At 43.1% G+C, this 64,209-nt stretch overlaps 1 protein-coding gene across 1 annotated transcript; it reads right to left on the bottom strand.

The window, feature by feature from the left end:
• Nucleotides 1-3,623: 3,623 nt before the first annotated feature.
• Nucleotides 3,624-35,443, bottom strand: LOC309550320 (angiopoietin-related protein 7-like; the record flags this gene model as incomplete). Its single annotated transcript, XM_082250717.1, has 6 exons — nucleotides 3,624-3,767; nucleotides 6,586-6,781; nucleotides 8,411-8,627; nucleotides 14,203-14,340; nucleotides 19,079-19,301; nucleotides 35,111-35,443. The coding sequence occupies 6 exons, from the start codon at nucleotides 35,441-35,443 to the stop codon at nucleotides 3,624-3,626; spliced, it is 1,251 nt and encodes a 416-aa protein (XP_082106843.1).
• Between the last annotated feature and the right edge of the window lie 28,766 nt (nucleotides 35,444-64,209).

Genomic DNA, 64,209 nt, shown 5'->3' with positions numbered 1-64,209 from the left:
TTTATCAGTTCTCCTCGCCTCACACTGTCATAGTGTGTGGCGAGGAGAGCTGATCAGCGGCTCCTCCTCAAGGGGGAGACCTGATCACCAGTGCCCTGATTACAGAAAAGTGAAAAAACAGTGCCCAGCATTAGTGCCCACCATCAGTGCCCACAATCAGTGCCCATAGTGCTGCCAGTCAGTGCCTGCTCATCTGTGCTGCCCATCAGTGTCAATCAGTGCCGCCTGTCAGTGCCCATCAGTGCTGCCCGTCAATGCCCATTAGTGCCACCTTTCAGTGCTCATCAATGCCGCCTTTCATTGCCGCCTATCAGTGCCACCTACTGTATCAGTGCCCATCAGTGCAGCATATTAGTACTTCCTCATCAGTGCCACCTCATCAGTGCCGCCTCATCAGCGCCCATCAGTGAAGGAGAAAAATTACTTATTTCCAAAATGTACTCACAGAAAATAAGAAAAACTTTTTTTTTTTCAAAATTTTCTGTCTTTTTTCTTTTTTTTTGTAAGAAATAAAAAACCCAGAGGTGATTAAATACCACCAAAAGAAAGCTCTATTTGTGTGAAAAAAATGATACAAATTTCATATGGGTACAGTGTAGCATGATTGAGTAATTGTCATTCAAAGTGTGACAGCGCAAAAAGCTGAAAATTGGCCTGGGCAGGAAGGGGGTGAAAGTGCCCGGTATTGAAGCGGTAACCAATCATACCAAACAGGTGCTAATGATCAATTTCATTTAAAATTCAGTCTTCTCAGTTTGGAGGAGGAGGCGTAGACAGACTATGTTTGCATGGAGACCACCCCAGGTAGTGCCCATGCTGAGCTTCAGTAATGGAAAGAACAGAAATGCAATGAATGAAAGGGGCGAGCCAGGGACAGTCAGACTGGCAAGGAAGGAACTAGACCGTGTTGGACATCCTTTTAGCAGGCAGCCATCAGGCCTTAGGCCTGGGCCCCTCCGGGCCTGACAACCCACATTCCCAAGGCCCGCCCTCTGGCCGTCCCACCAAATCGACCCACTGGCCGTCCCACTGAGTCCTTCAATGCACCCACTTTTATTTTAACACTCTTACAACTTAATATATGAAAATTAATCCTATACAGCAAGGAGACATCCCCATATATTCCGCAAAGAAACATCCCAATCCAGCAAAGAGACATCCCCATATTTTCAGCAAAGAGACATCCCAATCCACCAAAGAGACATCCCAATCCAGCAAAGAGACTTCCCAATCCAGCAAAGAGACATCCCCATATTTTCAGCAAAGAGACATCCCAATCCACCAAAGAGACATCCTAATCCAGCAAAGAGACATCCCAATCCAGCAAAGAGACATCCCAATCCAGCACAGCGAAATCCTAATCCAGCAAAGAAGCATCCCCATATATTCAGCAGAGAGCCTAATCCAGCAAAAAGACATCCTAATCCAGCAAAGAGACATCCCCATATATTCAGCAAAGAGAAGGCTCAATCCAACAAAGAGACATCCTAATTCAGCAAAGAGACTTCCCAATCCAGAAAAGAGACAGCTCAATCCAGCAAAGAGACATCCTAACCCAGCAAAGAGATGGCCTCATATATTCTGCAAAAAGACATCCTAATCCAGCAAAGAGACATCCCCATATATTCAGCAAAGAGAAGGCTCAATCCAGCAAAGAGACATCCTAATTCAGCAAAGAGACTTCCCAATCCAGCAAAGAGACAGCTCAATCCAGCAAAGAGACATCCTAATCCAGCAAAGAGATAGCCCAATCCAGCAAAGAGGCAGCCCAATCCAGCACAGAGAAATCCTTATTCAGCAAAGAGACATCCCCATATATTCAGCAAAGAGACAACTCATTTCAGCAAAGAGACATCCTAATTCTGCAAAGAGACTTCCCAATCCAGCAATGAGACAGCCCAATCCAGCACAAAGAAATCCTAATCCAGCAAAGAGGCATCTACATATATTCAGCAAAGAGCCTAATCCAGCAAAGAGACATCCTAACCCAGCAAAGAGATGGCCTCATATATTCTGCAAAGAGACATCCCTCCGGCTGCATGGGCTTATTCTGCGGCCGCCCTGCTTTAGAAATTGCTAGTTATTACAGCAGAAACAACTCCATCTCATTGGTTGGGCCTAGGTGGCTGGGCCCCTCAGAAACGCCCAGGCCCCCTACATGTGTATTGGCTGCCCCTCCCCCCCCCCCTATTGGCAGCCCTGTCCTTCAGCCAGGGAATGATGCGGGGTCTATCTGACTTGCTGCGGCTTCTAATGAACATTGTGATAAGCTCACAGTGTGCAGTGAAATCAGAGGAAGCCGTTTCAGTACAGGAGAAGAGCCGGTACAACTGTGCAAGACTGAAGGGAAGGCCGGAGGGTAGATTTAACTTTGTATAACACAGGGAAGAGTTGCAGCCTCTGTTGGATTTTTATTGCAATCTGCGTTTCCCCTCACTTTCTGAATGTGACCTGCTATCAGTCTCTTGCAAACCCTGTGCAGCAGAGCTCAGACTGGGAGGAGGAGAAGTCAGCCAATCATTTGTACCGCAGTGCTCATGCGCTAACAGGGTGCATGCTGATAGGAGGAGAGAGCAGAGTGACAGAAGGATGAGCTCATCAGTCTGCTGCTTCTCTTTTCAGTGTCCAGTCACACGTTGGGGGAGAAGTAAGACTGCTTAACTGTTACTGAACTGCAGCAAAGAAACGCGTAGAGATGGTTGATCTACTGAACTGCAGCAAAGAATAATCAGGTCTCCTGCTTTGCTAGGCAAGGCTGTGGCGGGTGTGTGGCTGCCTGGAGTTTACCTCTACCACGTCAATACAACTAGGATACACTTATTTACATCGTAGTGGATGGTGCCGGCGTATTGTGACAAAGCCCATCTTACTGTTACATTCTTTCATGGCGAAACGCGTAGAGACAGTTGATTCAAATGAACTGCAGCAAAGAATGATCAGGTCTCCTGCTTTACTAGGCAAGGCTGTGGCGGGTGTGTACAACTAGGATACACTTATTTACATCATAGTAAGCCCCCCTTACTGCTACATCCTTTCATGGCGAAACGCGTAGAGACAGTTGATTCTAACTCATGGCAAGAGAAGCGGATTTATAATTTTTTTACACCCCATGGCAAAAAACCTTGAGCTAACATTGACTTTTCCAAGGCTGCGATGATATCATGTGGGTGAAAGCATTCCTCTCCTCTCCTTCTGTGATCAGACTGTACAGTGTAACCTTGTAGCAAGTCAGGCTGTAGCAGCAGCTGATCTGTGTCAGATATTTGTAAACGCACCCAAGAACTGCACAGGCACCTAGATTTCCATGATTGTGTCAACCCTGAGCCAACCTCTCAGTCCTAGATGTAGACTGTAACTCTGGATGATGCCTGAACAAAGCTGGTGCTGGCCTTCTGGAGAGAAAAGCGGATGAAGGCATTGTCAGGGGGAATACTGTGATCACTGTGAGAGGTAATAAATGCCTGGGAGTGTTACACTAACACATTACTTAGCATGCATACAAAAAAAAGTATCTGAAGACAGGTCCACTTTAAAGGCTGTTTATTGGATTTCTTCATGCCTTGGAGTGGGGGGTGGGGACTAAAATGGAGTCACACGTGACTTTTAGTTGATTTAGTTGATTTCTACGGCGATGTGTGCGAGTTAAACGATCGAGGACGAATCATCATGGAGACTTTCTTTAGGGAATAATAATCTGTATTCGCCCAGCTGTACCACACAATGCCGTCCGGACCCATCATCCTGCGACCTTTCACGTATGTACCCCCCTGCAACACAGGAAATGGTAGAATCCATATCAAACCATCAACACTGCCTTGGCTTTATCAATAGAAATGTGCAAGGAAGCAAAGTGCTCTATTTCCAGCCAATCACAACTCATCTTGCACTGGCCCAACTTTGTTAGGTGAATTCTGATTATACATATGCAGAACGAAAACAGTTCTTTCGCTTTGAGATGTTATTTACATAAATTTGTTTAGCTAAATTCTTTAAAAATCATTAAATTACATTTTTCGGAATTCGTTTGAAATCAATTTGAATTTTCAGAATTCAACCAAATTCAGAAAATTCAAATTGACTTCCATTCGAAGTTACTGTTTTTGAAATTAGAATTTTGGAAGATGGTTATATTCTTTCTATTCCATTCTTTTATTTTATTTTCTATTCTATTCTTTTCTTTTCTATCATTCTATTCTATTCAAAATTCTAATTTTGGAAGATGGTTCTATTCGTTCTATTTTAGTCTACTGTTTTTTTTTTTATATTCTTTCTTTTCTATTGTATTATTTTATTTATTTTACTATTCTAATGTAATCTTTTCTATTCTATTAAAATTTCTTCTATTCAAATTTTGAAAATGGTTATATTCTTTCTATTCTATTTTTTCTATTCTATTCTTTTACTTCTATTCTATTATTTTCTATTCTATTCAAATTTTAATATATTCTATTCAAAATTCTAATTTTGGAAGATGGTTCTATTCATTCTATTCTAGTCTATTGTTTTTTTTTATATTCTTTCTTTTCTATTGTATTATATTATTTTATTTTACTTTTATTCTATTATTTTCTATTCTATTCAATATTTAATTTATTCTATTCAAAATTCAAATTTTGGAAGATGGTTATATTCATTCTATTCTAGTCTATTGTTTTTTTTTTTATATTCTCTCTTTTCTATTCTATTCTTTTATTTATTTTACTATTCTAATTTATTCTTTTCTATTCTATTAAAATTTCTTCTATTCAAATTTTGAAAATGGTTATATTCTTTCTATTCTATTTTTTCTATTCTATTCTTTTACTTCTATTCTATTATTTTCTATTCTATTCAAATTTTAATATATTCTATTCAAAATTCAAATTTTGGAAGATGGTTCTATTCATTCTATTGTAGTCTATTGTTTTTTTTTATATTCTTTCTTTTCTATTGTATTATATTATTTTATTTTACTATTCTAATGTATTCTTTTCTATTCTATTCAAATTTCTTCTATTCAAATTTTGGAAAATTATTATATTCTTTCTATTCTATTTTTTTTTATTCTATTATTTTACATCTATTCAAATTTGAATATATTCTATTCAAAATTCAACTTTTGGAAGATGGTTCTATTCTAGTCTATTGTTTTTTTATATTCTTTCTTTTCTATTGTATTATTTTATTTATTTTATTATTCTAATGTAATCTTTTCTATTCTATTAAAAATTTCTTCTATTCAAATTTTGGAAAATGGTTATATTCTTTCTATTCTATTTTTTTTATTCTATTCTTTTACTTCTATTCTATTATTTTCTATTCTATTCAAATTTCAATTTATTCTATTCAAAATTCAAATTTTGGAAGATGGTTATATTCGTTCTATTCTAGTCTATTGTTTTTTTATATTCTTTCTTTTCTATTCTATTCTTTTATTTATTTTACTAATCTAATTTATTTTTTTCTATTCTATTCAAATTTGTTCTATTCAAGTTTTGGAAAATGGTTATATTCTTTCTATTCTATTTTTTTTATTTTATTATTTTACTTCTATTCTATTATTTTCTATTCTATTCAAATTTGAATATATTCTACTCAAAATTCAAATTTTGGAAGATGGCTATATTCCTTGTATTCTATTCTATTGTTTTTTTCTATTCTTTTATTTATTATTCTATTCTAATTTATTCTTTTCTATTCTTTTAAAGTTTCTTCTATTCAAATTTTGGAAAAGGGTTATATTCTTTCTATTCTATTTTTTTTATTCTATTCTTTTACTTCTCTTCTATTATTTTCTATTTTATTCAAATCCAAATTCATTCTATTTGAAATTCAAATTTCAGAAGATGGTTATATTCCTTGTGTTCTATTCTATTGTTTTTTTCTTTTTCTATTCTTTTCTTTTCTGGTCTATTATTTTATTTAATATTCTATTCTAATTTATTCTTTTCTATTCTATTAAAATTTATTCTATTCAAATTTTGGAAAATGGTTATATTCTTTCTATTCTATTTTTTTTTCTATTCTATACTATTCTTTTACTCCTATTCTATTATTTTCTATTCTATTCAAATATGAATTTATTCCATTCAAATCCAAATTCATTCTATTTCAAATTTTGGAAGATGGTTATATTCTTTGTATTTTATTCTATTCTATTCTTTTTTTCTATACTTTTCTATTTCTTTGTTTTCTATTTTATTCTGTTCTTTTATTTTCTATTCCATTCTATTCTATTCTTTTATTTTCTGTTCTATTCCTTTATTTTCTATTCTATTTTTTTAATGTACTGTATATTCTATTCTGTTCTATTCTATTTTATTATATTTTAAAATGTTTTTAACTTGGTTAGAACCTTTTAGATTGTAAGCTCTAACGAGCAGAGCCTTCTGATTCCTTTTGTACCAAATTGTATTGTAATTATAATGTCTGCCTTTATATTGTAAAGCGCTGCGCAAACTGTTGGCGTTATATAAATCCTGTATAATAATAATAAAAATGTGACCCTGACCCTTTTCCAAAAACACGCCACACCAAACCTCAGACTCCAACATTTCCACCCCCCCCCCCCCCAAGTGTGATTGTATCCCACCAGAGATCCCTCACCGTATAGTACACTCCATTGAGGTTGGAGAAAAAGCATTGGTGATACCACCAACCACCATGAGAGATCCCGGCACACAGATTGCCTGACTCAGGAGTGCTGAATCCCCTCTTGTTGTGGTACCAGGAGAAGGAATCCTCTGCCGTTCCTCCGGCTCCTGACACATGCAGGCGATAGTCATTGGTTTCATCTTCAATGCTGCAAGAAAAACCGACCAAGCACCCAATTTATAGGTTGATCCCACCTAGAAACTACCTCTAAATATGTGGAAAACATTCATCACAACCACATTGAGTTGGTCACACCTAGACCGTACCTCTAAATATGTGGGAACCACTTGTCACACCCCTTTTATGAGTTGGTCCCACCTAGACTTTAACTCTAAATATGTGGGAACCACTCATCACACACACTTTATGGTTTGGTCAAACCTAGACCCTGCCTTTTAAATATGTAGGAACCATTTGTCACACCCCCTTTATGGGTTGGTCCCATCTACACCCTACCTCCTAAATATACGGGAGCCTCTCATCACACCCCCTTTATGGGTTGGTCCCACCTAGACCCTAACTCTAAATTTCTGGGAAGCACTTGTCACACCCCCTTTATGGGTTGGTCCCATCTATACCCTACCTCAAAATATGTGGGAAAGACTCATCCCACCCACTTTATGGGTTGGTCCCACCTAGACCCTACCTCAAAATATGTGGGAAAGACTCACCCCACCCACTTTATGGGTTGGTCCCACCTAGACCCTACCTTTAAATGTGAGTGAATCACTTGTCACACCCCCTTTATGGGTTGGTCTCATCTAGACCCTACCTCTAAATATACAGGCACCACTCATTACACCCACTTTATGGGTTGGTCCCATCTACACCCTACCTCCTAAATATACGGGAGCCACTCATCACACCCCCTTTATGGGTTGGTCCCCCCTATATCCTACCTTTAAATTTCTGGGAAGAACTTGTCACACCCCCTTTATGGGTTGGTCCCATCTAGACCCTACCTCTAAATATACGGGAAACACTACTCATCCCACCCACTGTATGGGTTGGTCCCACCTAGACCCTACCTCAAAATATGTGGGAAAGGCTCACCCCACCCACTTTATGGGTTGGTCCCACCTAGACCCGACCTTTAAATGTGAGTGAATCACTTGTCACACCCCCTTTATGGGTTGGTCTCATCTAGACCCTACCTCTAAATATACGGGCACCACTCATTACACCCACTTTATGGGTTGATCACACATAGACCCTACCTCTAAATATGTGGGAACTACTTGTCACACCCCCTTAATGGGTTGGTCCCACCTAGAACCTACGGCAAAATATACAGGAACCACTCGTCACACCCACTGTATGGGTTGGTCACACATAGACCCTACCTCTAAATATGTTTTAACTACATTTAACACCCCCCTTTATGGGTTGGTCCCACCTAGAACCTACCGCTAAATATACGGGAATGGCTCATCACACCTATTGTATGGGTTGGTCCTGCCTAGATCCTACCTTGAAATATATGGGAAACACTCATCCAACCCACTTTATGGGTTGGTCCCACCTAAACCCCACCTGTAAGTATGAAAGAACTATCCACCTCTGGCTCCAATCCTTGAAATGTGCAGTCATTTAAATAATTGTGATGCTGTGATTCCAGGACTTGGCTCAGGACACAGCACTGGCAGGACAGAGAGCCATGATTCAGGACAATACCAGAAAATCAGGACAGTTGGCCTCTATGGTGGCTACTTGTAATCTAAACCTAGAGGCATCACAGTTGATTAGCTGTTATGGGCCACACAAGAAAGATTTGTACCTGAACTCTCTGTAGACAGCGTACTTATGCTGCCCACTCCAGTCCTCCAGGTCAATGCGCAGGCTGAATCCTCCCCTCCCCGTTATCCGGTGGATCTTCTCATTTCCCAGCCAGAACTCTCCCTTCAAGTTTCCAAAACCTTCTTTATACTCTTTCCAGGTTCTGTTAAAATTGACCGATCCATCTTGACGTCTCTGAAAAACTGTCCACCCGCCACCTGCAAGAAAAAAATGAAAAACTCATAAAAGCACATAGATTCCAACTATCCCGGATTTGCTGGGACAGTCTCACATTTTGGACATCAGTCCTGATGATGCTCTGTCCCAGACCATGTCCTGAGATTGACAGTGATCAGGGACAGCTGTGTTCGGGGACACGCATCCACATGCACCCACACGGCTGTAAAATTGGGAGCAGTGACTGTGTCCGTGCAGCCACTGCATCCCAATTGACATGAATCGGACTGCCTGCATGGGGGTACATGGAACACCTGTACATCCCCATGTGGGCAAACACGGCCCTCGCAAGGATTCTCGCTTAAGTACACCGTGTGTACGACGAGACCTTAGAAAAACATTATTAGACTGAATGCAGCTGTTTCAGGCTTGTTAGCCATCATTAGTGCAGTGTAGGGAAACAATAGTTACTATGAAGAAGATCTTGAGGACCTACAAAACCGTATAACCAGACAAATTATGGTGCATGCCCATTTATTGCACGCATAGAGTAACAAATGCCTCACATTCGGCCACAATTGTCTGTTTTGTTTGCGCATTGTCACAATTGCCCATTTCTTGCTTTCATATGGTTACAACTGTCTATTTTTTTTGCCCACATATTGTCATGATTGCTCATTTGTTTTTGTTTTTTACATATTGTTATGAATTCCCATTTGTTGCTTGCATATTGTCAAGGTTGCTTATTTGTTGCTCTCATATTGTCACAGTTTCCTATTTGTTCTTTGCATATTTCCACAATTCCCCATTTGCTGCTTGCCTATTGTCACAATTTCCCATTGGTTGCTTGCCTATTGTCACAATTTCCAATTGGTTGCTTGCCTATTGTCACAATTTCTCATTTGCTGCTTGCATAATGTCACAATTTCCCATTGGCTGCTTGCTTATTGTCACAATTTCCCATTGGCTGCTTGCATATTGTCACAATTTCCCATTTGCTGCTTGCATATTATCACAATTTCCCATTGGCTGCTTGCATATTGTCACAATTTCCCATTGGCTGCTTGCATATTGTCACAATTTCCCATTTGCTGCTTGCATATTGTCACAATTTCCCATTTGCTGCTTGCATATTATCACAATTTCCCGTTTGCTGCTTGCATAATGTCACAATTTCCATTTTGCTACTTGCATGTCACAATTTCCCATTTGCTGCTTGCATAATGTCACAATTTCTCGTTTGCTGCTTGCATAATGTCACAATTTCCCGTTTGCTGCTTGCATATTGTCACAATTTCCCATTTGCTGCTTGCATATTGTCACAATTTCCCGTTTGCTGCTTGCATATTGTCACAATTTCCCATTTGCTGCTTGCATATTGTCACAATTTCCCATTTGCTGCTTGCATATTGTCACAATTTCCCGTTTGCTGCTTGCATATTGTCACAATTTCCCGTTTGCTGCTTGCATAATGTCACAATTTCCATTTTGCTACTTGCATGTCACAATTTACCGTTTGCTGCTTGCATATTGTCACAATTTCCCATTTGCTGCTTGCATATTATCACAATTTCCCATTGGCTGCTTGCATATTGTCACAATTTCCCATTGGCTGCTTGCATATTGTCACAATTTCCCATTTGCTGCTTGCATATTGTCACAATTTCCCATTTGCTGCTTGCATATTATCACAATTTCCCGTTTGCTGCTTGCATAATGTCACAATTTCCATTTTGCTACTTGCATGTCACAATTTCCCATTTGCTGCTTGCATAATGTCACAATTTCTCGTTTGCTGCTTGCATAATGTCACAATTTCCCGTTTGCTGCTTGCATATTGTCACAATTTCCCATTTGCTGCTTGCATATTGTCACAATTTCCCGTTTGCTGCTTGCATATTGTCGCATTTCCCATTTGCTGCTTGCATATTGTCACAATTTCCCATTTGCTGCTTGCATATTGTCACAATTTCCCATTTGCTGCTTGCATATTGTCACAATTTCCCGTTTGCTGCTTGCATATTGTCACAATTTCCCGTTTGCTGCTTGCATATTGTCGCAATTTCCCATTTGCTGCTTGCATATTGTCACGACTGTCAGTTCATTGCCCACATATTATCAGGAATTTCCCATTGTTGATCACATGTTGTCACAATTGTCTATTGCTCTTATATTATCATGGTTGTCCAATTATTGCTCACATATTATCACGTTTTCCCATTTGATTCTCATACTCATTGTCATGATTTCTGATTCATTGCTTAGATATTGTCAAAATCTTCCATCCCTTGCTCTTGTATTTTCACAACTGCCCATTCATTGCCACATGTTGTCAGAATTTCCTATTGTTGCGCATTTATGACTGTCTGTTTGATGCTCCTATATTGTCACGATTGGCCAATTGTTCAACGCATTTTGTCACATTTTCCTATTTGTTGCTCACATACTGTCACAATGGCCCCCTTGTTACTCATATGCTTTTACAATTGCCTATTTGTTGCTCACACATTATCTTGATTTTCCATTTGCTGCTCACACATTATCAGAATTGCTTCCCAATATGTATATGTATGTAAACCATGTATCATATGGATTGTCCTATTTATTGCCTCTGTATGGTCAAATCAGCTCTGTTTGTTTAGAGAACCATTATAAGAATAATATAATATAATATAATATAATATAATACAAGCAGCCCCTGAGTTACAAACATCCGACTTACATAGACTCCTACTTACAAACAGAGGCAGCTTGACGTCACCCTGGTCCCTGAAACCGCCGGGCGGCCATCTTGCTGCTCACCACATGCTGCCATCTACTGTCCTGTCAGCAATCCCACATCACTGCATGGTCAGTTAACCCTTCCTTACGCTACCCAAAACCTAAATACGTTTTGGCTAGAGTTACACTTTCAAAATTTACCTGTTCCAACTTACATACAAATTTAACTTAAGAACAAACCTATAGACCCTATCTTGGAGGTAACCCGAGGACTGCCTGTATAATAAAATAGAATACTAAAATAAATATATATATATATATATATATATATATATATATATATATATATATATATGTACCAATCAGCCATAACATTCTGAGCACCCACCTAATATTGAGTTTGGCCCCCTTTTGCTAAAACAACCCTGACCCATTGAGGCAAGTAACATTCACATGAGTGGCAGGACCCAAGGTTTCCAGCAGAACATTGCCCCAAGGATCACACTGCCTCTGCCAACTTGCCTTCTTATACATATGGTGCTATCTCTTCCCCAGGTAAGTGACAAACTCGCAACTGGCCATTCACATGATGTAAAAAGAAAATGTGATTCATCAGACCAGGCCCCCTTCTTTCATTGCTCTGTAGTTCAGTTCTGATGTTCATATGACCATTGTTGAAGCTTTTTGCTTGTGGACATGAGTCGCCATGGTCTTCACAGCCCCATACACAACACACTGCAATGCCCATTTTTTTCTGCTTTCACCACTTCATTGACAACCACTCGCCTGCTCGCGTTTTGCGAGTGGAATGATGAGGAAGGCGAGTAAGGGCTGTGCTATATGGGGAATGTATTCAGAGGAAAGGGATGTTGGGCGTTTGTGCCAAAAGGGTGGACACCAGTATAAGCAGCCAGGTGGTCAAAGGCTGTTGAGGACCAGACTTCACTGGAGATGCAGGGCAGCTCTGGCAGGCAAAAGAATGGAAAATCCAGCTGACAACAAAAGAAGAAAAACAGGCGCCGCTGAATGTAGCAACAATTTATTACATGACAATTAAAAGTAGTAACTCTCATCGTAATATTCTTTAGTCCATGTTCCATAGTGTATACACTTCCTGTGTTCAATCCTCCGTGTCCCGACCGGCCCGCAGCCGGGTAATGACGATACAGGAATCTTCACAGACGTCTGATGAAGGAGCCAATTGCGCATGCTCTGAAACGCGCTACGTCACTTCCGGAGAGCTTGCGGTCCACCGCGGCCTCCGCCTGAACCAGCTCCTCTGTGAAGCTTCCTGTATCGTCATCACCCGGCTGTGGGCTGGTCGGGATACGGAGGATTGAACACAGGAAGTGTATACACTATGGAACATGGACTAAAGAATATTACGATGTGAGTTACTACTTTTAATTGTCATGTAATAAATTGTTGCTACATTCAGCGGCGCCTGTTTTTCTTCTTCTCTTCTTTTCCTTCATATGGGGAATGTATAGTGACAGCCCAGTGCCTGCCGCCGCCGCCATTCACAGTGCAGCCTGCATTCTTTAGACTGCCCTTCTCCGCCTCCTGAATGTCCCCGCCCCTCACAGCGCGAGCATTACACTAAGTTTACTGGGCGCCTGGGACCTCCCCACTCCACCCCCACCTGATACAGGTCCCCGCCCCTCACAGATTCGCAGAGCGAGCATCAGTGGCGGCCGGTGCGTTGCCTTCAAAAAAGGGTGGACCCTTTTCTGAGCCCACCCATTTTGTGACAATAGCGAATTAATATTCGCTATTGTCACTTGGATCCTACTCCTGATCCTCCTCTTGGCCAATCAGGAAGCGGGTCCGAGACCCGTTTCCTGATTGGCCGAAAGGTGAACAATTGCCATTGGCCAAGGAGGAGGACTCGGGAGACGTGGAGGACTGAGGAGAAGCCGCCGCTGCATCAGGTAAGTGCACTGGTCTCTCTGCACACTGTGGTCACTCTGCATTGTAGGGGGCACGCTGTGGTCACTCTGCATTGAAGGGGGCACGCTGTGGTCACTCTGCATTGAAGGGGGCACGCTGTGGTTGTTCTGCATTGATGGGGGCACAATGTGGTCTCTCTGCATTGATAGGGGCAAGCTGTGGTCACTCTGCATTGCAGGGGGCACACTGTGGTCGCTCTGCATTGAAGGGGGCACGCTGTGGTCACTCTGCATTGAAAGGGGGCACGCTGTGGTCACTCTGCATTGAAAGGGGGCACGCTGTGGTCACTCTGCATTGATGGGGGCACGCTGTGGTCTCTCTGCATTGATGGGGGCATGCTGTGGTCACTTTGCATTGAAGGGGGCACTCTGTGGTCACTCTGCATTGAAGGGGGCACGCTGTGGTCACTCTGCATTGAAGGGGGCATGCTGTGGTCACTCTGCATTGAAGGGGGCACGCTGGTCACTCTGCATTGATGGGGGCATGCTGTGGACACTCTGCATTGATGGGGGCACGCTGTGGACACTCTGCATTGAAGGCGGCACACTATACCTTGATTACTGAAGGCCCCTTTCACACTTTTGTGACCTCAAAGTTACGCAATATTGTTTTGTAACTTAATTCTGAATAAAACATTTAACGGTGTAATTTTAGGAGCTATTTTACGAGGGCGTGTTTAGGGGCGGATCAGGGTAGGGTTTGGGTGGGGCAACAAGTGGCGAGCAACTCTTAAGGCCTGGCTAGTAGCTCAGGACTTGAAATTTTGAGCCCTGTATGTGTGTGTATATATATATATATATATATATATATATATATATATATATATATATATATAATATATATATATATAGTTCCTAAAGCTGAATGGGGCTGCAATGATAAATATGGTGCAAACAGCCAATCAATAGTAGCGAACAAGTTTCACCCACAGAAAAGAGTGCTTACCCTCAGTGTCCATATCACAGTAGACGTCTACTGCAGTTCCGCCAGCAGATGGCAGTATAGTATAGACTCCAGAGCTTCGCTCCCCATTGTAATAATGATTAGAACAGTCGGTGTAGCAGCTGCTGGAGTACCTGAGAGCTGAAAGAGGACATGGAGGTTTATCTCCTGCGAGGGGAAGAATAAGTCAGAGGCATAAAAAATTAAAAAAAAAAAAACAATTTGTGTTGTTCATTGCATTCAACAGAAATTTCCAAAGCGACTCTCAGAACATAAGGCATTAAAAATGAAATCGCTTTTCTAGCACACACATTAAATGTCATTTTATCACTTTTTGTCTCAATACTGAAAAGCTTTTGGAAGTCAGCGCAAGCCTACCTCCCACCTCTGGGAAAGGGAGACACCGTGCACCGCAGTTACATGGACTACAAAGAAATAATGCTCAAAAAATGATTGGGTTACACCCACAAGTGCCTTTTATAATAATTACGTTTTTTTTTTGTTTTTTTTTCTGGCTTTTTAAAATATCATATGTTATGTAATAATTCAGATCTTGCCAGAAAACTTATCTTGCTGTTGCATTGTTCTATGAACTGGACAACCTATGTTATGGAGGAAGGAAGGTTTCTGTAGTCCTATCCAATTTTTTCTGGTTTCCTGATACAGCAAGATGAGTGGGCCTGGCTGCGGAAGGAGTGTGATACTAGCAGAATCATTACGATAAAATAAAGGAAAAAAAGCCTAAAAAAGAAAACAAATGCAGACGCCACATCAACATATAAAATTTTTGTTTTTGGGTTTAGATACGCTTTAACCACTTGCCGACGAGCCGCCGCAGTTATACAACGGCAGGTCGGCAGGTTCCTGCCAATCGACGTAGCTGTAGCGCGCCCACTTGACAGCGGGGAAGCCGAGGCGTGTGGCACCCGCAATCGTTCCCCGTGAAGAGAGAACGGCAGTGTGCTGTTGTAAACACAGCAGACCGTTGTTCTCTCAGCTGTCAATACACAGCTCCTGTGTTCCTCCTATTTAGGAACACAGGTCTCTGTGTTGATATTACAAGCCCATCCCCCCTCACAGTTAGAAAACACCCCCTAGGCTCACACTTACCCTTTTATCGCCCCTGGGTTGAATTCTTCCCTGCCAGTGTCATTAGTACAGTGACAGTGCATATTTTTAGCACTGTAGTAATGTCACTGGTCCCCCCAAAAGTGTTAAAAATGTCAGTTAGAGGATCTGTCCGCCGCAATGTCGCAGTCCCGCAAAAAATCGCAGATCGCCGCCATTACTAGTAAAAAATAAATAAATAAAACTGACATAAATCTTTCCCCTAGTTTGTAGATGCGATAACTTTTGCGCAAACCAATCAAAATACGCTTATTGGGATTTTGTTTTACCAAAAATATGTAGCAGAATACAAATTGGCCTAAAATGATGAAAAAATTAGATTTTTTTTTTTTTTTAAATTTGGGAATGTTATATAGCAGAAAGTGAAAAATATAGTTTTTTTCTTTTTTTTTTTCAGAATAGTCGCTCTCTTTTTATTTATAGCGCAAAAAATAAAAATCACACAGGTGATCAAATACCAGCAAAAAAATGCTCTATTTGTGGGGAAAAAATGGCATAAATTTTATTTGGGTACGGTGTTGCACGACCGCGTAGTTTTCCGTTAAGCTAACGCAGAGAAAAACGCAAAAAATGGCCAGGTCATTAAGGGGGAAATCTTCCGGTCCAGAAGTGGTTAAAGTTGAAGTTTAATCGTCTTATATTTTGTCTTCCCCGGTTCCTCCTTTTCCCCTCCCCTTGTCATTTTTAAATATCTTTGCATCATTTTTGCTTTGACAATTGTTAGGATTACTGTTAGAACCACTTATTTTTGCTGGAATAATTGCATAAGTAACATTAATTATGAATTTGTACTATATTTAGTGCTTATTGGCTCTGCCTAAGTACAGCATATTAGGGATTATGTTTGTTCTGGAGGACAAAGTTTTGGTTCCGTGCAGTGTGCTGGTTCTCTAATATGAGGCTTGGACATTTGCATTGTTCTCCCAGAGTGAGGTCTGGTTAGAAAACCAGTGTTGATGACTGGTTATCTAGAACCAGCTTGAATGTGACCGGCAACGAGGCTTGGTTTTTATGTATATATACGTGATGGCGTCAGGATGGTCTCCATGAACCAGAAGACATCTTTTAATGACGAAACGCATAGGGCGGAACCGCTCATCGACGTCATTGTGTATCAGAAGTATAGCAGAAGTCAACCAAAACTACTAGGCCATATGAGCGCCGTAGATAAGGGGGTACCACCAGTCCTCCTGTATGGGGCCCCAGGCAACAGGGTGAATCATACGTGGACAGGGAAGGTGATCAGTGCAGCAAGGAAGCAATTACTGGAACTAATCAATTGAATCAATCCCCTGTATGGCTCTCTTTGCAGCAGCAGCTGGCTTCTTCTCCCTCCCTTCCCGTTGGTTTTCAACTTCTGCAGAGAGAGCCATACAAAGGATTGGTTTCAGTAATTGCCTTCCCCCACCACTCTGATCACCCTCCCTGTGCGCCATACATTTCTCCCTGCTGCCCAGGCCCCCTGTGTGCTCCCCTGATCCCACAGCACTGCTGGCTTCCCTCCTCCTCTTCCAACCGACAGCTGTAAGCACGCAATAGGATTCTTCAAGATTGAGAGTGGGCAAAGGGTTAGGTAAATGTAAAATTTACCAGCCCCTTCCTTTCCTGAATGAACACAATGAGTGATCGGTGTTCATCCATAACTGAAGCATTGGCTGTATGAGGCCCCATGCCAGTTTGTCTGTATGGGGCCCCATGGTTTCTCACAGCAGCCCTGTGCCGTATTATACTACTTATGTAAGTATTATACTACTTTTGTCTCCATGCCCCTGGAAGTCGTCTTTTGATGACGAAGCATGTAGGGCGGAGCAAATAGGAAGTATACCGGAAGTCAACCGGAAATACTAGGAATCCGTATTTTACTACTTATGCAAGTGTGACTTTAAATAAAAGTAGATATTATTTAAAGGTACCGCACTATGAGGTGCGTTTGTTTGATTACTCTTGAACCAGAATCTTTGAGGAGTCTGTGTTTGGATGTAAGCTTTTGGAGACAGTAGAGGAGAGACACCATGAGTATTGGTGCACGCTTCTGTGTAAGGGGGTCATCGCGTTCTGGTAAGCACGCTTCCCTATTGGTTTTGGTGATAGTGAATTCTAGCAATACTTTTCTGAATTAATAAAGATAGGAATCTTCTTACCTGGCATTTTTATTGGGGACTGCACCTTTCTCTGGAGTACTTTTCCACTTCACTGGATGGACACTTATTTCTTTTTTTTTTTTTTTATTGAATTGGCACTGTATATGTCTACTTATATGTACTTATATGTTTGATTGATGGAATTCATTTATTGATTTAGCGCAACACTGATAATTTATGCAAAACACTCACATTGGGTTATGAGCCTCTATGATTGAAAAACCTGTAATCCAATGAATGAAAGGGGTGGGTCGGGGACAGTTAGGCTGGGGAGGAAAGGAGTCGGCCTCTACCTGACTTGCTGGAGTTTCTAAAGCATACTGCAAGAAGCTCAAAGTGCGATCAGAGTAAGTAATTTCGGTACAGGGGAGGAGCCCATACAACTGTGCAGGACTGAAGGGCTGAAGGTCAGCTTACGTTTTTCTAACACGGCCAGGGCTTTTTTTTCAGCAGGAATGCAGTTTCAGCACCTCCAGCACTGAATGTATATGTCAAGGGGTGCTGGGATGTGCTGGAGGGTCTATTATCACTGAGGGGGGGATTCTATCGATGCTGGTGGGAGATCTATTATTTCTGGGGGGGTCAATTGTTGATGGGAGAAATTTACTGTTAGGGAGGGGTCTATTGTTGCTAGCTGCTGGAGAGTCTATTGATGCTGAATTCTGGTAAATCTATTGTTGCTTGGGGTATTTCTTATGGGGGATCTATTGTTGCTGGGAGGGATTATTTGTTGTTGGGGAGATCTGTTGTTGCTGGGGGGATCTATAGTTGCTAAGGGGATCTATAGTTGCTGGGGGATCTTGAGTTGCTGGGGTATCTATAGTTGCTGAGGGTAATATAGTTGCTGGGAAGATTTATTGTTGCTGGGAGATTCATTGGTGCTGGTGGAATCTATTGTTACCGAGGGGGTCTGTTTTGCCGTGTGGATCTATTGTTGCTGGGGGTCTATTGTTGCTGGCTGCAGGGGACCTATTTTACTGTCTTTTCATTAGAAAGTTCTACAACAAAATAATGATGCTTTTCTGTATTCTCTAGGTAGAGGGTGGAACCAAGGGATGATTTATTGTTGCTGGGGGAAACTATAGTTGTTAAGGGAATCTATTGTTACTGAGGGGGTCTGGTTTGCAGTGCGGATCTATTGTTGCTGGGGGTCTATCGTTGCTGGCTGCAGGGGACCTATTTTACTGCCTTTTCATTAGAAAGTTCTACAACAAAATAATGATGCTTTTTTTGTATTCTCTAGGTAGAGGGTGGAACCAAGGGAAGATTTATTGTTGCTGGGGGAAACTATAGTTGTTGAGGGAATCTATTGTTACTGAGGGGGGTCTGTTTTTCTGTGTGGATCTGTTGTTGCTGGGGGTCTATCAATGTTGACTGCAGGGGACCTATTTTACTGCCTTTCATTAGCCAATTCTACAATATAATAATGCTGCTTTTCTGTATTCTCTAGGTAAAGGGTGGAACCAAGGTGTGTAGGGGACGGAGACACGGGGGAGAACCTACACCTATTTTCTGAGGAAAAAAGCCCTGAACATGACTATAATGTTATGTGAAGCTGCTACTTCAGGCAGAGTTCCCTGTGTCCATACAAAGAAGAAGATACGAGTTACCTCCTGTGGGTGGAGGCAGCGGTTGGCTCCTCAGTGCTGCAGGAACAGGACACGAGGAGTTCCTGCTGGACCCATCGATCACCAGCGACAAATTGCGGACCTGGGCCTGAATGTCGTAGATGTATGTTGCCTGTAGGTGCTGCAATGTGCTGCTCTCACCGGCCCACACCTCCAGACTGTTCACCCTGTGCAGGAGTGACGAGTTCTGATTGATGTTCTCAGACTACAAAGAGAAAATGGGAGACTTATTGAATGAAGACTATAGCTGCATGAAGACAATAACGGCACAGCATGAAGCAGATATCCTACAGAATGACCTGGACAAAATAACAGAGTGGGCAACGACATGGCAAATGAGGTTTAATGTGGAGAAGTGTAAGGTTTTGCACTTGGGGACTAAAAACATAAAAACACAATACACGTTAGGAGGGGAACCCTTGGGGGAATCAAAAATGGAGAAAGATCTGGGAGTCTTGGTTGATGATAGATTAGGCAACAGCATGCAATGTCAAGCGGCAGCTGCCAAAGCCAGCAGAACATTAGCATGCATAAAGAAAGGGATGTATTCCAGAGATAAAATTATAATCCTACCACTTTATAAAACTCTGGTCCGACCACATCTGGAGTATTCTGTCCAGTTCTGGTCGCCAGTCCTCAGGAAGGATATGTTGGAGCTGGAGAGAGTCCAGAAAAGGGCAACTGATTAGGGGCCTTAATTACGAAGAGCTTCTGCAATCGCTCGATTTATTCTCCCTGGAGAAGAGACGCCTGAGGGGGGACATGATAGCAATTTATAAATATCTCAATGGGGATCTCAGCTTAGAAAAAAAGCTGTTCAGTCGAAGGAATTGCATGAGGACTCGAGGGTATACAATGCGATTAGAGGAGAAGCGTTTTAACCTCAGGCAACGTGGGGGGTTCTTTACTGTTAGGGCAACAAGATTGTGGAATTCTCTACCACAAGAGGTGGTTTCTGCAGGAAGTATGGTGGCTCTCAAAAGACTCCTAAATGTACATCTCAAGGATCAGAACATTCAGGGCTATGTGAGATGATTACAGCCACACACACCTACACAGGTTGAACTGGATGGACTGTTCTCTTTATTCAACCTCACCTACTATGTAACTAAGTAACTATGTAAGACCAAAGACTTTTCTCACCTTTCCCCATCTCTAATGTCCAGATATAGATGTCTGTTCCTCCTGCCCCAATCTATGCAGGGTGCCCCAAAATGGAAAACACATGTAGTACTTTGTCCCATCTTCCTAGCAGGGCCGGACTGGCTAACCGGGATACCGGGAAAATTCCCGGTGGGCCGCCGGCCCTGGGGCCGCTGGTAACATGGGGCCGCTTTAACATGGGGCCGCAGCGCCGCTTTAACATAGGGCCGCGGCGCCGCTTTAAGCATTGGGGCCGCGCCGCTGTGATGATGGCCGCTGCAGCCCCGCCCCCGGCCCCCGCTGCACTACGCTACAGAGTGACGGACGGTCCGTCCGATATTTACTATTCCACGTCAGCCGCTGTGAGCGGCATGACGTCACGCAGCGGCTGCACGGCGGCGTGGATGATGGACCAACTGACTCTGACTGCCTGTGCCAGCAAGACTGACACGGGCGCGCCGACGCCGATCCCTCCTCCCACACTGTCCCACACAAAACTTCTTGTGCCAGCAGCAGCAGCAGCATGATGTGATTGCAGCAGGTAAGCCTGAGAGTGTGCCTTACTGCTGTCCCCTTATATGTCCATGTCAGCTCCTCTCTGTATAATGTCCACAGCCTCTGACCTCTCCTGTATAATGTCCACAGCCTCTGACCTCTCCTGTATAATGTCCACAGCCTCTGACCTCTCCTGTGCAATGTCCACACAGCCTCTGACCTCTCCTGTATAATGTCCACAGCCTCTGACCTCTCCTGTGCAATGTCCACACAGCCTCTGACCTCTCCTGTATAATGTCCACAGCCTCTGACCTCTGCTGTATAATGTCCAAACAGCCTCTGACCTCTCCTGTATAATGTCCGCACAGCCTCTGACCTCTCCTGTATAATGTCCACACAGCCTCTGACCTCTCCTGTATAATGTCCACAGCCTCTGACCTCTGCTGTATAATGTCCAAACAGCCTCTGACCTCTCCTGTATAATGTCCGCACAGCCTCTGACCTCTCCTGTATAATGTCCACACAGCCTCTGACCTCTCCTGTATAATGTCCACAGCCTCTGACCTCTCCTGTATAATGTCCACAGCCTCTGACCTCTCCTGTATAATGTCCACAGCCTCTGACCTCTCCTGTATAATGTCCGCACAGCCTCTGACCTCTCCTGTATAATGTCCGCACAGCCTCTGACCTCTCCTGTATAATGTCCGCACAGCCTCTGACCTCTCCTGTATAATGTCCGCACAGCCTCTGACCTCTCCTGTATAATGTCCGCACAGCCTCTGACCTCTCCTGTATAATGTCCGCACAGCCTCTGACCTCTCCTGTATAATGTCCACACAGCCTCTGACCTCTCCTGTATAATGTCCGCACAGCCTCTGACCTCTCCTGTATAATGTCCGCACAGCCTCTGACCTCTCCTGTATAATGTCCACACAGCCTCTGACCTCTCCTGTATAATGTCCACACAGCCTCTGACCTCTCCTGTATAATGTCCGCAGCCTCTGACCTCTCCTGTATAATGTCCACAGCCTCTGACCTCTCCTGTATAATGTCCGCACAGCCTCTGACCTCTCCTGTATAATGTCCACAGCCTCTGACCTCTCCTGTATAATGTCCACAGCCTCTGACCTCTGCTGTATAATGTCCAAACAGCCTCTGACCTCTCCTGTATAATGTCCACAGCCTCTGACCTCTCCTGTATAATGTCCGCACAGCCTCTGACCTCTCCTGTATAATGTCCACACAGCCTCTGACCTCTCCTGTATAATGTCCGCAGCCTCTGACCTCTCCTGTATAATGTCCACAGCCTCTGACCTCTCCTGTATAATGTCCGCACAGCCTCTGACCTCTCCTGTATAATGTCCGCACAGCCTCTGACCTCTCCTGTATAATGTCCACACAGCCTCTGACCTCTCCTGTATAATGTCCACACAGCCTCTGACCTCTCCTGTATAATGTCCACACAGCCTCTGACCTCTCCTGTATAATGTCCACACAGCCTCTGACCTCTCCTGTATAATGTCCGCAGCCTCTGACCTCTCCTGTATAATGTCCACAGCCTCTGACCTCTCCTGTATAATGTCCGCACAGCCTCTGACCTCTCCTGTATAATGTCCGCACAGCCTCTGACCTCTCCTGTATAATGTCCGCACAGCCTCTGACCTCTCCTGTATAATGTCCACACAGCCTCTGACCTCTCCTGTATAATGTCCGCACAGCCTCTGACCTCTCCTGTATAATGTCCGCACAGCCTCTGACCTCTCCTGTATAATGTCCGCACAGCCTCTGACCTCTCCTGTATAATGTCCACACAGCCTCTGACCTCTCCTGTATAATGTCCACACAGCCTCTGACCTCTCCTGTATAATGTCCACACAGCCTCTGACCTCTCCTGTATAATGTCCACACAGCCTCTGACCTCTCCTGTATAATGTCCGCAGCCTCTGACCTCTCCTGTATAATGTCCACAGCCTCTGACCTCTCCTGTATAATGTCCGCACAGCCTCTGACCTCTCCTGTATAATGTCCACAGCCTCTGACCTCTCCTGTATAATGTCCGCACAGCCTCTGACCTCTCCTGTATAATGTCCGCACAGCCTCTGACCTCTCCTGTATAATGTCCACAGCCTCTGACCTCTCCTGTATAATGTCCGCAGCCTCTGACCTCTCCTGTATAATGTCCACAGCCTCTGACCTCTCCTGTATAATGTCCACAGCCTCTGACCTCTCCTGTATAATGTCCGCACAGCCTCTGACCTCTCCTGTATAATGTCCGCACAGCCTCTGACCTCTCCTGTATAATGTCCGCACAGCCTCTGACCTCTCCTGTATAATGTCCGCAGCCTCTGACCTCTCCTGTATAATGTCCACAGCCTCTGACCTCTCCTGTATAATGTCCGCACAGCCTCTGACCTCTCCTGTATAATGTCCGCAGCCTCTGACCTCTCCTGTATAATGTCCGCACAGCCTCTGACCTCTCCTGTATAATGTCCACACAGCCTCTGACCTCTCCTGTATAATGTCCACACAGCCTCTGACCTCTCCTGTATAATGTCCACACAGCCTCTGACCTCTCCTGTATAATGTCCGCAGCCTCTGACCTCTCCTGTATAATGTCCACAGCCTCTGACCTCTCCTGTATAATGTCCGCACAGCCTCTGACCTCTCCTGTATAATGTCCACACAGCCTCTGACCTCTCCTGTATAATGTCCACAGCCTCTGACCTCTCCTGTATAATGTCCGCACAGCCTCTGACCTCTCCTGTATAATGTCCGCACAGCCTCTGACCTCTCCTGTATAATGTCCACACAGCCTCTGACCTCTCCTGTATAATGTCCGCAGCCTCTGACCTCTCCTGTATAATGTCCACAGCCTCTGACCTCTCCTGTATAATGTCCGCACAGCCTCTGACCTCTCCTGTATAATGTCCGCAGCCTCTGACCTCTCCTGTATAATGTCCGCACAGCCTCTGACCTCTCCTGTATAATGTCCACACAGCCTCTGACCTCTCCTGTATAATGTCCACACAGCCTCTGACCTCTCCTGTATAATGTCCACACAGCCTCTGACCTCTCCTGTATAATGTCCGCAGCCTCTGACCTCTCCTGTATAATGTCCACAGCCTCTGACCTCTCCTGTATAATGTCCGCACAGCCTCTGACCTCTCCTGTACCATGTCCGCACAGCCTAAGATGTCTCCTGTTCCATCCAATATGCAGCCTCTGACCATCTGTCCTGTGTTGCTATGCTGTAGCATATATTGCCAGAACATATCTGTCTTATCTATATATAATACAGTTTTCAAATGTGCTTTAAAATGCATGGTTTTCCCTTTTATGAAGAAGAAAATAATGACGTTCTGCTGTTGGGCCGGTATAATAATGCTATGGGGCTGGTATGAAATTATTTCCAGGGCTGGTTTTCATTCCCAGTCCGGCCCTGCTTCCTAGGTGTTGTCTAAGGCTAGTTGTGAGGTAAAACAGGGTGTTGCTCCCCCCTCCAGCTGTGATAACACAGCTAGCAAGGAGACAACTGCAAAGCAGCCTTCTCCTTATTGGTTGTGTTGTTGGATGGCTGTGATGTGAGGAGGGGCACCCTGTTTGGTTTCCTGACCAATTTTCCAACCTTTCCCTGTCCCATATGTCCAGACATAGATGCCCGTTCCTCCTGCCTCAATCTATGCAGAGTGCCAAAAAAGGGAAAACCCTTGTAGTACTTTGTCCCATCTTCCTAGGTGTTATCTAAGGCCAGTTGTGAGGTAAAACAGGGTGCTATTTCTCCCTCCACAGCTGTCCGATAACACAGCTAACAAGGAGACGACTGCAAATCAGCCTTCTCTTTACTGGTTGTGTTGTTAAATGGCTGTGACGTGAGGAGGGGCACCTTGTTTGGTTTTCTGACCAATTCCCAACCTTTCCCTGTCCCATATGTCCAGACATAGATGTCCGTTCCTCCTGCCCCAATCTACGCAGTGTGCCCCAAAAGGGAAAACTCGTGTATTACTTTGTTCCATCTTCCTAGGTGTTGTCTAAGGCCAGTTGTGAGGGAAAATAGGGTGCTCCTCCTCCCTCCACGGCTGTCCGATAATGCAGCTAACAAGGAGACAACTTCAAAGCAGCCTTCTCTTTACTGGTTGTGTTGTTGGATGGCTGTGACGTGAGGAGGGGCACCCTGTTTGGTTTTCTGACCAATTTCCTCACCTTTCCCCATCCCATATGTCCAGACCTAAATGTCCGTTCCTCCTGCCCCAATCTACGCAGTGTGCCCCAAAAGGGAAAACTCATGTATTACTTTGTCCCATCTTCCTAGGTGTTATCTAAGGCTAGTTGAGAGGTAAAACAGGGTGCCCCTCCTCCCTCCACCAATGTCCTAAAACACAGCAAATAAGGAGACAACTGCAAAGCAGCCTTCTCCTTGCTGGTTGTGTTGTTGGATGGCTGTGACGTAAGGAGCGGCACCCTGTTTGGCAGGCTGCATGTATTCACTATGTAGTCACTATGCCCTTATAATCACAAGCAGCAAGATACCATTGGATATGTAGTCCTTCGAAATTAAAAGTAAACAGAGGAGACGCTTCAAAGCATAAGCTTTGAAAGAAGGAAGTTGTGGAAAGATGGACAGCAGACAGGCAGCACTCACAACACGAAAGGAAAGGAGATTTTATTTTTCAAGTGTGCTTATATTAACCACTTGCCGACTGCCTAACGCAGATCTACGTCGGCAGTCAGCCCCTCACAGGCAAAGCGACGTAGGTCTACGTCGCTAGCCTGTGAGGGTCTAGGGAGCGAGCGCGCGCCCCCGGAGGCGCGCTCCCGCGCGGTCACGCACCCCCCCCGCGCGTGTGACCGGCGGACCCGATGTCCACCGGTCACTCTGCGATCGGCGGGGGAGAGGGAGAAAGTCAGGCGGCTTGTGTAAACAAGCTGCCTGTCATTCTCCCCGATGTATGAAGGATGATCATACGGTTCTACTATGTAGAACCGTCAATCACTCTTCATACATCTGAAGCCACAGCCAATCACAGTAGAAAGCACGCCCCTAGGGACACACACAGCCCCTCCCTCTCAAATAAAGTTAACCCCTTCACTACCAGTGTATTTTTACAGTAATAGTGCATATGTATAGCACTGATTACTGTAGAAATGTCACTGGTAACCCCAAAAGTGTCAAAAATGTCAGTCAAGGGTCCGATCTGTCCGCCGCAATGTCGCAGTACCGCAAAAAAAATCGCAGATCGCCGCCATTACGCGTTAAAAAAAAACAACAAAAATGACAAAAATCTTTCCCTTTGTTAGTAAACGCGATAACTTTTGCGCAAACCAATCAAAATACGCTTTTTGCGATTTTTTTTACCAAACATAGGTAGCATAAAACAAATTGGCCGAAAATGTTAAAAAATTTTGATTTTTACATTTTTTTGGGGGGGAATTTCATATAAAAAAAATGTGAAAAATATTGCTATTTTTGCAAAATTGACGCTCTTTTTTTGTTTATAGCGCGTGATCAAAAAATCGCACAGGTGATCAAATACCACCAAAAGAAAGCTCTGTTTGTGGGAAAAAAAGGACGCCAAATTCGTTTAGGTACAGCGTTGCACGACCGCGCAATTGTCCGTTAAAATCACGCAGTGCCGAATCGCAAAATACCCCCTGGTCAGGAAGGGGGTAAAATCTTCCGGGGCTTAAGTGGTTAAATTGTCAAATATAACTAGCGTTTGTATTGTCATTGCAATGCTGATGTTATAATATAAAAATGTATTCTGTAACCATAGAACTCCTTTAACCGTTATCATATGCAGATCCAGGAGCTGACTGGCAACTTTCGGCCCCAGGGGCAAGTAGAAACCAGAGGCCCATGGTGCAGAAACCTTGGCTCCCCTCCTGCTCTACCTCTCCTCCTGACCCCAATGCCAGGCTGAAGCTCCGCTCCAGGTACTTTTTTTTTTTTTTAATTTTATTTATTTATAACAAAGAAACAGAAGAGGTTTATTTGAACAACATTCACAAAGTCTGATCCATTATAATCATTGTGCCAACATATATAATTACATCCGTAATTGTTTTTAATTTATTATTATCTATAAGTAACCAGCATTTCTTTTTTTGGGATCAGTCTGTCCTAACTATCCTGATTTGCCCAAGCCTCTAAGACATTTTTTAATTTTTTTTAAAAAGGTCCTAAAGAGAAAGAAAAAGAAAAAAAAAATATACCGAGAGGGGAAGGGAACGGGGACAGGGAGGGTATATTAGGAAGGGGGGATTCCCCATAGCTAGTTCCACATCTATATTAAGTTCCTCATTGCTTATCTTATCAAGGCGCATAATATGAGTGCCTAAATGCCTATTTTCCATATCTAAAGCCTCTAGAGTATTCTCTTATTGGGATACCTGGGGTACTTCTTAATAAGAGAAGTGGAGTGGGAGAGGAGAGAGAGGGAGAGAAAAAAAAAAAGGGGTGAGGGGGGTGTAGGGAAAGTAGGGGGGTTAGTGAGAAAACCTCCAACTGTGCAGGATGCAGAATATTTTCCCACTGGACTTGTGTATAAATCCTAGATCCTATATACTGTGTCTTTGTGTCTGTGTTCATCTCGTGCCTTTCTTTCAAACCATCTCATCTTTTCATCTTGTGTCATTCCACCTCGTGTTCACTTTCAATCTAATCACCTCTTAGTATATGTGTCTGTGCCAGTAGGTCTAGCCTACTTCTTTTATAACTCCTCCAAAAAAAAAGGGAAAAAAAAAAAAAAGAGGAGGAGCGGAAAAAAAAAAAAAAAAGTGTTGGGAAAAAAAGTGGGGAACGTGCAAAAAATCGTTATTGTTTGTCTAGTATCTACCTTCAGGTACTTTCTACTTACCAGCTAAATCCAGGTTCCCAACCTGGCCAGCAGGGGGTGGTTGGGGGAAGCTGGGACAGCTCGGTTGGGGCTGGCCGGGGAAGAAGAGTCTCCAGTGGGGCATGGAATTGGCCTCTGCTCAGGCACAGTTTACACCATCCATGTTGGGGGGGGGGGGGGGGGGCTGCGCTCTGTCCTTGTCTTCAACCCGCACTTAGTAGGTCAGTGGCGGGGACTTTTTACTGTCTGTCATGTCTGTGGCTGAAGCTGTGCAGCCTTTTTACAGGGCATCAGAGCAGCCCAGGGGGCAATTACCCCCCTAGCCCAGTCCTCGCCTGTGCAGATCAAGGGCCACCCTTTGATCTACAGATGCATAAAACAGAGCCCTCACCATATAAAAATAATGCTGTATTTCTGAATGAAGCTTCTGAACAGTGGGGGTTATTTACTAAAACTGCATGGTGCAAAATCTGGTGCAGCTCTGCTTCGAAACCAATCAGCTTCCAGGTTTTATTGTCAAAGCTTGATTAAAAAAGTTGAAGCTAGAAGCTGATTGGCTACCCTGCACAGCTGCCCCAGATTCTGAGTGAACCAGTTGTAGTAAATCTCCCCAGGTGTACCTGTAAACAGAAAAAAACACGGCTGTCATTTTGACAGTCGGGATTTTCTGGCAAGAACAGCAGGGGGAGTTGTGATCAGGGATCTCCTCGTTGGTCGTAAAACATGATCCACCTGTTCTACAGCCTTGCAGTAGATTGTATCCAATATTGGCCCTGTACAGGTGTGGATGATAATGATGGAGGAACTATCATAAAAGTCTGAGGGATGAGGGCTGAGTAAAGGTATTCTTGAAGAACTGCAGGCGGGTTTTGGTAGGATGGCTCATGTCCATACAGTTTTGGCATTTCTGAAGTTCACCAAGAACTTTGTTCTAGAGAAGTAACCTGCCTGATATGGAAGAGTCAGATGCTCAAACTTTTGAACGCCAAGACCACCAAATCAGCCAGAAAATGTTTCAGTATCTTGTATGCACATACACTTAGTAGTCAAAAGTATTGGGACACCTGCCTTTACACGTACATGAACTTTAATGGCATCCCAGTCTTAGTTCGTAGGGTTCACTGTAGAGTTGGCCCAACCCTAGCAGCTGTAATAGCCTCAACTCTTATGGGAAGGCCGTCCACAAGGTTTAGTAATGTGCCTATGGGAATGTTTGGCCATTCTTCCAGAAGCTTAATTGTGAGGTCAGGCACTGATATTGGATGAGAAGGCCTGGCTTGCAGTCTCTGCTCTAATTCATTCCAAAGGTGTTCTACAAGGTTGAGGTCAGGACTCTGTGAAGGCCATCCAAGTTCCTCCACCCAAACTCACTCATTCAGGTCTTTATGGACCTTTCTTTGTGCACCTCATTTGGTGGAGGGGGGGGGGTAATGGTGATAATGGCTTTCTTCTGAAATTTTGGACAATTTCATGCTCCCAACTTTGTGGGAACAGTTTGGGGTTGGTCCTTCCTGTTCCAACATGACTGTGCATAAAGCAAGGTCCATAAAGACATGGATGAGCGAGTTTGGGGTGCAGGAACTTGACTGTCCTGCACAGAGTCCCGACCTCAACCTGATAGAACACGTTTGGGATAAATTAGACTGCAAAGCTGCAAGATCTCTGTATCCTCCTCCAGCAATGAGAGACTCTACTACTGTGTGCATCATTATTATGGACACGTGAGGATCTGCTTGTCTATCCTGCAAGCCCATTAGTATAGTTAATGCCCTTTATTATGGTATTTTAATTGTATTTTTTTTTATCATTTCATTATATTTTTTTACAATGTCACTGACTATGACTCTGTCCATTCAGAAAAGGAAGGAGCTGGTAAATTACATATTTACCGACCCCTTCCTGGTTCTCTATTGTGACACATCCCCTGCAGCAGCCGGCAGGAGAGAGGAGGGAGCACAGTGGGGGGGGGGGGGGGACCAGAGGAGCACACAGGGGCCCAGAGACAGCAGAACACAAGTGAACTGGATTGGAGGAGTGGCATACAGAGGAACCAATCTCCTCCATTTTCCTCCTGCAGCTACAAGAGGAAAAAGGAGGACAATTATTTCTCTACATGCTGCCCCCCGCCGCCCCTCCTATCCAGGTATACAGGGGAGATGCACAGGCCCCCTGGAGCATGGGGCCCAGTTGCAATTGCAACCCCTGCAACCCCTGTAGTTACGCCCCTGCATCATTGATTACATATCTGAGAGGCAGAAATTGCTCATTGCTCAAGGAACCCCTAGCAGTCTCTGGAGGAACCCTAGGCTACCATAGAAAGGCTGTTCTAGAGTTTAGAATTGATCGTATGATTATCCTAATGAAAGCACTCTCTGATTGGACCAGGTGGAAAGTGTGATGTCACCCCCCTGCTTCTCCTCCTCTTCCAATCAGAGAACGCTTTGCATATAATGTCCATACCTGGTATTCTTCTTTGAGTAAAGTGTTTTTGAAAAGCACTACATAAAATTTAGGATTCTCCCTCTATGGCAGGGGTGTCAAACTCAATTTCATTGCAGGCCATATCAGTTCTATAGTTGCCCTCCCAAGGGCCAGTTGTATCTGTAAGATGTCCAGAGCACCCCACCTCCCTTACATCAGATGTCAAGAGCCATTAGAAGTCCAGAGTCCTCCACCCTCCCAGGGGCTGAGACTGGCAACTTTCAGCTCAGGGGGGCGAGTACAAACCAGAGGCCCATGGTGCAGCAACTCGGCCCCCCTCCCACTCTCCCTCTTCTTGGCTTCCTCTTGACCCCCCATTCCAGGATGAAGCTCCGCTCCAGGTACTCTCTACTCACAGGCCGAAACTGGATTCCTGACCGGGCCAGCAGGGGGCAGTTGGGGGGAGCTGGGACAGCTTCTGTTTAGACACAGGAGAGGGGGGTGGGGGTGAGGCCTGAGCTCTGTCCTTTTCTTCAACCTGTACTCAGTAAGTCAGCAGTGGGGTCTTTTTACTTTTCTTCACCAAGAATCCTTTAGGCATGTCTGTGGCAGAAGCGGTGCAGCCTTTTTACGGGGCATCAGAGCAGCCAGGGGGTAATGTTTTACAATGAAAACCTGTGGCTTTGTGTAACTAAAAGGCAGGCTTAATCCAAAGGCCGGCTTGTATACAACTTTTGGGTAATTTTTAGGCATTTTCCCAAAGCACCCCTGAAGAAACCTCAAGGAACCCCACTTTCCACCTTGTCCAATCAGAGAATGCTTTGCATTTATTAGGCTAATCATACAATCAATTCTAAACTCTAGAACAGCCTTTCTATGGTACCCCAGGGTTCCTCCAGAGACTGTTAGGGGTTCCTTGAGCAATGAGCAATTTCTGTTTGAAAAAGGCTGGGTTATAGACATGTGCAGCTCTTTTTTTTTGCTGAATCAAAATTCAGATGATTTTTACATTTTTGGAAATTCGGATGTATCCAAATTCTCGAATTACAATAGTGCCAAATTTAAACGAATCTGAAAAATAACAGGAATAAAATTTGAATAGAATAGAAAATAATATATTACACTGGAATAGAAAATAACAGAATAGTATAGAAAAAAACAGAATAGAATAGAAAAGAATTGAACGAATATAATCATTATTTTCGGAAATTCGAATTTTGAATAGAATAAATTTGAATAGAATTGAATGGATGAGAATAGAAAAGAATAGAATAGAATAAGAATGAATAAAATACAAAGAATATACCAAATTCTGAAATTCGAAATTTTAAATAGAATAATTTAAAATTTGAATACATGTGAAAAGAATAGAATATAAAAGAATACAATAGAAAAAAAGAATAGAATAGACTATAATAGAATAGAAAAGAATAGAATCAAAAAAACAATATAATAGAATAAATATAACCATGTCCCAGATTTCAAATAGAAGCAATTGGAATTTAAATAGAAAAGAATAGATTAGAATAGAAAATAACAGAATAGTTTAGAAAAAAACAACAGCCTAGAATAGAATAGAATGAATATAATCATCTTTTGAAATTTTGAATTTTGAATAGAATAAATTTGAATTTGAATAGAATAGAACATAAAATAATAGAATAGAATAAAAAAAAGAGTTGAATAAAATATAAAGAATATAACCTTCTTCTGAAATTTGAATTTTTAAATAGAATAAATTCAAATTCGAATACATAAGAAAATAATAGAATAGAAAAAAAAGAATAGAATAGACTATAATAGAAAAGAAAAGAATAGAATTAAAAAAAATAGACTAGAATAGAATAAATATAACCTTGTCCCAGAATTCAAATAGAATCAATTTGAATTTGAATAGAATAGAGAAGAACAGATTAGAATAAAATAGAAAATAACAGAATAGTATATAAAAAAAACAACAGATTAGAATAGAAAAGAACAGAATAGAACGAATATAAACATCTTCTAAAATTCGAATTTTTAATAGAATAAATTGAATAGAATAGAGTGGAACTAAATAGAGTAGAATAGAATAGAAAATAATAGAATAGAAGACAATAAAAAAAACAGAATTGAAAAAACAATAGAATAGAATATAACCATTTTCCAAAATCCAAATAGAATCAATTCCAATTTAAATAGAATAAAAAAGAATAGATTAAAATATGAAGATGGTTATATTCTTTCCATTCTATTCTGTTGTTTTTTTTTTCTGTACTATTCTGCTATTTTCTATTGTAATCCATTCTTTTGTATTCTAATCAAATTCAAATTGATTCTATTTGAAATTTGGGAAATGGTTATATTCTTTCTATTCTATTGTTTTTTTAATTCTATTCTTTTGTATTCTTTTCTTTTCTATTCAAATTTCAGAAGAAGGTTATATTCTCTTTATTTTATTCTTTTTTTATTCTATTCTATTCTATTATATTCTTTTATTTTCTATTCCATTTTGTTCTGTTTTACTGTGTTATATTCTACTCTTTTATTTTCTGGCATATTCTTTTCTATTCTATTCTATTTTTTTTCTATTCTATTCCTTTATCTTCTTTTCTATTTTATTGTCTTTGGAAATTGAAAAAACAAATCAAAAATTAAATGAACTTGAAAACTTTTCTAATTTGAAAACGTTTCGAATTTGAAAACGTTTCGAATTTGAAAACTTTTCGAATTTGAAAACTTTTCGAACTTGAAAACTTTTCGAATTTTAAAACTTTTCGAAATTTTAAAACTTTTTCGAATTTGAAAAATTTTAGAAGTTGAGAACTTTTAGAATTTAAAAACGTTTCTAATTTGAAATTTTTTTTTCGAATTTGGATTTTAAAACTTTTCAAATTTGAAAACTGTTCGAATTTGGAAAATTGGAATCGATTTGAATGGCCAAAACCAAAACCAATTCCAAAAACAAATTTAACAGATTAAACAAATTTACCAAAACGAATTTATGCAAAAAAACCGAATGGAAATTAAATGAAACAAATTGTTTTGTTCTGCACATGTCTACTGGGTTCGAGCACCAGTCCCTTGTGCAAAGTCTGGAGCTACCAGAGTTGGAGAGACATTAGTAAATGTAGGCCCCCGGAGTCTTGTGTACCCCCTCTTCCTTCATACAGACAGGGTGGAACTTTATGTGACAGACTAGTGAGGACTGAGCAATACTGTCCACCTACTTTTACTGTGACACTTTTAGGACCCCGCAAAATGGATTCATTCCCCTGTCTGAGCTGCATTCAGTGCAACTCTATGATAAAAGGTACATTTTTGTTTCGCCCACATAGAGGTCATAGGATTGATATTAAGGGATAATACACTTGCCAATCCTCGTTTATTATTTATGTGATCAAATGCCAGTGTGGGCTCCTCTATGTAGGTGAGAGTACACAAAAATTTAAAGATCGCATTGCACGCCATAAATGTTCAATAAGAGATGGGTTCATTTAATTACCGTTGGCAAGGCACTTTATTAAGAAAGGACCTGCGACCTCACAGTTAAAATTTGCGGTCATAGACTGGGTTATGCGAAATAGAAGAGGTGAAATCGTGAGTTGACGGAGGTTCAATGGATACATTTCTTGGATACACTGTACCCCAATGGACTTAACTCTGTTATGGATTTACTGTAAATCTTTTTGTGTGAATAAGCCTCTTTTTATTTATATAGGATAAATTATTTCCATACAATTTATTTAAAATCTGAGGATATTTTTGGATATGTATAATATTGATCCATTAGTGATAATTGTTTATATTATCGTTATTGTTTTTTACATTAGGTCTTTATTGATATGCTTGGGAAGTGGTGTCGGGGATTGTATCCATTTGTTCGGTTATCTCCTTGATTAATTGAAGACCCCTTGCTGACGTGGTTTCAGATGATTATCTTATTAACTAAATTGATTCCAAGTGTTTATGATATTTATACGTATATAAAACTTGTATGCGCTTTGTAAATGTTGATGTAATGTAATTACAGGATACATTTAATTATTTTTGGTATGTTTTTTGTTTGAATACATTTTTGTGCAGCGATCCTCTGAACATTTTTCTATAATAAATACATGGGTAAAATACAGATACTGTGGATAAGTGTTCAGCGAATCCTTTATAAATGCACCCCGTTCTTAGCATAACAATAGTTAACAACCAGTTTGTAAATCTAGATATTACCTCCTTAACCATTGGGTGACAACTTTCTATCTCTTGCTGCTTCAGTCAGCTGCAGATTTCCTAAATCCCCACAGTGCCTCTTAGCTCCTGTAGTGCCCCCAACCTCCCCCAATGACTGACCCCCCCAGCGACATAAGACCCACCCCAGTGACAATAAATCCCCCACGAGCAACAGAAGAACTCCCCAGCAATAATGGACCCCCTTCCTTCTCAAAATTAGATCCCCTTCAGCAACAATAGATTCCCCAGAAGCCAGAATCAATAGAACCTCCAGCACACCCCAGCACCATTTGTCATTACATACATTTAGTTCGGAAGGTGCTGGAGCTGCGTTCCACCACCTTCCCACTGAAAAAAAAAACCCTGAGTGCACCTAATCTCCAACGATGTCCCCCAACCTCCCATAGTGATCCCATCTTCCTCTAGAAACCTCATCCCCTACAGGGCCACCAAGTCTTCTGCCCCCAACCTCTTCCAGAACCACCATCCCTTCACAGTGACACCCATACCCATCCAGAGTCTTCTGGTATTTCAATACATGTTTTGTATTCCAATACTTTCATTGTGTGAGTATAAAGTTTATTTTCACCTGTTGGGGCATGAAAAGTTTTGGAAGAATTTACTAGGCCCGTCTCTCAAAAGAGTTGAGAACCCCTGATCTAGAGCACAGTAAGGGTCTGTGTTAATGGCCTTTGTTTGCCTCAAGTGGGTTTCGTACTCTCATACAAGTCTATGGAAATGCAAGACCTGCATGAAGTAGGTCAAAAGAAGACCAGAAAAAAAGTCTACTGCAGAAAAAATGTACCTGTCAGTGAATTCTGAATATTTTTAGAAGCATCTCATACTGATGCCATCAACACAGGTCCAAAGCCTATTGACACTTCCCCATGTCTTCTGGTCATAGTAAATCACCCACCTGCTGTTCTAGTATTCTTAGGCGATGTCTGTGGTTCCTGAGTTCTTCTTGAAGCTCTGACAGGAGTTCTCTGAGCTCCAGGACCTCCTGCTTCCTCTCCTCATTCTCATGCAGCCAGTATGAGATTTCATCTGTACAACGGAACATATCTGGGCAACGGTGGCCATCTTGTTGAGGCAGTATGGCGACAATCCTGCACCGTCCATTTGCCAGGACCTGGTTGCTGTACTCCCCACAAAGCCTTGTGTCACCAACAGGCATCTGGTGATGGTCATTAAGTGCAATGGTGCTTTGTATTAGCGACCATATTAAATGTAATACAAGAGCGGCCATTTTGTAAGAGAGTTCCAGTTAACATAGCCAACAGCAAAGCACGGTTTTCCAAAATGAATAGCCCTTCAAGAACTTCATATTCTATGGTTGGCTCAGAGGTCTAGCCCTCTAAATTTTACAATTTCAGAAGGTTTAATAAATACATTTTTTGTTTCACAGGATAACCAATGGGCAAAGTATCTCAAAGAGCAACTGAATTCCAATCAGGCCTGAAAAAAAGCAGATGTAGATTATTAGGTGCATACAATTAAAGGAGAGTTACAGTACCAAAACTGTTTCAATGTGCTTGCTTCTACTCCAGGTAGGTCCGCCACACAGTCCCTTTCACCTCCAGTGCATTCAGGTGCAAGTATGGCTCATCCACAGGGGCAGACTGGCAACTTTCGGCCCAGAGGGCAAGTACAAACCAGAGGCCCATGGTGCAGCGACTGGGCCAACCCCTCCCACTTTTCCTCACCCCCCCCATCCCACTCTCCCAATCCTCCTCCTGACCCCCATTCCAAGCTAAAGTCCTGCTCCAGATTCTCTCTACTTAATGGCTAAATCTGTGTTCCCAACCTGGCCAGCAGGGGGAGGTTGGAGGGAGCTGGGAAAGCTCAGTTGGGGCTGGCCGGGGCAGAAGAGTCTACAGTGGGGCATGGAACCGACCTCTGCTCAGACACAGTTTACACCATCCATGCTGGGGGGGGTCTGTGCTCTGTCCTTGTTTTCATCCAGCACTCAGTAGGTCAGCAGCAGGGACTTTTTACTTCTCTTCACCAGGAATCATTTAGGCATGTCTGTAGCAGAAGTGGTGCAGCCTTTTTTACAGGGCATCACAGCGGCCCAGGGGGCAATTGACCCCCCTGCCCCCTGGCCCAGTCCTCCCCTGCTCATCCAGCATGGTGGAACAAATGAAATAGGATCCAATGGGCTGCTTCTGTAAACTGTAACTGTAGATGATGTTATTGATCATCTTTAAAATGCAATACACAGCAACGGTAGACACCGTGGGAGCAAGGAGACACAGTCAATGCGTTTTGCACTACCAGCACGTATTCATGACTAGCACTAGTAGCGCAAAATGCGTTGACTGTGTTTCCTTGCTCCCACAATGTTTACTGTTGCTGTATATGGTGTTTTTAAGATTACAGTGCCTTGAAAAAGTATCCACACCCCTTGAAATTTTCCACATTTTGTCAAGTTACAACCAAAAACGTAAATGTATTTTATTGGAATGTTATGTGATAGACAAACACAAAGTGGCACATAATTGTGAAGTGGAATGAAAATGATAAATGCTTTTCAACATTTCTTTTAAAATAAATATGTGAAAAGTGTGGCGTGCATTTGTTTTCAGCCCCCCTGAGTCAATACTTTGTTGAACCACCTTTAGCTACAATTAGAGCTGCAAGTCTTTTGGGGATGTCTCTACCAACTTTGAGAGTAAAATTGTTGCCCATTCTTCTTTGCAAAATAGCTCAAGCTCTGTCAGATTGGATGGAGAGTGTCTGTGAACAGAAATGTTCAAGTCTTGACTCAAATTCTCAATTGGATTTAGGCCTGGACTTTTACTGGGCCATTCTAACACACGCATATGGGCATATGCTTTGATCTAAACCATTCCATTGTAGCTCTGGCTGTATGTTTAGGGTCGTTGTCCTGCTGGAAGGTGAACCTCCGCCCCAGTCTCAAGTCTTTTGCAGACTCTAATGGATTTTCTTCTAAGATTGCCCCGCATTTGGCTCCATCCATATTCCCATCAAATCTGACCAGCTTCCCTGTCCCTGCTGAAGAAAAGCAAACCCACAACATGATGCCGCCACCACCATGTTTCATGGTGGGGATGGTATGTTTAGGATGATGTGCAGTGTTCGTTTTCCGCCACACATAGCGTTTTGCTTTATGGCCAAAAAGTTAAATTTTGGTCTCATCTGACCAGAGCACCTTCTTCCACATGTTTGCTGTGTCCCCCATATGGCTTCTCGAACAGCAAACGGGACTTCTTATGGCTTTCTTTCAACAATGGCTTTTTTCTTGTCACTCTTCCATAAAGGCCACATTTGTGGAGTGCACAACTAATAGTTGTCCTGTGGACAGATTCTCCCACCTGAGCTGTGGATCTCTGCAGCTCCTCCAGAGTTACCATGGGACTTGACTGCTTCTCTGGTTATTGCTCTCCTTGTCCGGCCTGTCAATTTAGGTGGACGGCCATGTCTTGGTAGATTTGTAGGTTTGCCATACTCTTTCCATTTTCGGATGATGGATTAAACAGCGCTCCGTGAGATGTTCAAAGCTTGGGATATTTTTTTATAACCTAACCCTGCTTTACACTTCTCCACAACTTTATCCCTGATCTCTCTGCTGCATTCCTTGGCCTTCATGATTCTGTTTGTTCACTAAGGCTCTGTAAAAAAGCTCTGAGGGCTTCACAGAACAGCTGCATTTATACTGAGATTAAGTTATACACAGGTGGACTCTATTTACTAATTAGGTGACTTCTGAAGGCAATTGATTCCACCAGATTTTAGTTAGAGGTATCAGAGTAAAGGGGGCTGAATACAAATACACGCCACACTTTTCAGTTATTTATTTGTAAACAATTTTGAAGACCATTTATCATTCCTTCCACCTCACAATTATCTGCCACTTTGTGTTGGTTTATCACATAAAATCCCAATAAAATACATTTGCGATTTTGGTTGTAATATGACAAAATGTGGAAAATTTCAAGGGGTTTGAAAACTAATTTAAGGCACTATATCAATAAATTGGATGCAGTTTTCAAGTGTGCAGTCCTTTGGACTCTATTGAATTTGTTCCACCAAAACTGTTTTTTTTTTGCCAGGTGTTGGTCCATTTTTATCAACTCAGGGCATTCTAACCTGGTTCCCATCCTTTGTTATGTTCCAAGACCATCGTCCATTTCTATCAACTCAGGGCATTCTAACCTGGTTCCCATCCTTTGTTATGTTCCAAGACCATCGTCCATTTCTATCAACTCAGGGCATTCTAACCTGGTTCCCATCCTTTGTTATGTTCCAAGACCATCGTCCATTTCTATCAACTCAGGGCATTCTAACCTGGTTCCCATCCTTTGTTATGTTCCAAGACCATCGTCCATTTCTATCAACTCAGGGCATTCTAACCTGGTTCCCATCCTTTGTTATGCTCCAAAACCATCGTCCATTTCTATCAACTCAGGGCATTCTAACCTGGTTCCCATCCTTTGTTATGTTCCAAGACCATCGTCCATTTCTATCAACTCAGGGCATTCTAACCTGGTTCCCATCCTTTGTTATGTTCCAAGACCATCGTCCATTTCTATCAATTCAGGGCATTCTAACCTGGTTCCCATCCTTTGTTATGTTCCAAGACCATCTCCAGTCCTATGTTCTATGACAGTCTTCTGTAGCATTACATATGCTGAATACTATTAGTGGCCCTTTAATATCACTGCCTTTGCCCTGTCTACGGGGCCCCTTCTATTCCTGACAATCCCAATTTGAACCAAATCCTGTTGGTAAAATGTACATTATTTCTTATCTATACCATGATAGCCCTTCCTTCAAAGGTACCCAATGGAGCTGCCACTTGATTCTCTTACCTCTGCCCCATTTTCATACTCTACCCACTGAAAAAAAAAAAAGTGATGGAACCCATGGGCATAGCATGGTATTATAATAATAATAGGCCACCCAGTTCAAACTGTCCTCCCACCCCAGCTCCTGAAGATTGTTCAACCAAGTACTCCTCTTTAAACTTCACAACAATATGACAGATGGCAACAGACTGTCCACTTTGCAAAATGTTCCTAACTGTAGAATACAGGTGATAATTTCAGTTGACACACTTTGGACATAACATCCCTAAGTTGGCTATACATTATTCTATCTGATCTTACAATTTCTGCACAATCACCTTTAGATTTATCAAAACTTTATACTATGCAAACACTTCTAAACAATCCATGTAATTTGAATCCATTCAAGCATTCCCACCTACTACATAGTTGTTTGAAATCTAAAGGAGATTGTACATTCAAATTGTATTACGCAACCATTCTCAACCAGGGTTCCATGGAACCTTAGGTTTCCTCAAGAGATTGCAAGGGGTTCCTTGATTTGTTGCTCATTGACCTCCCATCTGATGGTACCTGGAAAGTTCTGAGTCCAATGACACTAGGCAGAAACAGCAGCATGTTACCAGCAATCTTTTTAGCTGTTTGTAGGGGTGGCTTTCTTGCCACCACTATCGGGGGGGGGGGGGGGGGGCTGCTTCTCACTGTAAAGAGAATATTTCCAACCAAACCAGGGCCGTCTTTATTCTTGATTGGACCCTGGGTAAAAATGTTCTTGAATCCACTTATCAACTATTTGGGGGCTCAGGGGGCAGCTGCTTTGGGCCCCACAACAATGACTAGACCCGGGGCAGCTGCCCCTTTTGCCCTGTGTTAAAGACAGCCTTGAACCAAACTCCAAAGACTTAATTTTAGCAAGGGTTACCTAAAACCTAATAAGTATTTCAAGGGTTCCACTGGGGTAAAAAGGTTGAGGAAGGCTGGTACAGAGCATGGTCAACTATAGCAGTATACATTTTAATTCCTTCACAATAGTTACCCTACAGACTACAATCCTTCATATATACAGGATATGTAACAAATGTGGAGTGCATTATTAGCCTATATCAGGGGAAAAAAACGCAGTTTAACAAAGTAACACTAGGTAGCAGCAAAACTCCAAAAATATGTACTGTACTGTTTAATCTCAACTGTTTTGCCATGGAGGGACCCTTGTAATAATTTTCAGGTCTTGGGAAACTCCCAATAAAACTTATTATATCCACATCTTACAGTTCATCAGTAGGTATAAATGTAATAATAAATAAAAGAACGTACAATGTACAGTGATGGTTAATGGCAAAATGCCTCCTTAGATTGGTGATTAGTTGTGATTAGTTGAAATGCATTACCTTACATTGGAAAGTTGTATCTCTTTACACAAGTGGTAATCGGAAAATGGTATTTGGTATAGGTATTTCAAGATGTAAAGCCAATATCCAAAGCTCAATGGCCCAGGGTGAGACTGCTCTTGTCACACAGGGCCACCCTGTTTGGTGTACCCCAAATCAGAGAGAAAAGACAACATGACGTGTGTCAAACCAGAAATGCATCCAATGAAACTTTCATCATTAATTTACCATTCCTCAAACTGAAAAAAAAACAGTCAACATGTTTTGATGGTCAGAACACTGCCCTCTCATCAGGATTTGGGTGTTGTATGCAGGGCTGCTGTTAGAAATCACGGGGCCCCATACAGCCTACCTGGCAGCCCCCCCCCCCCCCCAAATTTATCAAGACAATATTTTCACTATAAATAGACTAAAATCATTATTAGTGGACACAAACGTAACAGTGAACCTGTGTGAATTGGCCCTTTTTATTTGTTTTTACATTTAAAAAAAATATATTATAATTTATTTTAAAAATGTTAAAAATGCTTACAGTTATTTTGTTTTACAATTTTTTTAAATGAATTTATTACAATGTTTAATTGTTATTTTTTTTTTTTTACAATTTGTTATTTTTTTTACAGGACAGGGAAGCCTACAAAGCTGGGAAGGTGGGGGGGGGGGGGGGTGCCGCACAGTGAAAGGGGGGGGAACAGAAGCAGGCAGAACAGGGAGGGGGATCGGTGTTGGATAAGCAATTACAGGAACGATGCCCTGTGTCTGTGTCTCTCCCTGCAGCAGCTGGAAGCTGGCAGGAGGGGGGGGGAAACGGTCTTTAAGCTGCTGCAGAGAGCCGCACAGGGCTTCCTTCTGTAATTGCTCCTCCGCTTGCCCGCACCGATTCCCCATGCTGTTGGGGCCCCCCTGTGTGCCCGGGCCCCCTACAGGAGGACTGGTGGTCGTCCCCTATCAGCGGCCCTGGTTGTATGTATTCTTGTAGATACTCAAATAGCTCAAGTAGCAAACTAAATTAATATAAGGCCCCTTTCACATAGGGGCGATCCGACTTCGGGTGGTGACCTCCGAGGTCGCGGTGCGAGCAGCGCGCCGCGACCTCGGAGCGGCCGCCACGGACTTCATAACATTGAAGTCTATGGCGGTCGCCTCCGGGTCGCCCCCAAAGAAGCTCCGGACCCTTTTTCTAAGTCGGAGCGACTTGTGTCGCTCCTATTAGAACGGGTCCGCAGCTTCCCTATGGAAGGCGACCTACGGCGACCTGTGAGGCGACCAGGTCGCCTCACAGGTCGCCTTAGTGTGAACGGGGGCTAAGTGATACGATATCTGAAATGGATTTCCGAGAGACAAAAGGAAAGGCTCCACTGATACCACGCTACCAGATCTGGTGAGCTGCATTGGCGCTAGAACTATCCAGGCACTGTCAGGCAGGAGATCAATCTGCCACTGCTCATGAAACTCCTTAGAAGAAAACAGAAGAAACCTAGTGCTCTAGAAACCCAGGTTGAGAATGGCTACTATAGCATGCAAAATTGCTTCCAACTGACCCCATTTTTAAACCAAATTTTGATGTCCCTTTTACTTCCTCCCCTTTTCTACCCTGATGTAAAGACTTCTATAAATAATACTATTTAGGTACCAAAACTGTTGCTAGTAGCACATTTTACTGTATTTTTTCTGTCATGTTGAAAAACATTCGTACATAATCCATCTACTAGATATACCATAACCTGGATAAATGAGGACCTTCACAGACATACCAAAAGTGATATACTACCCTAAACCTTTCACCTCTAAATTATTTGGTATTATGAAAAAAAAACAATAAAAAGGAAAAACAGTGGTAAAAAAGTACTTGTGGCTTTACCCATCAATTGTTGGGGTATTAATTCCTCAGGGTCTGACTAAATTAGGAGGGATGTGTCCATTGCCTATATACTTTGTCCTAAAAGGTGTTCATCTTGCTCATCTCAGAAAGTCGGGAGGTAAGAGCAGCCTTTCTCAACCTGCTTGTCACAGAGAAAGCTTTGAGATAACTTTCCGGTTTCAGTCAACCCTTGCTAATAAATATTATGTTTACAGCTCATGGTACATTGGTGTGATAGTCCTTACATTTGTGGTCAGTGGGAATAATTCTCCTTACATTGGTGGTCAGTGGGAACTTGGAAGAATGCTCCTTACATTGGCGATCAGTGGAAAGAATGTCCCTTACATTGGTGCTCAGTGGGAAGAATGTCCCTTACATTGGTGATCAGTGGGAAGAATGCTCCTTACATTGGTGATCAGTTGGAAGAATGTCCCTTACATTGGTAATCAGTGGGAAGAATGTCCCTTACATTGGTGATCAGTGGGAAGAATGCTCCTTACATTGGTGATCAGTGGGAAGAATGTCCCTTACATTGGTGATCAGTGGGAAGAATGCTCCTTACATTGGTGATCAGTGGGAAGAATGCTCCTTACATTGGTGGTCAGTGGGAAAAATGTTCCTTACATTGGTGACCATTGGGAAAAATGCTCCTTACATTGGTGGTCAGAGGCAAGAATGTTCCTTACATTGGTGATCAGTGGGAAGAATGTTCCTTACATTGGTGATCAGTGGGAAGAATGCTCCTTACATTGGTGATCAGTGGGAAGAATGCTCCTTACATTGGTGATCAGTGGGAAGAATGTTCCTTACATTGGTGATCAGTGGGAAGAATGCTCCTTACATTGGTGATCAGTAGGAAGAATGTTCCTTACATTGGTGATCAGTGGGAAGAATGCTCCTTACATTGGTGATCAGTGGGAAGAATGCTCCTTACATTGGTGATCAGTGGGAAGAATGCTCCTTACATTGGTGATCAGTGGGAAAAATGTTCCTTACATTGGTGACCATTGGGAAAAATGCTCCTTACATTGGTGGTCAGAGGCAAGAATGTTCCTTACATTGGTGATCAGTGGGAAGAATGCTCCTTACATTGGTGATCAGTGGGAAGAATGCTCCTTACATTGGTGATCAGTGGGAAAAATGTTTCTTACATTGGTGACAATTGGGAAGAATGCTCCTTACATTGGTGGTCAGTGGTTAGAATCCCCCCCCCCTCCATCCATCAGTCCTAGAACCCCCTAGAAACCTCTGGGTAGACCTTGGGGTACTCAACCCTAGTTTAGAAAGGCTGGTAATAGTATGAAATTTCTCATTACATGCACTACAACTCAAACAGTGCAGACATACCTAGATATATAATGTCCCACCACAGCTGTTGGTGTTAACCTCGGAAGCTTGATTTTAGACCCTTGATGGAAGCAAACTGAAGTGAATGTGCATTTAAATGAATTATGCAGGATGTAATTATATTAAGCCTAATTGAAAAGTGGTAGAAGTTGTGTCAGGTTTTTATTTGAGACCTTTGGTCCCATGGGGGACAAGAAGAAGTGGGAATGCAAACTGCAACCATACAAGAAGTGTTATTTCCTTTGTAAAAGTGTAGCACCCTCTAGTGCATGCTACTAGTGTGAGAGTAGGCAAACTTTACTCTGACTCTAACTGATGGGTCTGTAATTGAGTCAGGGTTATTAGCGTTTAGGCCAGCATGACCCATACAGACAGCTCTCTGATGCCTCCATCTGGATCTAGAAAGCTGGAGAACATTCTAGAAACTAGTGGGCGGAGGTTAGGAGGGGCTGTTCTCCATATTTAGGGGCCTTAGCAAATCAACCACAGTTGGGCCTGCCAGGGGACTAAGCGAGCCCTTAAAAAGACATGAGCCATGCTGTGAGGGGTGTCAGGTGGAAGATGGAAAAAGAACTGCACCTGTTTTTCTGAAATATTAACACTTTTCTGTCTTCTTGATTGATGAATTAAAATACGAAGCCAGAGCTAGGGCAGGACAGGTCTATAGAAAATCCAAGCTCTGAGTAGGATTACAGGACCCCAAAGTCAACACAAGGAACATAAAAACTGTAATAGGTAAAGTTTGAGGGGTATTTTTGAAAGTTTTTATGAGAACAAATTTTTTGAAGAAAAAATTTGAACATATTATTTTTGAAAAATAATATGAGAACAAATTTTTTTTTCAACCACCAAAAAGCTAATTTATTGAAGACTTTTTAACATAGTCACCATCAAGATCCATGCATTTTTTTGGGCACTTAATGCACTGGTCAAAGAATGACACAAAATCTTCCTCAGTCAATTTGTCCAACTCCCTCTTCGCAACTTTACTGAGATCATTAAACCTTTCCCAAACAGAAGTTATTAAAAAAAAAAATTTGAGTGTGCCAAGGCTGGAGCAAAGGGAGAACACACTACCACCTCAGCACCAGGCTGTTAAAAGGTGGCAGTGATCAGATTGGCAGTGTGAGCTGGCATGCTGCCTTGATGGAAAAAAGTCAATAAAACATGCAACCGGGGGCAAACCCTGGGGAAAATTTCATGAGTGGTACTACACCTGCAGGAGACACTGGAGTGATTGGGCCAACCTTCCAGGGATGACCTGCCCCTGTTCCTGGACCTGAGTGACACCAACACACCTGAATAGCTTCAACTGGCTTTATTTGTAGCAATAAAAGCCATGGAATGGAATTAGGTTTTTGAAAGAAGAATAATAATTACAAGAGATCACTCATAAAAAATTACAGCAATAAACAGATGTAAGAGACAACATGCCGATCTATCTGCAATACCAACTGGACGGTGGGAATAGATACAGTCTGTCAGAATTGGGGCCCTTAGGTTCAACCTCAGAGCACTCCCAACAGAGAGAATTTGTAATTGCTGGGTAGAATTAGGTCGCAGTCCTGGAAGCTCCAGGAACTTGGATGGAATGGGACTTTCTGAACACCCCTGAAATGTGGTTTCTGGATCAGTTTGACTAGAAAGTCTCCAGCGAACAAGAAAATGTGTTCATTCTTTTTATAGCACATATTCAGAATCCTTGTTTCATTTTCTACTTTGGGTTTGAGAAATGACAACTGGGACTGGAACTGGAAGCTCACTGTATGTTGTGAAAAAATGTTTCTGCCTGTGTCCAGATTCAAAAGTCCTTGGCCTGGAACAAGCATGACAAATTTAGAGAAACATCAGAGTTTCTTATCTCTTTACCATTTGAGTGACTCCGAAGCCTTTTAGCTGCTGGAATGGCATAACTAGTTTTTGGGGGTTTTTTTTAGAAAGAAGTCAGAATGATGGCCTACATGTAGGTAGGTTTAAACAGTTAGTTAGGGGCTTAGGGAGGGTAATGCCCTGCCTCATTTCTTGGTCTTTTTGGTGGGTTCTTGTCTGGGTCCGGCACACTTGTCCTGTAAGATATAAATTGGGTCAGTGGTCCAGCTCAGAGAGTCCTTACCCTGAGCAGAGCATTAGGAGAGAGTTCCAGAGCAGTGGTGGGTTACGCGAACCGTAGGGTATTGAGATGGAAGATGAGAGCCAGGGGAGCAGAAGGATGTCATTCACCACTGCCCGCATGTAGAGACATTTAACTTGGGGTTCGCCCTGAAGACACCAGCCCTGGAGTATGCCTCTGAAGGATTTGCATCTACATGAGAGTGCCTCTGAAGGAGTGTAACAGCTGGAATACACCTTAGCAGGTATGCAGGGGCAGCAATTAGCCTGTAGTTATAGTTATGGAGTTAGTACTATTAAACACCTTTATCTGTTGGACTGTGAGATCTCTAATTTTAACCTTTATTAAGTAAAGTATTGAAATGTTGTCCTTGCCTTCTCTGAAGTTACTAAAAGGTGTATCGTAAGTAACCAGCACACACATAGTTCCCCCAATGGGTCCTAACACATTGGGGTATGAAGACATTGGTGTGGAGTGAAGTAGTGTGAAGACACAAGTGGTTACCTAGAACAGTGTTTCTCCACTCCGGTCCTCAGAGCACACGAACAGGCCATCATGCAAGAAAACTGAAATACATCACCGGTGATATCATTTGCTGCTTAGTGATTGAGTATTCTAGTCTGCATCTCCCCAAGGTAATACTTAAAATCTGGCCTTTTAGTGTGCCCTGAGGACTGAAGATGAGAAACACTGACCTAGAGTAATGGAAGTGTGTCGATAGCATTTACCTGTTTTAGATAGCACGGCCTCTAGCAGTGAGGGAGATGTTGTCGGCACTCCTTCCGCCAGCAGTCTGTCTCCCAGAGCAGGAGATTCCCATCCTGTACAGGGGTACGGAGGTTCAAAAGTTAAGTTGGGTGCATGTGTGGAGCCTGTGCAGTGTGCATGGCGGGGCCCACTCCGTTGTTGGGGATTGGTAGTAGAAAACGCTGGACGGGAAAGATGTGGACATTGGCTCTGCATGTCCCTCCTAATTGCAAGTTATGGTGAAAGTGTACATTGTCACGAGGAACCGAGAGTGAACTGGAGAATAGTTGCAGTGCCAGTGGATATGATGTACATTAATCTCCATTAGTAGAGGTCCACCTTAAGGTGGAGTATTCCCCTCACAGCAGCCTCAGCCTTGTCCCAGGGCATTGATGAAGATGACACAGCACAGAGGTCCCCAATGTATATAATAAAGTAACCCTGTAACAAAGTGCCTAACGTAGCCCAGAAGAACCCACGCAGGTAGGCCTTCCATGTGAACCAGCACTTGGCACCCAACTAGTTAATGGGGAAACATGGAGGACATGAAAACTATCCTGTCACCCTGACCTGCCCACATACCTAAAGCTTTCATGGCAATTTTATTTTCAAATGGCTAGGTAAGTGCAGCTATGCCACCACCAGGATGACCGAATGGTTAGTGCATTGGATGATCCAATGGATGAGTGTCGTGCATTCAAACCCTACTCCTGGTATGAATTTTGGACTCTTACAAAGGTCAAGATACCTTACCACCCTTTAAGCTGTTTGCTCACGTTGATATCTCTGCCACTGAGCCTCACACCCTTTAAGCTGTTTGCTCAATATGATATATTTGCCGCTGAGCTCTGAGCATAAATAAAGTTGAGTGGGTAGGAACCGCAGTGTAGTAAGGGCCTTTGTGGAGAGCACTTGGCACAGAGGACAGAATTGCCTTGAGCCCACACACATAGCAATTTATATGAAAAAAAAAAGAATTACTTTTTACTGCCTTTTAACCCATAATACTGTATGTCAGGTTCGTGTATCTAATGCCATGTACCCTGCTAATTAAGTTCTTGGATATTATGGGCAACATTTTGCAGTAACCAATAACTTCCAAGAGCTAATCATCTTTTCACATTTACGGTAAAATATATTAAAATCTTATTGGCTGTTCTGAGCTTTACTATGTAGCCAAACCTATAGGAACACCTCTCAAAAATATTCCTATGTAGTGCTTAACCCTGAAGAAGCCGTTTGATGTATCAGGTCCTCTTTTCTTGTACCATGACTCTGTACTCTCTGACCCACCTGGTTGGGCAGGAGATAGCTGCGGACAGCTGGACACCTATGCATATATAGGTACATAAGTAACCCAAACTCAGTAATGCCAAGGCACCAGAAATGAACACTAAACCATTGAACTGCAAGAAAAGTATATTTTAACTAATGAATGAGTGAGAGAACTACTACGCTATCAGCAGTTATAAAGCACCAGGCTATAAAAACTCATAATTGGCAGTCATACCACAGCATTACATCAAATAAGGAATGACAGTAGCGATAAACATTATCGGATGATGAGGAGAAAATAGCTAAGCAATTGGACTATCTGGCAGCAAACAGTGAAAGCTCCAAATGTGTGCTTTGGTCTTTAACTGGCAATGGGTGTCAGTAAATTATAGACTCCCTGATCCCAGCCTTCTGCCAGCTATTGTATAAGGGCCCAAATTTTCTGCTGGCATGCTTAAATTTTCATCTCTTTGAGGATTCTGCATGCAGTGGTACAGTGTTCTCAGTCAGCCAGCCAACAACCTCCGGTCAAGATGCTTGGAAACCATGGGGTCCCTTTGGCCATACCCTCAGCACAGGTCTCCTCTCTGCCCAGCCACAGCCAGTTCCCAACAGTCTCAGACTTAAGGATAGCGCCCCTCTGCTTCCAGATAACAAATTCCCGCTCTCTCTGCTTCCACTGCACACAGCTAGATTATGGTGTGCGCTGCTCCTGTCTTCCCACAAAAAGAGAGAGTTTTCCTTTCTTGGCCTGGAAAAAACTATATCTGCTCCTCCCCTTTGTAAATGTACCACCATTGGGAATGGTAGTCCTTCAGTCTATCTGCAGCAATAGCTGAGTCTTTCCAGTAAACTACATCTCCCATAATCCATGAACCTTGCATAAAAGTCTCTCTGGTACTTCATGCCCTACAGGCTCCCTCTGGTGGATGGAAGTGGAACAACACTGGCTTGCTCAGTATAGGGCAGTGATGGCGAACCTTGGCACCCCAGATGTTTTGGAACTACATCTCCCATGATGCTCAACTACACTGCAGAGTGCTTGAGCATCATGGGAAATGTAGTTCCAAAACACCTGGGGTGCCAAGGTTCAACATCACTGGTGTAAGTGTTCTGTGTGGACACACAAAGCAGAAGCAGCAGCAGCACAATGCTCTGCATCTATTTCTTCCTTGCCAGCTAAACACAGTTTTTTTAGTTGTATTTTCCGTCAAAGGTACTATTAATGGTACAGCATATATAGAGACAGTTCATAAATTTGTGCTCTTCCAACCTTGTGCTATCAGTTTGGGGAAGACCATTTTCTATTCTTGCATAACTTTTCCCCTTGCACAAAGCCAGCAACATAGAGACATTATTGGGTGTGGTGTGTTGAACTCTGCCTGTACGGGCCTTGACCTCATCCCTGCTGAACACCGTAGGAGTGAATTGGAATACCAACCACAAGCCAGGTCTTTCTATCCAACACCAGGACCTCACAAATGTGTTTTTGGCCGAATGAGCACAAATGTCCACAGACACACTCTAAAATCTGGTGGAAAGCCTTCCCAGAACAGTGGAGTCTGTGGTAAAGCCACAAAGATCAACCCAAGTCCAAGTTGTCAATGGTTTTGGAATGAGATGTCCAAAAAGCTCATATAGGTATGATGGTCAGGAGGTGACAAACTTTTGGCCAACCTTTCGGCCAACAAAAGAACCCTTTTGCCAATGCAGTGTATTTTAATTTAACCATCCTCATTGTTCTTCACTTTTTACTTAAAAAACCCAAAATGTATACATTTTAAAAGTTCATGCGGCCCGTATATCCGGTTGTTTGTACTTTTTGTTTTTCGATGATTTTGAGAATGTTCCATGAATGTTACACCATGAACCATGTTTGCTGAACTTTAAAAGTACATTAATTTCACACCGGGAAAATTGCTTTTTTTAAGAGTCCTTTTACAAACAAAAAGTACCTACAGTTCCAAGAAAAATCACTTCTGTAAAATGCTCTTTTGTTCAGTGACACCATTGACACTCTAATTTTATGTTTATCCCAATTTTGGCTATTAAAAGGAAAGGAACCTCTTGTAGCCCAAATGACTTTTAAAGTCATTTATTTTTTTTGGTTCACTTTTACTATATAAACATTCAGCATTCACCCTGGGTCAATTAAAGGCTCAGAGATAGGAAAAAAGACATTAATGTCAATCATTTAAAAAAAAAAGAAATTCATCGCATTTCTAAAGAATCAGAAAGGGATGGCTGTCTTTTTTTCTCTTTTCTTCAAGAGTCAATTAACGTCAAGTGCTCTTTCCCAAGGCTGGTCTACATGTAGGTAACAATAGGCAGAAAATAAAGGGCAAGGACCCACGTTTGTTTGGCTGATCACTTGGCACGGTCATGCACCCAGTAACATACCCATTTACCTGTATGAGGGGTCAGTGAAGACCTGAAATTAAATCAATTTTTTGATGAACAATTTAAAAAAAAAAAAGATTAAGAACTTAGAGATGTTTTCTTCAAACTTCTAAAAAGTTTATTGGTGTGTATGTAGTCTTACATAAGTAAAGACATCACACTGATGGAGGGCAAAATAAACGAGCACCACCTCTAAAGGGGGACATGGACTCCTCAATACCTCAAGAGGGGTGAAGAATCCCAGATTACCCAGGAAGAGGGGACAATAAAACAATGGAGAAGGGGAGAAAGGAAAAGTAGGGGTGGGAGGGGGTGGGCTGCAAGAGCGAGGAGAGAAGGAGGAAGGGAGGGGGTGGGGAACTGGGAATGGTAAGAAACGAAAAAGGTTAAACGCCCGCATGATAAACATTAGAATTGACCAGCAGATGGTCCAGAGGCTGCAAAGGCGGGTCAACACCTGCACCTCATGTGTCTATCCATGTAGACCAAATGTTGTCAAATTTTTGGAGGCAATTCCGTTTAAGATAGGTAAGCTTATATAGGAGCAAAACTGCATTGAGGGTAGTATGCCAAGAGGTCACAGTCGAGGGCTGAGCAGACATCCAGAGGAGGAGTATCTCCCTGCGAGCATCGAAGGACGCATAAACAATCTGACATATCTGCCCATAGGAGAGTCCTCGTTCAAAAGCAGGATCTTTGGATCCAGTCCGAGGGTTAACCCACACACAGTATTAATGTCCGCCACAACCATGACCAAATCATATGGAAAAAGAATGCCTCAGGCGCCTGGCAACAGTCACAGGTTGAAGAAACATAGAGATAGATGGCAGCCAAGCACTGAGGTATTGTAGGCCCTGTTAAGAAACTTAAGTTGGATAAATCTATCCCTAGCCGAGATCAAAGTAGTTACATAACCTAAACAGTCTTCCCAGTCATCTTCCTCTAAGTCAGGGATGTCTGCAAACTATTTTTTTTATACTCGATCTACCTTGGTTGCATAGGCCAGTGCTCCCCAATCTTTTTATTGCAGCGGACCGGTCAACATTTGATAATTTTTCCGTGGCCTGCTGAGGGGGGACGTCAATGCAGAGTGACCAGCGTTCCCCCAATCAATGCAGAGTGCCACATCATGCCCCCATCAATGCAGAGTGCCACAGCATGCCCCCATCAATGCACCGTGACCACAGCATGCCCCCATCAATGCACAGTGACCACAGCGTGCCCCCATCAATGTACAGTGACCACAGCATGCCCCCAATCAATGCACAGTGACCACAGCGTGCCCTCAATCAATGCACAGTGAGCACAGCGTGCCCTCAATCAATGCACAGTGAGCACAGCGTGCCCCCAATTAATGCACAGTGAGCACAGCATGCCCCCATCAATTCACAGTGACCACAGCGTGCCCCCATCAATGCACAGTGACCACAGCGTGCCCCCATCAATGCACAGTGACCACAGCGTTCCCCCAATCAATGAACAGTGACCACAGCGTGCCCCCAATCAATGCACAGTGACCACAGCGTGCCCCCAATCAATGCACAGTGACCACAGCGTGCCCCCAATCAATGCAGTGACCAGCGTGCCCCCAATCAATGCCCAGTGACCACAGCGTGCCCCCATCAATGCACAGTGACCAGTGCACTTACCTGATTTGCAGCGGCGGCTTCTCCTCAGTCTCTCCGCGTCTCCTCGAGTCTTCCCTCCTCCTTGGCCAATGGCATGGGTTCGCCTTTCAGCCAATCAGGAAACGGGTCTCGGACCCGCTTCCTGATTGGCCAGGAGGAGGATCCGTGTGACCATAGCGAATATTCATTCGCTATAGTCACACAAATGGTGGGGCTCAGGGCGCACTGCTCTGCGCCCCGGGTCCACCCTTTTCTGAAATTTTTTTTTTCTAAAATGGAAATAATGTAATGTTCTTTGGGCGGACCGGTACCGTTTGATCCAGGGACCAGTACCGGTCCGCGGCCCGGGGGTTGGGGAACACTGGCATAGGCCACCAAGAGACAAACATAGAGGGAAGACAGGGATTGTCAAACATCCTGGAGGTAAGCAACCTCTCAAAAGGGTCTGATTCAACAGTGAGCTGAGAGGGGAACTTTTAGCGGAAGGCATGACGGAGCTGCAAGTATCAAAAAAACATCCAATTGGGAAGGTCAAAGTAAGCTTTACGTCAGGAAAGGTTCTCAAGTGGCCCTCAACAACTGTATGTTTCAAACCTACCACCCCTCTAGTAGCCAGCCTGGAATCCTTAATGTTAAGCTTAAAGTTGCTTGCAAGCCAAGATTCAAGGACTTTTCATGCAAACCAATATGATGCAAAGTCATGCATGTTTCTCTGCTGAGAAACTACATTTTCCTGTTCAAACCAGCCTGTGTGCGTACACTTTCAAGTGCTGAAATACCAGGAAGCATGGGAAGTAAAGTATAGCAAAAAAAGGGAGTAGAGTATTCCTGGTGGGTGATTGCTGGCCTTGGGTACAGCTAGGCAAATTGGTAAGAGCTATGGTAAAAAGAATAATGTAAAACAGAAAAAAAAATGAAAACATCAATTGGCACAAGGGTACAGGAAGTGAGCCCACATATGAGCAGGTGCCGTCAGATCCCCAAGGGCGCGTAGTCTAAGCACCACCTGGATTTCACTATAGCTCCTGATGTGAAAATGGGTTTTGTTGCATGCTGGTGCCAGGTCATGGCCTCCAGGTTTACCCTGCTCAACATGAAGAGACTAATCTGTGCAAGCAAGAGTGAAATCGATGGAAGAGTATAGGTGAAGTCCAAAATGGACAGAGACAAAAAGAAGAACCAGGAAACAGGTCAGGGGTCAGGGCTAGTGGCACACAAATTAATCAGAGAGAACTAAAACCAAGGTCTGTACATGGGATAGCAACGCAAGACAGCAGGCAGGAAAGGAAGTTACAAGTGGGAGCTCAGGGAAAACACGCATTTCATGGGTGCTGGAAGCTGAGACTGGGTTCCTTAAAATAGACGCAGCCCCTTTTAAAGACACATTCCATTCATGGCAGCAACAGAGGATGGAGAAACCTGGAGGCAGCATGAGCAGTGGGAGAGAGGAGGAATGAGGATGCTACGTGACATCAATGGCCAAAAAAATAAAGGAATTTCAAAAATGGTAAAAACTTTGACATTTAACAAGTTTTAACTTTACTTACCAAAAAGACAAATAACGTTACGTATGTCCCTGCAGCATGGACCACCTTGTTCACGTTAGCAGAACATGAGTAAAGTTTGGGTGCTGAAACCGAACCATATTAAAATCAAAGTCAACAAAACTGTTAAAAAATAGTAAGGGCCATTTTCTAAGCTAATAGGCAGGGGATTGTCAAACAAATACATGGGAGAGTGGGTAGTGGTGGCACTGATGGGCACCAATAGGTGGCACTAAAGGGCACTGGTAGGCCGCACTGATGGACACTAATAGGGAACACTGATAGGTGACACTGAGGAGGAGGCACTTATTGGCAGCACTGATGGGCACTGATTGGCAATACTGGTGGGCACTGTTTGTAAACAAACAAGAAAGGGGTTTCTTTGCATCTATACCAGACACCTATCCTAGATGAGGGTCTGGTATAGATGTTAATGGGGGACCCCCCACAAAAACATGACATGAGGTTCCCCCTAAAAAACACACCAGGCCCTGCTCCTTGATAAGGGTCTTGTATGGATGTCGGGGGGGGGGGGGGCAGGGTATACAAAAATACAATTATAAAATTCTATGTTTATGGTAAAAAACTAAATAAGAGAAAAAGTGTAGGGTCCTTCCCAAAAATCAGAGAATTCAGCCTAGCTGGCCAGGAAAGGAGCAGGGACAAGCATGTGGCCTCCCCCATGCCCACATATGGTGGTTCTGCCCCATAATACAAACATTTTGGGCGGAGTAATTTTTGGGATAAACAGGATACAAGGCTCCCCAGTTCGTGAAGACCACTGGACGATACTTTTTCATTGCACTGCAGATCCCCCTCACAGATACAAGAGCTCTATTACTCCCCACCTTCTAAATGCTGCCAAATCTCTTATCCCTAGACTATGGTCTCAAACCACTTCACCAACCATCCGACAATGGCTGATTAATGTGGACTATATCTACTGCATGGAGGATATGACTTATTCTTTACACAACCTCTCCTCTAGATCCTGTGACATATGGGCCTGCTGGTTAGCGTTCACCCACACCCAAGAATACACATCATTGATGCCCCTCTTCCTCCCCGTAGGGACAAGATGTGAAGCTGGATGTACTGTAATGTATTTTATTGCCTACTTACCTTGGAATTGATCCTGCCGGTTCACCCCCCCCCCTTCTTTTCTTTCTTTTCTTCACTTTCTCCCCCCCTTCTCATCTCTTCTCATACTTATCTTTTGGGTTTACCCTAGATGGTTTCACCTATTCTATTTGCTGAATGCTGCTTACTACAAGGGTTGAGTAATCACAATGATCGGTTGTTTTGTGCTGTTCATATTTGCAGTGGCGTGGCGTGGGGGTTGCAGGGGGGGCGGGCCGCACCGGGCGCAACATCTGGGGGGGCGCATCCGCAGTGTCACTGACTATGACATACACAGTTCACACACTGTCTGTGGCTGCCTCCATCTTTAGGCTGGGAGATGTCCAGCGTGGCTGCCCTATGGCTGAAAATGGCGGGTCGAGGCGGGGAGGGGCTGGACTGCGCCTCACCTGTCCATTGGTGTAGGGTGAGGTGGCGTTGCAAACCAAGCCCTGCCTATGCCGCCTCTCCTCACTGCTCAGTCAGTTTATGTAAGAGACGCTCAGTGCGCATGCCCAGGCACACGGGAAGGAATGTGCGAATGCGCATGCGCCAATGCGCGAACGCGCGAATGCGCGAAGGCGCGAACGTGCGTACGCAACGTGCGCATGCAATTGGCGCCAAACGGCCTATTTATACCAAGCGGTGACAGGAGCACATTGCTGAGTGGTCTTTCAGCTTGTGTTCCTGTCTACCTGTGCCCTGACCTGCTTGTGGATTTCCCGTTATACTGACCCGGCTTGCCTTTGACTCTCCTCGGATTCCTGCCTGCCTACCTGTGACCTCAGCCTGTGTTTGACCCTGCCTTGCCTTATGCCTTTGTACCTTGCTGCCAGACTGTGTACCGACTTCGGCCTGTATCCTGACTCCTCTTTTGCCTCACGTTCCTGTACCCGTGCTGTCCGGCTGTTGACAACTCCTTGGCTTGTGTTCCGACTTCGCTCCTGCCTTCTCATCCAGCATCACCGAGTTCCAGTTCCAGGTGTTCATCCGGTGATCCACAGCCATCAGTCTTCTGCCAAGACATCACCTGCTATACCGGCCCTCGTGCCACTCTGTGTCCTACACCGCCTGTCATCTCTATCAGGGGTGTTGGACAGGAGGTGCAAGAGAAGCCCCCTCTACAGCTTGGTCTCCACCAGGTACGTGATAGTTTAGCAACGCTGCCACAGAGTGTTTTTTTTTTTTTTAATCACCTGATTAGAGCCAGAGGCTCTAATAGGCTTCAAAAAAGGGTGGACCCGGGGCGCAGAGCAGTGCGCCCAGAGCCCACCCATTGTGTGACAATAGCGAATGAAAATTCGCTATTGTCACATGGATCCTCCTCCTGGCCAATCAGGAAGCGGGTCCGAGACCCGTTCCTGATTGGCCGAAAGGAGGAGGCGGGAGGACTCGAGAAAACGCGGGGAACTGAGGAGAAGCCGCCGCTGCAGGTAAGTCTCTTTGCATTGAAGGGGGCACGCTGGTCTCTCCGCATTGAAAGGGGGCGCGCTGGTCTCTCTGCATTGAATGGGGGCACACTGGTCATTCTGCATTGAAAGGGGGCACACTGGTCTCTCTGCATTGAAAGGGGGCACGCTGGTCTCTCTGCATTGAAAAGGGGCAAGCTGGTCTCTCTGCACTGAAAGGGGGCACGCTGGTCACTCTGCATCGAAAGGGGGCACACTGGTCATTCTGCATTGAAAGGGGGCACGCTGGTCACTCTGCATTGAAAGGGGGCACGCTGATCATTCTGCATTGAAAGGGGGCATGCTGGTCTCTGTCGATTAAATGGGGGCATGCTGGTCATTCTGCATTGAAAGGGGGCACACTGTTCTCTCTGCATTGAATGGGGGCACGCTGGTCATTCTGCATTGAATGGGGGCACGCTGGTCTCTCTGCATTGAATGGGGGCACGCTGGTCATTCTGCATTGAAAGGGGACATGCTGGTCTCTGTCGATTAAATGGGGGCATGCTGGTCATTCTGCACTGAAAGGGGGCACACTGTTCTCTCTGCATTGAATGGGGGCACGCTGGTCATTCTGCATTGAATGGGGGCACGCTGGTCTCTCTGCATTGAATGGGGGCACGCTGGTCATTCTGCATTGAAAGGGGACATGCTGGTCTCTCTGCATTGAAAGGGGGCACGCTGGTCATTCAAACCTGTATTTAGATGCATTTTACTTTGAAAGGGGGCACGCTGGTCATTCAAACATGTATTTAGATGCATTTTACTTTGAAAGGGGGCACGCTGGTCATTCAAACATGTATTTAGATGCATTTTACTTTAATTACATCAGTATTTTCATAACAAACAATACATGTGCTTAGGGGGTAAGGGTTTCTTTAACTAATCTAGTGGAAGAGACTCGAGTGCTAAAATCCCGCGGATTAGGGGGCGCAAATTACTTGCCTTGCCCCGGGTGCTGACAACCCACGCTACGCCACTGCATATTTGTGATAGTCATTGTTTGTTACCTCTGTTATATTTTACCCTGCTATGTTCATTTATATTTCTCAATAAAAAAAATGTATTAAACAAAGCATGTGGTCTCCTCCTGAACCATACCAGGCCACATGTCTTCAACATGGGGAGGTTACCTTGGCAGGGGGAACACTGATGGCAAAGCGCCTTTTCCCCATGTTGATGAGGACAAGGGCATCTTCCCCACAATGATATGTAAAAGATTCCGCGCAAATGGATGAAGCTGAAAGGTTGGCTGCAGCCTACCCCAAAATATAGTATAAAAGCTATATTCAAATTGTAATAAAAAAGTAGGGTAAATCGGCGCTGCCAAAAATTGTAGGTCGGTCAATGGACAAAATGTGTTGCTATTAGAAGCCAAATAAACATGGGCAATTGCACTAGACCAATAAATAAGTAATAAATATAAAAACACACAATAATAAAAATAGCAATAATACAAATAAAATTGTAAGTGATATGGTGCAGATCAAAGTGACTAGTGCTGATTAAAAATACATTAAATATAAAATGAAAAAATAAAAATTAGTGCTTCCATATAAATAATTAATAGATCTTTAAAATTACCAAGTGAATGAAAAATATAATTCAATTAAATAGAGGTGTATGATGTGACTCTCAGAAATTATAATAAAGTGATCTGGAAACCAGATATGCTATATCAATAAATTAGGTGATTTATAGTGAGTCAAAAAATGATATATGTGTCTAACTAAATCAATATAGGTGATCCAGTAAAAAAGTCCATATGAAACAATTCATTTCCAAAAAAGTCCATAAGTGAGGTTATTATGAAAAGCAAAATATACAGGTGAAAAAGTTCTTCTTAAAGAAAAGGGTGGGTCCCAGAAGTGGCTCCAAAATGTGGGTGCTGGGTGAGGAAATCAGTGCTCCCCTCTCAATAATTCCCGCACTCACCAGAGGGCAGCACACCTACAGGGGTAACCAGCGTGTAGAACCTTAGGGTGAATCACTCAGCCAAACAGGTTTCAATATCCACTCCTTTTGGAGTTACTTCTAATTCCACTTTCCCATAGGTATGATTACAAGCGATATCTCATCATATAGGCAATCCTTCCATAGGTGGTATACACAAATGTCATCATACACCTCTATTTAATTGAATTATATTTTTCAGTCACTTGGTAATTTTAAAGATCTAATAATTATTTATATGGAAGCACTACTTTTTATTTTTTCATTTTATATTTAATGTATTTTTAATCAGCACTAGTCACTTTGATCTGCACCATATCACTTACAATTTTATTTGTATTATTGCTATTTTTATTATTGTGTGTTTTTATATTTATTACTTATTTATTGGTCTAGTGCAATTGCCCATATTTATTTGGCTTCTAATAGCAACACATTTTGTCTATTGATCGACCTACAATTTTTGGCAGCGCCGATTTACCCTACTTTTTTATTATTATTATTATCTTCCCCACAACCCTGGCCCAGTGGGGGTTCTTATCAGAATCTGAAAGCCCCTTTTAAAAATCCCATGGGCCAACCAATACTACCTCCCCAACCCCATGTGAATGAATGCTCGTTCACCCAAAAAAGGGAAAAGTAATTAGAGTTGCATTGGATGACTCTCCCCCACGAGGTTGCAGATGCTTGTCTCTGCTCCACCCTGTTGTATGACGTTAGGGCCCCACAGACAACACCGGCCGTAGCTACCGCATGGAGATCCATTCGTTGATTCCAGTTTTATTGAAATATTTATCGTTTTTCCAATGCATTTTCTCTTGAAGAAGCGAGCAGTGACTCGCGAAACGCGCCAGAATAGATGCATGATACTTATACGCTATGTTTAATATCTACTATGTTTTTATCCTTGAGATTTAGATGTTTTGCATTCTCATGAATATTTATATGTATGGTATTGTGTGTTATACATGTATTCCAAGATTTCCAATGAAGTTTGCTATCCCGGCGCTTCACGCGTACAACTTTAATGATTTTTTTGTCATGCTGTGCAATAAAGATCATATTTTTCCAATTATTTATTTTTTGTTATTTCCAGTCACATGTACCCACCTCATACAAAGTCCCACGGGCCAATTTTCTCTTTCTCTGATTGTTTCGGGATGGAGGTGGTCTACAGATGGCTCCAGACCAATTTCCCTTTTTTGCTATTTATTGGTCTAGTGCAATTGCCCATATTTATTTGGCTTCTAATAGCAACACATTTTGTCTATTGATCGACCTTTATTATTATTATTATCTTCCCCACAACCCTGGCCCAGTGGGGGTTCTTATCAGAATCTGAAAGCCCCTTTTAAAAATCACATGGGCCAACCAATACTACCTCCCCAACCCCATGTGAATGAATGCTCGTTTACCCAAAAAAGGGAAAAGTAATTAGAGTTGCATTGGATGACTCATTGACCATAAACAACCTCTGTACATCTCCTAATAATTTAGGAGAGAGTTTGGCCAGCCAGAGTGTAAGAAGTGTACAGACCCGCAGCAGAGAAAGGGTTGCTTGGAAAAACTGAGGATGGGACACTAGGGGAGAAGCAGGTTTAACTGTCTCAAATGGATTAGACTGTAGAAATAGATTAAATCTTCAAGGTCAAGGTGTTATTTTTACTTCTCCAATTAACTTTTACATGACGTTGGAGGTCTTTGTTACTGTGAAATCACACACTTATGTAACACAAACCTATATAAGTAATCGTTGGCTTCCTCCATCAATCCCTCTGTCCTGTAGATTTAATAAAAAGTGGTGCTGGTCGTCTCTTCAGTCATTTTGCTATGCTATATTGGACCTTGTGTAATAATGCAGAGAGGATTGTATTTAATTGGCAGTTAACATGAAATGGAAATGTTATGCCATTATTGGTGGTGAAAATTCAGTTAAAGTGGACCTTTCAGTAACTTACTGAAAAATTTCAGGTATAGATATATTTACATTATAGCAGCTTGGACCAATGCAACTATTTATATACCGTACCTGTGGGATCTTTCTAAAACAGTGATGACAAAACTTGGAACCCCAGATGTTTTGGAACTACATTTCCCATAATGCTCAACTACACTGCAGAGCGCATGAGCATCATGGGAAATGTAGTTCCAAAACATCTGGGTGCCAAAGTTCAGACACAGCTACTCCAATGATCTCCACTTGTTTCCGGGTCCAATGCTGAGCAGCTATTCTGCTGCATTGTGAACCCAGGAGGTCAGCCGTTCGGCACAGGTGCCATTCAGTGAAAGCTTTGCATTTTCTCAGTGAATGCAAAGCATTTTCTGAATGGATGAGGTGCAATATAACTTCAGTGCCCTGCCTCTCCACTTCATCCAAGAAGGGAACATTTTGCAATGCTGTGAGTTTAACGCAAACCTGTACTTCGCTTGTGCAATCAAAACAACAGGCTCGCCTTAAGGCCTCACATACATAACTTTACTGTGGATATTTTTGCAAATCTATTTTAATATATTTTCAGATATAAAACAAAAAAGTGTACAGACTCTGAACACCTTGATGATGATCTCAGACTATCTTCCCATAAGTGTTACATTTAAAATAATGGAAAGGCATGAAAAAAAAAAAAAACACACAGCTCCCAGGGGGTAACAAAGAGTTTGAAAACATAAAAAGTAAGGGAGGATAAAAAAAGGGGGAGGAAGAAAAAGGGGGGGAGGAAAATCAAGGACCCGAGTTATCTGCTGTAGATGGTTAATCCATCCATCTGGTCTTTTAAAACATATTCTTTCTACCCCTGTGATCATACAGTACGTATCTCAGTAGAGAGGAAAAATTAGCATTAATGAGGCATTTCCAGAAAGGAAGTGAAGGGGAAGTTAGTTTCTTCCAATGCATGCCAATGGATTTTAGAGCATAAAAAAGGGACAGTCTAAGAAATGTTCTCTTTGCTACAGCAGGGGCCAAGTCATTCACCAAGCCCAGAAGGTACACCCTCGGCTCCAGTAGAAGGTAGGTCTGAGCCACATCATTTATTACACTCACTACTCACTCCTGACCAAAATTGAGGGACAGATGGATCAGTCCAGAAGACATGAAAAAATTCACCATCAGGATAGTCACATCTCCAGCATACAGAGGGTAAAACAGAGTTTAGCTTATGCAATCTGTGAGGAGTGAAATACCTATGTCAGGTCACCTGTGGCCAGGTGACAACTGCACCCTGTTGGAGACAGCGGTACACCGCAAGGTAGTGAACCCAATAGCTGACTGCTGCGGATGGACGGGAAACGTGAGCCCAAGATTCCCCAGGGCGTGAAGTCTAAGGCCCAGCAGGTGTTCACCAGAGCCTCTAGTGGTGAGGATGGACTTCGCTGCAACTGGACCCAGGTCGTGGCCCCTGGGGTCCCCCGGGTCAAGCTCCGGAGGGATAGAGGGGAAGCAGCCACTCAGGACACAAGGGATAGTGATGGGGTAAGCCAAGGTCGGGGCAACAGACAGACAAGGGTAACCAAGGGACAGGCCAAAGCTCAGGATCACAGGCAAACAGGAGTAGTCAGAGATGAGCCAAAGTCGGTACACAGAAAGGTAGATGTAGCGCACGGCAGACAGGAACACAAGCTAACAAACACTATTGAACAGCAAAGCAGACCTGCAGTGAACTGGTTAATATAGACTTTCTGGAATGGCCTGGGGTGGAGCCATAAAGGGAGGAGAGATAATAAAAAGGCATCCAGAAGGAGAGTCAGGCCTCTAATGGAGACATGGAGGAGAAGGTAAGCTGCCAGACACTATTGTATGTCCATGAAAACCTATACAATGTTTCTCCTCCAGCTGCCAGGAGCTGAGAAAGTACTTGGGTATGGAAGAGCATGTGACTCACTCCATATTGCCATGGTAAAGCTTGGCCTAGTGTTGTCACATGATGATGGGAGGAAAGTCCTCCGCCTTGAGTAGGCTCCACCTGGAATGACTTCTAGCCTGCACTAGAACATTTATATTTACCTACATGGATGTAAACATCGATATGATACTGTATCTGTCCCCCACCGGCTCTAAGAGAACCGAGCAATCAAACGCCCCTGATCACTCGATTCCCAGCCTTCCGTGAGCAGAGACAGCCACCAGCTCTCTGCTCTGCCACATCCAGCACTCACTGGAGAGCTTAACTGTGGAGATGGTGGAAGCGGTTGGCTCAGTCTACCATTATGCCTGCTGAGAGGCTTAGCCAGCTGCCGGTCCAGGCATCTTGGTGGATCCCGACTATACAGTCGGAATCTTTCCCGTGCCTGGCTTGGACGAGTGATGTCAGCCAACGGCGCTGACAAATGGGCTACAAATGGGTAACAGAATTGCAGAATTAACTATAATTCTGTGATCCCCAGGAGACGTACAACCAAAATAGCTTTGGCTATACTTCTTCAATGTTAACATATAATTTTTCTTGCATTTGAAAAATGCAGGTTTACTTTAGCCACTTGCCGACCGCCGCAAGTAGATATACTGCGGCGGTCAGCCCCTCACAGGCAGAGTGACGCACCGGTACGTCACTAGCCTGTGAGGCTCTGGGGAGCGAGCGCGCGCCGCCGGTGGCGCGCTCCCGCTCCCGCGTGGTCACGGACCCCCCCGCGCGTGTGACCGGCGGACCCAATGTCCGCCGCTCACTCAGAGATCGTCGGGGGAGAGGGAGAAAGGCAGCCGGCTTGTGTAAACAAGCCGCCTGTCATTCTCCCCTGTGTAGAAACTGTGATAACACGGTTCTACTATGTAGGACCGTTGATCACTGTTTCTACAGCTCAAGCCACAGCCAATCACAGTTAGAATCACGCCCCTAGGGACACACACAGCCCCTCCCTCTCAAATAAAGTTAACCCCTTCACTGCCAGTGTCATTTTACAGTAACAGTGCATATGTATAGCACTGATTACTGTAGAAATGTCACTGGTAACCCCAAAAGTGTCAAAAATGTCAGTCAAGGGTCCGATCTGTCCGCCGCAATGTCGCAGTACTGCAAAAAAAATCGCAGATCGCTGACATTACGCGTAAAAAAAGAAAAACAACAAAAATGACAAAAATCTTTCCCTTTGTTAGTAAACGCGATAACTTTTGCGCAAACCAATCAAAAAACGCTTTTTGCGATTTTTTTTTACCAAACATATGTAGCATAAAACAAATTGGCCGAAAATGTTAAAAAATTTTGATTTTTACATTTTTTTGGGGGGAATTTCATATAAAAAAATGTGAAAAATATTGTTATTTTTGCAAAATTGACGCTCTTTTTTTGTTTATAGCGCAAAAAGTAAAAATGGCACAGGTGATCAAATACCACCAAAAGAAAGCTCTGTTTGTGGGAAAAAAAGGACGTCAAATTCGTTTAGATACAGCGTCGCATGACCGCGCAATTGTCCGTTAAAGTCACGCAGTGCCGAATCGCAAAATACCCCCTGGTCTTTAAGCAGCCAAATCCTCCGGGGCTTAAGTGGTTAATAGTAACAGTGAAAGAAGTCTCTAAGACTACCAACCAACCAATACAAATGGTTGTAAGAAAATGACTAAAAAGAGAGTTTATGGTAAACATCAATAAAACACCATAATAGAGAAAAATAATTGTTGTTTAAAAGCATTCCACACTGAGATTTTAAGCTGATTTTATAGGACATGGAAGGATACATTCTTAGTCGAATTAACTGGGCTACCAGCAAAGTACTCAACTGAAGCTTTTGTATGCCTACATAGTCTAACTGGCGTCATCCTGTCATTAACTAAAGCCAACTGTATAAATGTCAGAGTGACAACACTTGCATAATATTTCTGTCTGAGCCAAGAACTATTACATAGAAGAGGTAGAGTTGATGAGTAAAACATCTAATAAATGTAGCAGAAAAGCAGATCAGAGACAGATCACTGTTTCTGCATGCTGTCTGGGTCCTCCTGATCCAGAGTGACTGAAGGCAACCAAAGGGTCAGATTAAAGCAGACTGTGCAAAATGTTCACATTCATATTACTAGAAATCCAAATCCCCTTTTACATCCAGCCTAAAGCAGGATATGAGCCATCTACCATACCGAAACATACCAGTAGGTTACCCTGATAGTTGGAGGACCATTATAGTCCTCAGTAAGACATGGAGGCAGCGCAAGGCATTGATGAAACAGGAGAATTACAACTGCATGTGTTATTGCAAGTTTAAATAAGCATACTTTTACATTAGGGATAATAATCAGGTTCGGGTCAAACCTGCCAGTTTATGGACCTGTTTGTCTGCCCACTGCCCCAACTATTGTAATGTAAATAGTAAGATGAATGTGGGGATCCCAGGTGACATCATTGACCAAATCTGATCATTGTCCATATTTGGTCAATGATGCCACTAGGGATCCCCGCC

This window comes from Pelophylax lessonae (genome assembly GCF_965119305.1).
Source record: "Pelophylax lessonae genome assembly, chromosome: 3".
Classification (NCBI taxonomy): domain Eukaryota; kingdom Metazoa; phylum Chordata; class Amphibia; order Anura; family Ranidae; genus Pelophylax; species Pelophylax lessonae.
This window is presented reverse-complemented; position numbering and strand designations above follow the sequence as displayed.